Raw genomic sequence first — 72,089 nt, forward strand, 5'->3', positions numbered from 1 at the left:
TTCAACTCAATATCAAGATAACAATAGAAGAAGTAAAAATGGCAATAAAACAAGCAGTAATTAGTAAAGCACCAGGTCCAGACGGATTGACAGCCAAATATTATAAGAAATTGTTTATCCATTAATTATGAAAAATCGAAAATTTTAGTTTTTGAAAGAAGCTTCTCCCGGTGTAAATGGGTGCTGGATGGCCATAACCTTGAACAGACCAAATACTTCAGTTATCTAGGGCTCACATTCCATCCTACAGGATCTTGGAAGCACCACTGGCAAACCGCCCTTCAAAAGGCGGAGATCACAAAGAGATCACATACTTAGATTCTTTTTCACAAAGGGCGGCAAATATGTTCCAGCAGCCTTAGGGGTTTTCAAGACAAAACCCGTTTCCCAACTCCTGTACGCTGCAAATGTCTGGCATAATGGGGACCTGCCAAAGCTAGATGGCTTTCAGGCAAAATTTCTACGATCTCTGCTGCAGGTACCCAATTGTGTCCCCAACTCCATACTTCTGTTAGAAGCTGGTGAATGCCCAATTTCAACTAAAGTGTGGTGGGCTGCCCTAAAACACTGCCTCAGGATTTCAGTGTTTGATCTGGAAAAGGGTTTGTACCAACACCTGACCAATGAGGAATTTGTCAGCAAATGGCAGAAAACCATGGCTAAAAAAGCCACCTCTATTGGTCTGTCACCCCCCCCAACTGTATTACCTGGGCTATGAAGGCGCCTTAAAGATGTTAAAGCAAAGATTATGGGATAATGCACACAGTGACTTGCGATCTCAATCACACGCAGTCTGTAGTCCACTGGCAGTAGGAGTACAATATGGGCATGTCTTTAAGTTAACATCTTACATTAAAAACCTGACAGTACCAAATTATCGAAGGCTTTTCACCAAAGCCAGACTAAATGTCTTTCCTTCTGCAGTGTTGGATGGCAGGTTGAGAGGAGTTCCCTATCAGGACAGACTTTGCTCGTGTGCTCAAGACATCAATTCCACAAAACATATTTTGTTGTACTGTGCAAAATTCGAGCAAGCCAGGGCTGAACTGATATTACCCTTGCTGGTACCTTTCCCGGGAAAATCAGAGGCTCACTATGTCAGGTTCCTATTGGAAGACTGGACAAATGCTGGAACATTAGCAGTGGCCAAGTTTTATCGGTGGTTGCAAGAACCAATGATCCCTATATTCTGAACGAAATGCTTGTTTAACCTGGAGGTAGGCTGTATGAATTGTGTATTGCCTTGTAACGATTTGTTGGTTCTCTGGATGGTAATAAAGGTTGATTGATAAGAAATGCTCGGAACAACTGTCTGCACCTTTGGTGGAAGTGATGAATAATATTCTAGAAGGAAATAAAATTCCAGAGACCTGGAGAGAAGCCCACATCACCCTGCTCCCTAAACCTGACACAGACCTGACTCAAGTTAAACATTACAGACCAATCTCTCTCCTAAATAATGACTATAAATTATTTGCTAGTATTCTAGCTAATCGGTATAAACAAATATTAGGAGAGAGAATTGGGAAAAACCAAACTGGCTTTGTGACTGGTTGACAACTGAAAGATAATATTAGAAACATTATTGGTATAATCGAATTTTTGGATGCCAGAAGGGATAAACAAGCGGTGTTAATGTTCTTGGATGCCGAGAAGGCATTTGATAATGTGTCTTGGTATTTCATGAAAATAAATTTAGAAATTATGAACATGGGAACGAAATTTATAAATGGAATTAAATCTATTTACTCAGAACAATATGCCAGACTAATAATCAATAATACACTTACGGAAATAATTGAAATATCAAAAGGAATGAGACAGGGATGCCCCTTATCAACGTTATTATGCAGGTATCTCAAGAGAAGATCAGAAAACACTCCTCTATGCCACAGGAGCAGCAAGGATCCTAATTGCTAAAAACTGGAAAAAAGAAAATGTGCCAACAAAAAAGGAACGGCAAGACAAACTGTTAGAATATATTGAACTGGCTAGATTAACAGAGGCAGTTAGAGATCACACTAGACAAGAGTTTCAAAAAGCATGGGGGAAATGCAGAGAATACTTCACAAAACAGTGCCCTAAAATACATACCTGGACTTGTTTCGATTAATGCCTGCAGGAGACTTTGTGGATATTTAAGTTATAATTAGAAATTTTAAAATAATTATTCATAAAGGAAACAGTTTATAAAAAGTAAATAAGGAGGCCAGATACAGGACAAAGGAAGTCTTTTATTTGGTTGTTTGTATTGTTGTATGTTATGTTCACCGTATGTTATGTTCACGTTTAATGTGTATTGGGGGTGGGGGTCTGTGTTATGTTGTGAATAAAATTCCAATAAAAAAAGAAAAGAAAAGAAAGAAAGAAAGAAAGAAAGAAAGAAAGAAAGAAAGAAAGAAAGAAAGAAAAGTGTTGCCCAACCTCGTGATAGCAGAATAAATGATGTGAGGATTATAGACAGAGCCTCTGTCTATAAGCTTTGAGAATTCTTGGAAAACAAGGGAGGTTCCTGCAAGCTGGAGACAGGCAAATGTCCCCCTCTTCAAAAAGTGAGGGTGGGGAAGAAGATCCAGGTAATTACCAACCAGTCAGCTTGACCTCAGTACCAGGAAATGTCCTAGAACAGATAGCTGAACAGTCACTTTGTAAGCATTTAGAAAAGGATGCTGTGATTACTAAGACCCAGCATTGTTGTTGTTGCTGTTTAGTAGTTTAGTCGTGTCTGACTCTTCCTGACCCCCTGGACCAGAGCACGCCAGGCACTCCTGTATTCCATTGCCTCCCGCAATTTGGTCAGACTCATGTTTGTAGCTTCGAGAACACTGTCCAACCATCTCGTCCTCTGTCGTCCCTTCTCCTTGTGCCCTCCATCTTTCCCAACATCAGGGTCTTTTCCAGGGAGTCTTCTCTTCTCATGAGGAGGCCAAAGTATTGGAGCCTCAGCTTCAGGATCTGTCCTTCCAGTGAGCACTCAGGGTTGATTTCCTTAAGAATGGATAGGTTTGATCTTCTTGCAGTCCATGGGACTCTCAAGAGTCTCCTCCAGCACCAGAATTCAAAGACCCAGCATGGGTTTCCCAAAAACAAGTACAGTTGTACCTCCATTCCGGAAGTCAGTTCAACTTCTGAAACGTTCAGAGCAGCTTCCAATTGGTTTCCAATTGTGCAGGCATGCCGCAAACAATATCGGGAGCTGCGCTGGATGTTCGGCTTCCAAAAAAAATTTCAAAAACAGGAACACTCACTTCTGGTTTTCGATCGTCCGGGAGCTGGAACATTTGACTCCCAAGGCATTTGGGAGCTGAAGTATGACTGTAATGCAAAATGAATCTAATTTCCTTTTTTGATACAAGTGTCCTGAAAAGATAAATTGATACATGTAGTTCTTTCCTGACCTCCTTGAAAATGGGTGGGGTGATTAAGCTGATGGTCAAACCTGAAACTGAGAATATTATCCTGAGCATGCATGCCAAATTATACCCCAATATCCTAGTGCTCAAGGGAGACACCTTGTTCTAAATCAGGGATGGGGAACCTGTGGCTCTTCAGATGTTGCCAGACTCCAACCCCCATCAGCCCCATCCAGTGTGACCAGTGGTTGACATGATGAGAGTTGTAGTTCAGCAACATCTGGAGAACCACTGATTGCCCAAACCATTTTCTAAGCAAATAAAGAGAGAAAAGAGAATGTCAAAACATCAAGCTAAACCAAATGTGTCACTTCACTTAGCCAACGATGAACATGTTCGTGAATAATTTCTTCACCATTTTTACATTCATGTCATGTTGCTTCTTCAGTGCTGCTTAATGTAGTCATTAAAACCTGCTTCAGGTAATTTTCAGCAAGTTCCTAGAGGGAAATAAAGACAATAAGGAAAATATAATAATTCAGTGTAATGTTTTCCTGGATTTTGGAAAGGTTTCTTCTCTGCAGCTTCCAGTTTCTCTTCCAGCTCAGAATAAATTTATTATAAATTCAGAATTCTTTAAGCTGAGCAATAGACATTTTGTGTGGTGGGTTGATTGTTGACTTTAGTACACTCTTAAATTTGTAAGTGCACCCTTTCCCAAACTTTCAGGCTCAGGAATGAGTACCAGTTGCGAAAAGAAGGCAAATATTACTGAATAAGCAGCCATTAAAGTCAACAGTACAAAACTTAACATGATGTAATTAGAAAGGAGCAATAACCCTGCACTTCCATATAAAGTTACAGCAAAGTGATTTGGAATGGAGTCCAATGTTTATTAGCATACTGTCATATAAAATGATCCAATTGTCACACTCTTACTATATAAGGGCAACCAAAATGGTCAAAGGGATGGAGAGACTCTCCTATGAGGAAAGGTTGCAGTGCTCGGGACTTCTTAGAGAAAAGAGGGAACGTGATATAAATGTATAACACTCTCGGCCGAGTTTTCATTCTACTGCTATGATTTCTGGTATTTAAACTGACTTGGTCAGACCACACTAGGAATACTGTGTCCAATTTTGGGCACCACAATTTAAGAAGGATGTTGACAAGCTGGAACATTTGCAGAGTAAGGTAACCAAGATGATCAAGGGTCTGGAAACCAAGCCTTATGAGGAACGGTTGGGGGAGCTGGGTGTGTTTAGCCTGGAAAAGAGGAGATTGGGAGGAGATATGATAGCCATCTTCAAATATCTCAAGGGGTGTCACATGGAAGATGGAGCATGCTTGTTTTCACTTGCTCTGGAGGATAAGATTCGAACCAATGGCTTCAAGTTACAAGAAAGGAGATTCCGATTAAACCTCAGGAAGAACTTTCTGATAGTAAGAGCTATTTAGCAATGGAATGGTCTCCTTCGGGAGGTTGTGGACTCTCCTTCCTTGGAGGTTTTAAAGCAGAAGTTGGATGGCCATCTGTCAGGGATGCTTTAGCTGAGATTCCTGCATTGCTGGGGTTGGACTAGATGACCCTGGGGTCCCTTCCAACTCTACATTTCTGTGATGATTCTATGACTGCTTTAATGCTCTCTCTCCTTGATATTGTTTTAGGGAGCAATCCTAATCTCCTGGGGAGGGCAGCTAGGAGACAGTTGGATGCTGCAAACCTTCCTCTTTGTGGTTGGAAAGGGAGGTTCACATTCAGAGGGAGAGGTCTAGTTCTGAAGTGGTGCTGAGACAATGATCAGAACCTCGGAGAGAGGTCAAGGTTCAATGCCATGGATAGTAGCCCTGCAGCTGAGATCCAACCATCCCTACTGTCGCAGCAAGGAGATAACTGGCAAAGTTTTATAACAGGGCTACATAGTCATTGACTGGAGGCCCCGCTGCTTGAGTGTCACTATTTCTGAACACTTAAAGGGCTGGTGCCTTCTTCTGTAATTTTTTTAAAAAAGAATTTTATTAGTATTTTCCACACAACAACAACACAAAAGATATCAAAAGATAACAATACACAACACACAAAGAACAACATTTGAAAACTAAAAAAACAAAAAACAAAACAAAACAAACAAATCTATATCTTACAAATTAATATTACAAACACTAAAACAACAACAAGACATTGACTTCCACCAATCCCACAGCAGCTCCTTTATCTCTCATTTTGTCTTCCTGTTTTCCTGTTTTCTTTATCCTCTCTATCCTAACATCTAGATATAAATCCTTCTTTCACGTCCTTTCACTTCACAAGGTTATTCCAAACTCAGCCAGATTTCTGCCCTCGAACCTTGGCTTTTGAGGTATTCATTTAGGCACTCCCATTCTTTTTTTACTTCACTTTTTGGTTTTTGTCTTATTATATCTGTCAATTTGGCTAATTCTAAGTATTCTGAGAGCTTACATAGCCACTCTCCCCTAGTGGGTAACTGATTCCCTTTCCAGTATTTAGCCACCAGGATTCTTGCTGCAGACGTTGCGTATAAGAAAAAAATTAGTTTTGTCTTTTGGAATATCGTCATTTAAAATTCCTAAAAGGAATGCCTCTGGCCTTTTACTATATGATATTCTTAATATTTTCTTAATTTCATCGTGGATCATGCTCCAGAATTCTTCTGTAATTATTGGCTCCTGCAAAGTAGTGGGGGTACCAGTTCTAGAGTCTCTCCTCAGAGCTCTTTTGATCCCATAAAAAGTCAGTGGACCAGCTGTCAGAGTGTGGAAGCAATGTTGTCTCTTAAGGCACTGGTTACCACAAGCTCACATGGGATGAACCAGGATGTGCAACTAACTTCTCATTGGAGCTTAGTTTCCAGAGAACTCTGCCTGCAAGGAGTCTGGGTCCAAACTTGTTGTGCGGTTTGTTCTTATAATATTTTCACAGCTTGATATATAGAAGGCAATTATCATTAACCACAGTCTAGAAACCAAATTGGGGTGGGGGTGGGGGGTGTACTTTCCTACAAAGTCTATCACAGCTGCTTTGGCAAAACCTCCCTCCAAGAGTTCAGATCATAAATCTTATTGAAAGCTGGAAATCCTGACAGTTGCAAAGGAGAATTTGAGAGTCACAGAACAATTCTCTTTTGACATCTGAGGCCTCCTCACAAACACTTGACCACACTAAATGTGGATGTACTGCTCTGACACAGAGCTGTGGTAATTGCATTTGTAGCTGTGGTAATTGCCTCCAGGGGGCATTTTGATGGGCTACGTGTGTTGTCAGGGTTGAATACCCTCCTTGCTAACATGTTAGGCTGCTTGAAAATGTTTGATTAATTATATAAGAATTTTGCCCATGCTTATGTGGAAAGACAGGCAAATCTGCCAATTTCAGTTTCTCTCAGATTCTTATCCCTGTCACACCTCCCATCTTAAATTTCATTCTCAACATTTCTGCATCAGTTGTGATTCCCCCTCCCCCCGTTTTTAATTATCAAAATTTTGGTACAAATTATATTTTCCCTAATGGAATACATGTTTGTATGTTACTTCCAATGTGCACATGTTTGTTTTTATGCTTCCTCCTTATTGTTTGCATTTTGCAAATAGTTAATCCAAAAGCTGCTATTCCCGCAACTGGTATACTCCTTTCTTCCCTGCCGTTGATTTATGGCCAATTGTCCTTATCTCAAACACATTCCTTTGTGGATAATGGAGGTTAGGGAGGACTTTGCTCCATATTTGCAAAGCGTAGTGTTCCCCTCCCCTCCCCTCTCAGTTCCTTTCTCTCACACACATAGTTCCAGTTTTGTTTAATTCCACATTATATTCCAATTTCTTCCTTTCTCATTTGTATTGATATTTTTTTTTAAAAAAAATCCTGTATTCCAGGGAGGGTTGTTGTATCATAAATGCAGAGAAAATCTTTGATATAAGCAAACTGTAGGCTCCCCTCCTCCCATTGTCTCTTTCACCGAATGAAATCCTCTCTCAATCCAAACCTCTTAAATCCTTGTTGCTGGGTTCATTTTTGCAGTTTCTTATCTCACCGTCTCTAGCACACACCTGTAGTTTACTCCAATTAAAAAAAACCAATTATCAGAATAACCTGTGCTTCCATGAACAGGACTGAGGGGTCGCGGTAGCCAGAGTGCTCCATGCACCCAGTGCCTTTGCCTGCCCTCACATTCCATGGGGAAGCAAGTGCCAGACCACCAGGCAAACTACAGGTGAGAGCCGAGGATAATTTTCTGATTATCTCCGTCTGTCTCTCTCCGTGGTGTTGGGAGAGGCGTCCATCCCCTGGTGCAGAGGAAACAGGAAGCTTATAAATCCTGAAAACAGAGTGAGGACTAAGCAATACTACCAAACTTTCTCCAAAAATTATGGAAATATTTAGGGCATGTTTAGAAAAAAATGAACTCATTATGAGGTGTGGTAAGGGGAAAGCTCAACCTGTCACTAGTTCCCACTCACCCATCAGTTGCATTCAGTGGACAACAAAGAAGCATGAAATGCACTGTCAGATTGTATTGGTCCACCCAGCCCAGTATTGTCCACATTGACTGGCAACAGCTCTCCAAGATTTCAGACCCTTGCCTGGAGTTGCTGGGGACTGAACATGTGACCTCCTGGATGTAAAGCAGGTCTTTCAGCACCTGAGATGTGTGCTGTCAGGACCCACACTATTCCTGGGTATATAATATGCTTTCACTGTTTTAATTCTCAATTCTAGATGGTTGTAACCCTCCGTGTTAACTTCTCCTTCACCTTGCAAACTGCAATAAGCCACGTTGAAATATGTGGAGGTGAGGGCACTTGCCTCTATATAGCATAAAATAATATCCCAGTGAATATAAAACTCCTAATGGCTAAAGTTTTACAGATGACATTTTATCCTATTGCTAAAGCAGTGCTCATATACTCTATGGAACTGCTGAATGAGTTACACTGACGTCATCTTGGGGAAAGAGTTTTGCACCCTCTCTTTCTGACAGCAGTGCTTCATTGCTAGAATCCACAGTTGTTTTACACAGTCATCAGGATGTCTTAGAGGGTATTAAGGTCAGATTAAAGTGTTATATAGCATATTGAGCTAAAATTCAAGTGTTGAATAATAGTCCTGAAATTGCTACATATATGTTTTTCACTTTGAGTTTATATTTTAATAGCAGAAGCCAGAATACTTTGACATCAACAGGATTAGGAAAATGGCTGAACAGAAAAGCTGGATGGGTTTGAAGAAGTGAGGCGCTCAGCACTTTTCTTAATCCTGCACAAAACCATTTTGACAGATAGAAAAACAAGAATATTAAGTGGGCAGGGGTGTCTCTAACTATTAAGAAGCTATTTTATTATTATATTAAAAGGTTATAAATCAGGCCTCTGGGGGAAAAGATTATGGTTACAGTTCTAAAGAACCTTGTGCCATCAGCTGATGAGCAGGAGGGCAGCGTTTGATTCTCCTTTGCCTTCAGCCAATGAAGTTTAACACACACACACACATATCACCTGTCAAGGAGGCATTAAATCCTGCTCAGTTTGTGCTCCTTTTTCCAGAGAGGGAACAGGTATGTGCAAGCCAAATAAAGGCTTTTGTCTTGTGCTTCCCAAAGCTGAGGGCAAGAGGAGAGAGAAGTGCTTTTCCCTATGATTGGCACATCTCCAGGCTAGCAATGTCTCTTCTGCTGCACTTCACAAGTGCTCACCAGCTTGCAGGCTGCTGGGTGCGTGGGAACCTTGCACAAGGGCTTTTGACTGGTCAGCAGGACAGCTCCCCTGTCAATCATGCAATGCCATGTGAGGGACAATGCCAGCCAGAATTGCATCACCAGAGGCTGATCCTGCAGAGCCACCAAGTTTCCCCATCTCTGATCTCAGCAACAATCAGGAAGCGGCTTAACAACTGGAGAACACATACTGTGAGGAGGGAGAAACTCATCTGGCCACCAGGCAATGGCTTTCCCCTCCTGCCTTCCCCAGCCCCAGGAGCCTTTCCCAGACTATGACTTTGAGAAGAGTAGAAGGAGCTGGGAAGAGAGAGCTAAGCCTTATAAATCTGTTTCCTCCTATGCAAGTGAATGTTGCCTTAAAGTTCTGCACAGGCAGCATCATAACTTGTATCCGACAACATCACCATCAACACAGGATTGCTTGTAGGGCTGTGGTCTCTGAGGAACATACCTCCATCTTGAGTAAGGATGCCCTCAGGCTTCATTCTTCTGGTTACAAGTATACTGAGAACTACCTAAAAAAATATATCACTTGTTCACCCCCCCCCCCGTCATTATGTTTGCCAATTCAATAATTAGATGGAGGTCAAAGAAACAAGGATTTGTTGCGACCTCATCCTGTGAGGCAGAATATGGGAGCATGTCGCTAGCATGCAATGGAATCATGTGGTTTATACAGATACTAAAAGATCTAGATTGTAAAGTAGATTTGCCTATTCAAGTATATGAAGATAGTCAATCGTGCATTGCATTAGCGGGCTCGGAAATAATGAAATCCGCATCAAAACATATTGCTATTCGCCATGTAAATGTTAGAGATTGTGTACAGAATGGGGTAATCAAACTGGAGTATTGTCAATCACAAGGTAATATTGCTGATTTGTTTACCAAGCCTTTGCCAACAACATGTCATAATGAATTAATGACAAAACTGGGTTTATGTTTATAGTGTATGTATGTTTTGTTTTCTGTTGGGGCTTTTTGCATTTAAGAAACAGAAGGGGTGTCACGGCTAAAAATTGGCCGCTGTTTCTTTAATGCTAAAAGAACTAAGTCAGCATGAGCCAGCGGCCTACAATGACTCATGCAACCTACAATGACTCATGCAACCTTGGGTTGGTTGGATGGTAGAAAGCTGGTTGCGTTTGGTGTGTGTAAAAGCTGTCGGTCGGGGTTGGAGAAGAAGACTTTTTAAGGATAAAAGAAGCAACACTCTGCAAGAATACTCTTTCTCAAAGACTCTTTTGTGCCAACTAAGGTCTGAGGACTAGGCAAAGGACCAAAAAGGAGTTCAGAACCTTTTCTTTTTCAAATACTGACAGCATTGTGGGTTTCCACATACCATCACCACTTGGGTGGTGAGGACAACTGTCAAGAGGCAAGCATGGAAGATGCCCAAAATGAGCCTCATCCCCACAAAGCATGTTAGGAAGAAAATGAAATTATTCAGCTCAGCCCTGCTTTCAATTCTTGGCAAGCCTCTTTGCATGACTATTCTGTTGTCAAATGTGACCATATCCCAGAGGTGTTTTGCTTGCCATAAATTCTACATTAGACCAAATACCACTATCCCCTACCCTAGTCCTTGCTTTCATGTAGAAAAGGTCAGGCCAGCTAGCAGACAGTATATTAACCAAAGCAATAAGTTTTGTCATTTATTTTTAGACTAAAGTTGCAACTAACTAACCTGGGGCACTTTAGTTCCTAGAAAAGAGGTTTCTTTATTCTTTCTTCATTGCATTAAGTGTGGATTGAAGCTGGGAAGCAGAGCTCTGAGCCCGAATAGCTATCCATTGACAAGGTTTCAGTTGCACTTTGAAGAGAGCAGCGACTTTGGCCCTGTGCTGATGAATTCTCTCCTTTGACCATTTGCCATCAGGTGATGAGAAAATAAATTGCATTTTGAAATTGGAAAGGGAAGACAAAATTTCAGTGAAATTTTCATGGGTGGGTGCACTTACCTTACATTCACCAGTGGTCTGCACTATGTAATCTCCCTGTCTTCCCGTGCTTGAATAAAAGTCCAGGGGAAGACATTGGATTGTTGCTGTGCAGACAAATCTATCCTCCAGTGTTGTTCAGCCCTTTCTGTGTCCCCTGTTTGCATTTCACCATCTTCTCCTCTGAGTGACCCCACTGTTTCTTTGTTCTTCCTTTTGCTACGAACATACCCATAAAAGCCTTTTTTGTTGCTTTTAACCTCTCTAGCAAGCCTGAGTTCATTCTGTGCTTTAGCTTTTCTGACTTTGTGTCTACACGTGCTGGCTATTTGTTTGAATTCCTCTTTGGTGGTTTCCCCCCTTTTCCATTTTTTGTACACATCCTTTTTTAATCTTAACTCAGTTAAAAGTTCTTTAGATAGCCACCCTGGCTTCTTTAGGCACCTTCCATGTTTCCGTCTCATTGGTATTGCCTGACGTTGAGCTTTTACTATCTCCCTCTTAATAAACTCCCAGCCATCATGAACTCCCTTTCCTTTTAGGATTACTGTCCATGGGATCTCACCCAGCACTTCCCTAAGTTTTATGAAGTTGGCTTTCTTAAAGTCAAGAAATTGAGTCCTAGTATGCTTGGCTGCTCCTTTCCGCTGTATAGTAAACTTCAGAAGAGCATGATCACTCGCACCTAATGATCCTTCCACTTCTACCCCACTAACCAGGTCATCAACATTGGTTAGGACCAGATCTAAAATGGCTGTTCCTCTTGTTGCTTCTCCCACTTTCTGGGCAATGAAGTTGTCTGCAAGGCCAGTGAGGAATCTGTTTGACCTTATGCTCTTGCCTGAGTTTGACATCCAACCAATATCCGGGTAATTGAAGTCCCCCATTACTACTATCTCCCTTCCTTTTGCATGCTAGGCCATCTGTTCCAGGAAGGCATCATCTATGTCCTCCGTTTGGCATGGGGATCTATAGTAAACTCCCACAATGAGGTCTCTGTTATTCTTTTCTCCCTTAATTTTGACCCAAATGCTCTCAGTTTGGCTTTGAGGTTCTAAATCTTGGATCTCTTCACAGGTATACACATCCTTGACATATAACGCCACTCCTCCTCCTTTCTTGTCTGGTCTGTTTCTCTGAAATAGATTGTATCCCTCCATTATTACATTCCAATCGTGGGACTTATCCCACCAGGTTTCAGTGATGCCTATTATGTCATATTTAGTTTGCTGTACCAAGAGCTCAAGCTCATCTTGTTTATTTCCCATGCTTTGCGCATTAGTGTACAGACATTGAAGTCCATTAATCATTCCCCCGTGTCTCTTATTTAAGGATTCTTTCCTCCCACCACTAGGTCCGCGTGCTGTTTGCTCCATTTAGTCTATGACATTTGGATGATCATCTTCATCAATTGATAGACTCCTACCTTCAGGAGCACTGTCTCCCTCCCCCACATTAGTCAGTTTAAAGCCCTCCTGATGAGGTTTCTGAGATTTTTGGCAAAAACATTCCTCCCAACCGTTGTGAGGTGCAGCCCATCGCTTGCCAGAAGTCCATCTTCAAGAAACTGCAGTCCGTGATCTAAGAAACCAAACCGTTCCTGTTTACACCATTTGCGAAGCCAGCTGTTCACTTCCACCATTTTTTCCTCTCTCCCTGGGCCACGTCGTTCAACTGGGAGGACAGATGAGATGACAATTTGTGCATTTAGTTGCTTCAATTTCCTGCCGAGAGCCTCGTAGTCTCTTTTGATCTTCTGGAGGCTATTGCTTGCAGTGTCATTGGTTCCCACATGAACCAAGAGGAAGGGGTATTTGTCAGTGGGTTTTATGATTCCTTGCAGTCGTTCAGTTACATCTTGGATCTTAGCCCCGGGGAGACAGCACACTTCCCGAGACATCTTGTCAGGCCCACAAATCACTGCTTCTGTTCCCCTCAGTAGGGAATCCCCTATCACCACTACACGCCTCCTCTTAGGTTTGGTCGGGGTTCTTCCGTGAGCTGTCCGTTCCAAGGTCGCCTGCACATTCCCTGAGGACTGACTTTGCTGCTCGTCTTCATTTACCTGATCGACTGAAATGAGGGAGAGATCCTCAAATGGAGTCTGCTCTTCGTCTTCCATCCTAGGGGAGAGGACTTCCAAGCGATTGTGTATTTCTAAACAATCAGAGCGAACCCTGGGCCTCCTACTTCTTTGAGTCACGTTTGTCCATATATCTGGCTCCTGTGTTGGTGAATTAGCCTCCTTCTCAGGGGAGTCCCATGTCTCCTCCATATGTCAGGAGTGCTCTGATGGTGTTTCCTACTTGGCAGGGGGTTGGATTCGATGGCCCTTGTGGTCTCTTCCAACTCTATGATTCTATGATTCTAATTAAATTGAATTAATTCCTGGCGAATGGGAAAAGTTGAGAGAATAAGTCAACTCTTTAGAAATGTAAAATGCACAGGTCCCAGGAAATGAGAGTTTAGGCTAGAACTCCATGAAAGCTCTTGAATTGGATTTCTTTTAGCACACAGGACTGGTTTTTTGCTTCATCACGCCACAGCTTTCCATACTATGAGACTGACCTTTTCTATGCCTGATTGCGCCATCGAGCCAAACCCATCCATTAGTTTCCTGAATTACTTCTAGATGCCTAAGCAAAAGTGTAACTATTTCATACATCCTATTTATCTTGCCCCAATTTTGTGCTTTTTAACAATCACTCCAAAAAGTCACATTTATTTTACATTTACCTTTTAAAAAATCTAGGAAAAGGGTACCTAGGGATAAAAAGGGATGCTTAAAATTCACAAAGGCCACATGAGGAGAACTGTTATAGAACACATCCTCAGATCTTAAGGGTGCTTGAGCAAAGATGCCCCCCAAATTTGCTGCCCCAATTGCAGGTGGCACATGGGGGGGGGGTTCATTCTCAGCTATTTTGTGTGATGTGTATTAATTTCTTAATGGCTTCATGGGATTTCTCCCTTTTTAAAAAAAGTTTAACCGGGGCGGCCGCATCCTGTTTCACCGCATGAGGCGAGACAGCAAGTGCTGCTTTGCCCTTCTTTCGTTGCTGCTCCTGCCACCATCGCCTGCTCTGCCACCACCACACCTGCTGCCCCATCTGCCCCTGGCAGAGAAGCGGCACCAGCACTGGTGCCAGTTTTGGGCAAGATCACACTAATTTTGGGTGAGATCTCAATCAAAATCTCATGGTAGGGTTAGGCCCAGTTCCTGCAGCCTCACACACAAAGAAGTGGCAGCAGTCATCTGATGAGAACTCTCTCTTAGAAATTCGGTGTTAGGGTGAAAGATGGGACGAACCACTGCTTATTATTATTATTATTATTATTATTATTATTATTATTATTAAATTTGTATACTACCCTATACCCGTAGGTCTCAGGGCAATTCACAACACAAAGTTACAATATACAAAACACAAAATATATAATAAAAAGAATCGAAATATAATAGAAAGAATCAACAATACTAATGTATACACACCACTAAACAATACACTCCCCAACAAAGGCCCCTAATCCATATTCCAGCCTATAAATACAAGAATCCAAATTAACATATAACATTTAACAACAATTTAAAACAACCCCACCCTCCAAATAAGACAGCACTCACCCAAGTTAACTCCATCCCCATTAAAACAATTAAAAGCAGCCACCCCCACGTGACAACTTGGAAGTTGGAGCTCTCACAGTTCCACCTCCCCGTCTCTCTGCCTCATGCATTTGCCACCAGCAGAGCAGCCACACAGGTCCCATTGGGAAGGGAAGGAAATGCAGCTTCTTTGTATTTTCAAGGATGCTTTTGGATTCTAAACTTCCATGGTGGCCTCTTATAGGAGGAGGGAGGAAAAAGAGGAAGTCAGAAGAGAAGTAGTGGATGTTCTTGTTTTCCTACCACATGCTCTGGAAGTTGAATCAACCTCTGGAAGGTCTGGCCACTATTTGGCTGCTGCCAAGAGGGGGGTTGTTCATCTGATACGATGAAAGAGATGCAGGACAGGAAGTGGGGCATGTTAGAATTCCTGCTCCATGATTGGTCATGGGATTTTTGTCTATCACATGACGGTGTGTGTTTTGACTCCACAAAGTGGGAAGTGACAGAGACAGGATGTTTGTGTTTTTTTGTTCTGTGAAGTGGGACTGTTTTTTCTCTTTGCTGTCTGATGCTAGAGAGACGGAGCCATGTTGCAGTGCTCTGTGTGTGTTTATATGTAAATAAAGTAGATTAGCCAAAATGCTGAGTTGCTGAGGTCTGTTATGCAAACTTCAAAGACTCTGCAGATCCTTAAGTATGCCGATGTCTGTTGGCATAGGTCGCTGTGATGTTCAGGCTGAAGAAAGCTTTTGAAGCTCCTGAACAACGACGAGGAGGGAGAGAACATGCCAGTCGGGCATGTGTCTCTGCCAGGGTCCTACTCAAGAGTAGGACGAACTCCTGACAGGGCAGACCCCCATAGGCCTGTTGATCTGATGCTGATGCTGCTTTGATAAGCCTCGCCACCCCCAAACCCTACTGCATATGTAACCCCACCATATTTCATGAGATGGGGGTTACTAAATTTCAGGGGATGAAGTCTTTAAAATGACTGGGCACAGCTCTTTGCTGATATTCAAAACCAGAGACGGATCCCCAAAGCATTCATGCAAATCAAAATGCACAGAGTTAGCACAAGCCTAATACGACTTGACTAAGCTAATAAATTATAGCTCCCTTTCCTTTGCCTATTGCTTTCCATAATGAGAATATATCATGGTAATCACCCGGCCTTGCAGAGGGGTCAGTCACATTTGTCCCCCTGCCAGCTAATTAACTCCTTGCTGCCGTAAGCATCACTTGAGCAATGAATCTGACAGATGATGGAGGGTTCTTGTTACCAACGATGACAGCAATTTTGCTTTGCTGATTTAAAGCTTCATATGGCTATTGACAGGCATGTGTGTGTGTGGCTGGAGATCTATGAGTAATGAGGTTAAGCCCAAAAAGGAGTGGCACATATAATGAACTGCTGAGGGTGGCTTTGCATATACCAACTAGCGCTGTGCCAGTGATTTGGGCTTAGGGCTTTTGGGGGGTCATTTGCAGTGAGGTGCTGCTGGAGGGTGGAATGAGAGCAGAGGGCAAAAATAAATTGCAGTTGAAAATTGGGAAAGGGGGAGGACAGACCTTTTGGGACTTGAGTAACAAGCTCAGTTGGCAGAGCATGAGGCTCTTCATCTCAGGATCGTGGGGTCAAGCCCTGAGTTGGGCAAAAGATTCCTGCCCTGCAGGGGGTTGGACTGGATGACCCTCGTGGTCCCTTCCAACTCTACAATTCTATGATTATAAGGAGCTGATCTATATTTCAACAGTGGCCCAAAACACAATTACCAAATAGTGGAAAACTTTTGATCTCAATAATCTGGACTGTTGACATTCCGAGACGTGCCAAACCTCCCTTCCTGAAAATATCACATGGAAGCTAAAGGTGTCCAGGGGCCAAAATTCTCAAGGCCACTTTTCTGCCATTGGGGCTGATTTTATTTTATGTACAAACACAGCAGCGCAGGAGCATCAGATCCTACGGTGTCTGGACTGAGTACTGTTCAAGGTTATTATTATTTTTAAATCTTCTTTTTTCAAATAAAAAAGATTGCAATTCTTTTCATTTTGACCACAGACCCCTTCAGAATTCTAGACAACATATCCTTTTCCTCTTGGTCTGTTGTACTATGGACTGAGTAAATCACAAAGTTGGCTCCTACATTCCTTTATTGGCAATTGTGCCAATTTACTCTTTTTAAAAATGCTCATTTTTCTTTCATTTCTCTCCCCCCCCCTGTTATTATTATTATTTCCCTGTTGTTATTAAAATTCAGTTAAAAATATTTTGGGGAAAGGAAACTATGTGAAATCTGGGGGGCTTTGTGCTTACTTTAATAATGGTATGAGGTAGCTGAGGGAATGGTGGTGATATTTTACAGCTCCTCCAGCAGTGTTTGTTTCCTGTCACTGATATTATGAGGTTCTCCCAGGAATTTGGGCAGCTGGTGAGACTGCCTGTGAGTGCCTTCCTTCCTTCCTTCCTTCCTTCCTTCCTTCCCCTGCAGTCTTTTATCACAGTGTTCCATCACACAGCTTCTGGAACATGCAGTAGCCTTGTCTGATACAATTTGGGGTGGGCAGAAGCAACACTGGTGAATGGCAGGCCACATTGTTCGTTTTGTAGGTTTGTAGAGATGAATAAAGACAGACAACAAGATATTTTCTTTCAGAGAGCTTGCGTGTGTGCCAGATGAAGGTGAGAGAGAGAGAGAGAGAGAGATCTTCTTTTCTCTCCGGCCCACAGCATCTCCTTTTATTCAGAGTTACAAAAGCATGGCCACGAATGTGCTAGTGGCTGATTGGCTTAACACAAGACAAAGAAACTGAAATCTTATTGGCTCATTTGTATGTAAGGCGGGCTTACATCGTTCCATAGATCTTTGGCACATGAAAGCCAGAATGTTAGAGCTGTATTTAGACAGGCATATAAGCTCTTAATCCACCTATGACTAAGATTGATAATGTTATAACGAAGGTGTTTACTAATGTTTAGATTGTTATATAAACTAACACAATTAATTATACATTGAGGATTAACACATCATTGTGATTTACACATCATTGTGAACTAAAGGTGAACTAGAAGAGAAAAAAGTGTGGTATGCAAAGAATGATATACAAAAGGATCTGTGCCAGGCACAGACTTGTAGCTCTGTGTATGCAAGAGAGAAGAAGCGTGATTGATTATAAACAGGTCTTATAGTCTGTTTTAGAAGCAAAGGAGCTAGAAAGAATTCCCAAAATGCAGGGGGGGAAATAACCCGTGTTTTACTACACTGGGACATAGAAATAACATGTCTACATCTCCTCCTTTTTTTTCTTCTTTGCGAGGTAAGGCAACTAGGTGAATAAAGCAACAATACTTCCGGATCAGTGGTTTGCCATCAAATGCCGGAAATAAAACTGCTAGGGTGGATGGGGCAAAAGTACTTCAAGATTAGTGGTGTGCCAACGAATCTCAAAATAATCTTACCCACATCTCCCCTTTTGTTTTTGTTTTTTTCTTACTGGTGGCGTTGCCATTTCGCATAATAGGCTGCAAGGAGCGCGCTTGGTGGTGGTGGAGGAGAGAGAAGGCGAGAAAAAAGATTTGTAAGGTTAGGAATGCATTGGAGAAGGCAACAAAACAAAATTAATATACATACAATAACAATGGTATAATAAAAGACATCGCGTAGCCATTTGAGATTAGGTAGCCACGCCGTCGACCACAAGGAAAAGGAATCCCAGAGTCCTGAAAATCCGATATCCTTTTTAATGTGGTGAGTGAGATTTTGTAAATGAGAAATTTGCCTTTGAACGGCCTTAGAATTATCAGTGATGTTAAAACAGCACATCTCCTCGAATTGTTCGCAACCATAATGATGTACCATGAGTAGGTAGTCCAAAATAGCTTTCGACTTTAATAAACCATTGCGAAGTTCAGCTTGCTCTGTGTTGAGAAGATGAAGCGCCTTAGACGTAATATTCAGGGATTTTGCTGCAGAGCAAGCTAAAGAATTAATATTTGCGCTATTACGTACAGCCAAACCTGGAACACCTAAGAGAGAAACAGCTAAAGAGATGTATTCAGACCTGCTAGGGAGAGAGACAAGATCATCACAGTCCTCAGACAGTTCAACACTGCGCTGATATCTAGAGTAAGAGAAATGATGTTTCTCAGGCAATATGATAGACAGACGGCTTAAGCAGCAAGGTGTACCGTGGCTAATGTTCGCTGGAATGTAATTGAATGTGTAACCTGGGCAGGACCAAAACCAGCCTGCTGGTAGTTCTGTGTACTTATATACATAAGAAATGTTTACATAATCAGAGCAATTGAAGTTATTTTTGCCCATTTTTATGCAATTTGTCTTTTTACAATTTACCATACGGGCGCAGCTGACGTTGTAAGAAGCCACATATGGTGTTGTCAAGTCAATTGCTAACGGTGGGCGTTGGCGCACTTGAGTGCCCCAATTATGGTACCCAGTATATCCAAGAGTGCGAAGTGAATCATTTTGAGGTAGGGATGTGTAAAACCAAGTATCATTTTGTATGTCATGAGGATCATGGCAAACAGGAATGAGACAAGATCCAAGGATATCACCAATGGCTACTTGCTGAGTAAGGCAAAATGCTGAGACATTGAGCGTTCTTGCAAACGATTCCCATACATTTAACGATGTGGAATCACCAATAGGGAGAGCTGAAGTAGAGAGAGGCAAAATTAAAATACTGAAAATGAGAATTATCATGGAATTCATATTAAGACAAGCAATGAGGGATAGAAGCTGATTAGTAGGGCTTGCTTCCAGCTGCTGTTCTCTCCTATACTGTTCAGCTTGAAGAGAGAGCGATTTTATTTGGCCCCACGTCACTGGGGGATTGCGATGTCCCCGCTTACGAATCCTGGGGGGGGGCTGGACGTCACATCACTGGTGATCTGGAGTTGGTGGTTGAATTGAGGCAGTGGATCTAGAAGAGCCTGTCGCCATGCCATGGTGTAGCCGAATACAACGTGCAGGAACCCACCGAGCACCCTGTGGAGTAGAAACTGCAGCGTAACCCTTACCCCATGTAATCAATTTCACTGGTTCACTCCACTCATTAGAGGGTAGAATTTTATAGCGCACCAGTGGAGCTGGAAGAATTTCCTTTTGCTGGAAATGCTTTTGAAGACGTGTGTAAGAGTGATGATCCTGTATGGAGATATTCAAATGATTAAGAGTGAAAAGCACACTAGACAACCAACTTTCCTTTTCTGAAAGTGAGTTTGGAATGCCTGCTTTCTTTTCCTGCCTGATCAGTGCAGTTTTCAGGGTACGATGAGAGCGTTCAACTATAGCTTGGCCTTGTGAATTATAAGGGATGCCAAACAGATGATGAATATCCCAAGTTTCACAAAACTGAGCAAAGCCTTTTGCACAATATGCTGGGGCATTGTCAGTCTTTATAGAATGAGGCTTGCCCATAACTGACATTGCACGAACAAGATGATTGCAAACATGCTTAACTTGCTCACCTTTTTGAGGCGTGGCCCAAAGGTAGCCAGAGTATGTGTCGACAGAGACATGCAGAAACTTCCAGGGTGAAAAAGGGGCAAAATGAGTTACATCCATTTGCCACAACTGATTTGCTTCCAGTCCACGGGGATTAACCCCAGGGCTGGGATGGCCAATCTGATTGCTGCACTGGGGACACTGCTGAATTATAGCTCTTGCCGCTTCCAACGAAATTTGAAATTGGCGGCTAAGGGCTTTTGCATTCTGATGATGAAAGGCATGACTTTCAATAGGAGAGACAGGCAAAATTTTTAGCAAGGAATCTGCTTTTGCATTTCCATCTGATATGAAACCTGGAAAAGGTTGGTGAGAGCGTATGTGGACTACAAAAAGTGAGTGAGAGCGAGCAGAAAGAAGCATTTGTAAAGACAGGAAAAGACTCAACAAGTTATCATCCAATAAAGGACTTACATAACTGCCTTGCATTCTACATATGACGTTTGAAACATATAAGCTGTCAACAATCAAGTTAATTGGTTGTGAAGAAAAATGATGCAGAGCTTTTACAGCAGCTGCAAGTTCAGAACGCTGAGCAGATTTTTGTGGGAGAGTGTACAGGCTATGCCACTCCTCATTCTGTTGCCAAGCAACAACTCCCCTAGAAGGAGCCCCGTCAGTGAAAACAGTCAAGGCATTCAAAGGAACAGGGGACAGAATAGAAGAAAAGGACATAGGAAATTGCTTACTCATTTGCAGGCGAGTATCAGCTGGAATATGACAATCCACGTGACCCACAAAATCAGCTAAAGCACACTGCAAATCCATGCTAGTGGAGAGAGCAGTTTCCCATTGTTCTAAAGGCATAGGCACAATGATTTGATTACAGTCAATACCAAAAAGATGCTTACAACGCCGTCGTCCCTTGCAAATGAGCTGAGCAAGGAGATCCACTAAAGGGTTTATTGTGTTCCTTGGTGCATGATGTAAATAAAGCCATTCTAGTATGTGAATTTTAGATGGACCCATCTGTATAATTGCAGCAAAAGGTTGTACAGAATCTGTCATTATGACTACATCAGGCATAACATTAGGGATTGCTCTATCAACCCATTGAGTACGCATGATTCCTTTCAACTGTGCAACAGTGTTCAGTTGATCAGAGGTCAAGGTAATTTGCTCACCAGGAGACCGATGGCCTTTTAAAGCTGAGAACAATGGCTTTAGCACTTCAAGAGGGATTTTAAAATAAGGCCTTATCCAGTTAATATTTCCCAGCAATTGTTGCAGTTGTACATATTTCATTGTTTTTGAAATATGAAGTTCAGGGATTATTGGAATAGAATAGCTAGCTATCATTTTATGTCCTAGATACTGAAAGGGGGGGGATTCCTGGACTTTCTTTGGAGCAATTTTTAAGCCATACATAGACAAACAGATTATTAAATCATGTTTCCAATTAGGGGGAAGGACTGGAGAATAGAAAACAAGATCGTCCGTATAATGACATATCTGAAGATGTGGATACTTAAGACGGAAGGATTGAAGTGCCTTATCCACAAAATATTGACACATAGTGGGGGAATTTATCATGCCTTGAGGCAGAACCTTCCAGTGATATCTCTCAGATGGTCTACAATTATTTAATTCTGGAATTGTAAAAGCAAAAAATTTGCGATCCTTTTCATGCAGGGGAATAGAGAAAAAACAATCCTGCAGATCTACTATAGCCAATTGATATGAATGTGGAATCATATTTGGATTAGGCATACCACATTGCAAAGGCCCCATGGGTTCAATAATACTATTTATGGACCTCAGATCGTGCAAAAATCTATATTTTCCATTTTTCTTCTTTATTACGAAAACTGGGCTATTGAAAGGGCTGACAGAAGGTTCTATATGGTCAGCTAATAATTGCTGATCGACCAATTGTCTCAAAGCAATCAATTTCTCTGTAGTAAGAGGCCATTGAGGAATCCATATAGGATCAGTGGACTTCCAAGTAAGTGGAAGCACAAACTTACTCATTTATTTGAATCGTTGCTTGTAATTGTTGCAACAAATCTCTTCCCCACAAATTAAGATGGATTTTGAGCACACAGGGCTGAATATATGCAATAACTTCAGAGCTATCAGGCAAAGAGACAGGCAGCCACTGTGCGCTTTTGTAAGAAGTCTGGTTACCTCCCACGCCCCACACTTCAGGAGAAGTTTCAAGCTGCCAACTTGGTTCCCAAAAATTATTGGAAATAACCGAAACATCCGCACCAGTGTCTATCAGACCCTCTAATATTTTTCCATTAATTTTATACTTACGAAGGAGTTTCTCTCTTCCAATACGTTGGGTCACAGCTAGAAGCTGTGGGGAAAAAGATAAAGAGAGCCTGTGCAAATTAGTGTCAACAGCAGAAACAGCATCAGGTGGAGAAGGCAGCATCACCAATTGCGCCCAAGATTCTCCTTTTGTTAACTGCATGGGCATATGGCTCCAAAATTGAACCATGATTGTGCCCACATAGTCAGGAGGCAGGACACCTGGGATGACCTGAATGCCTTGTTTTGCAGCAGAAAATTTTGGTAAAATTAAACCTGTGACTTTAGAAGGAAGTGGACCTGTCATTTGGCTGGCCATAATTACAATTTCACCAGGTAATGCAGTGTATTTGGTCTCTTGATTTATCAAATCAATAACAAATTCAGAAGGCACATTTTTAGAAACCTTTGCAGCAGCAGAAACTAAAGGCTGACAACTCTCTATTCTTGGGGGCCCGAGAGTTGGGGCCCTAAGGAGTTTCCCTGAGACCTACATTGATTTGCCCAATGACATCCTTTCCCACACTTTGGGCATTTTTTGGAAGGCCTGGTCGTGGTATTTGCAGTATTATCCTTACGTGCAGTTCCCCTTGGGGCTGTGCACTGTCTGGCAAAATGACCCGGACGCAGGCAGTTAAAACAATTTCCTGTTGGTTTCGCTGAAGCTTGGATTGCAGAAGCAAGCAATGACATTGTATGTGAATGCGTTCCAATTTCTGCACACGCCTGTATCATGTCTGCAAGACTAAATTTTGAGCGAGTTACAACAGACTGCAGTAGTTTTTTAGAATCAGAATTAGAATTCTCATAAGCCAATTTTTTCAGCAGCTCATCCTGAGCTGTCAAATTGTCAATTTCTCTAGTAATCGATTCTTTTAATCTATCTATAAATTGATGGTAAGGTTCTGTATTATGTTGTTTAACATTTACAAAGGAACTCTGGGGCTGTCCTGAAACAGGAATTTTACGGAATGCACGCTGTACACAAGCTGCTGTGCGCTGAAAGTGTGAAGGTGACAACACGGCTTGGGCAGCCAAGGTATCAAAAGGTGGAGCACCAAAAAGCTGGCTTGCTGTATGCATTGGATCAGCCAGAGCTATGGCAGCATGTTTAAATTCATTTTCAAAAACTAAAAATTGCGCTGCAGTTAGCATCATCCTCATTAGATCTTTCCAGTCACCCGGAATCATTGCATAAGAGGTGGATATGCCCTCTATGATACCCGTAACATAAGAAGATTTAAGACCTGAATCACTAATGGCTTTCCTTAGGTCCTTCATTACAGCATAAGGCAATTTCTCATGATATACCTGTAGCTGATTACCTCCAGGAGCATTTTGATAAGTGAGAGGAAAAATTAATGGCATTTCACCAGCCCAAGCAGCTGTTTCTTCCAATGAAATAAGCCCATCTTGCTTAGCTTGTAAAAGCCCAGCACGGACGGCTCCATATTGTTTTGGCAAAGCAGCATGTTCAGAAGACAAAGAGGAAGGGACAAAGGCATGCTGATTTGCTTGTTTAGGCAAAGAAGGGGGGTGAGGGGGGATGGGGGGAATTTGTAAACTGAGAAGGAGCAGCAGCAGAAAAAACAGCAGGCTGAGCCACAACTTTTACAGCAGGGAGAGGGGGAGGGGTCTCAGAAAGCTGAGACGAAACAACATTGAAAGAAGAGGAGGAGGGGGAGGGGTGATTTAGGCAGGGTGATGAAGGAGACAAAGGAGGCAAAATCAGAGGGTATGGTGGGGGAGGTGTTTCTGCAGTTGCCAGCAATGGAGAAATTGAAAGAGAGGCCTGTTCTAATTTCGCAATGGCCGTTGCGCATTTTTGCCATGTGAGTAGACAGCTGATTGGAGCGCGTGGCTCAGAAAATAAAATTTTGCCGATTTTCTCCCATGTGCTAATTTGCAATGAGCCTTCTGCTTGATAAAAAGGACATTGATGATTTATTTCCTGTATTAGCTGTTCAATCTCTTTTAGAGAAATTTGAACTTTGTCTATTGTCTGTCTTACTAACGAAAGAAGTTCTTTCGCGTGAGCCATTTGCACCTTACTTAAATCCCCTCCCATACTAACGAATTAAGCGCTTTAGACTTTTCCCAGTCGGATTAGTATGAGGAATGCTTTTGGCTTTAAAGGGATCTCTATGGGGATCTGATTACTTACCTTTCTTCAGAATCACGTCAAGGGGTCACCAGATGTTCGTTTTGTAGGTTTGTAGAGATGAATAAAGACAGACAACAAGATATTTTCTTTCAGAGAGCTTGTGTGTGTGCCAGATGAAGGTGAGAGAGAGAGAGAGAGAGAGATCTTCTTTTCTCTCCGGCCCACAGCATCTCCTTTTATTCAGAGTTACAAAAGCATGGCCACGAATGTGCTAGTGGCTGATTGGCTTAACACAAGACAAAGAAACTGAAATCTTATTGGCTCATTTGTATGTAAGGCGGGCTTACATCGTTCCATAGATCTTTGGCACATGAAAGCCAGAATGTTAGAGCTGTATTTAGACAGGCATATAAGCTCTTAATCCACCTATGACTAAGATTGATAATGTTATAACGAAGGTGTTTACTAATGTTTAGATTGTTATATAAACTAACACAATTAATTATACATTGAGGATTAACACATCATTGTGATTTACACATCATTGTGAACTAAAGGTGAACTAGAAGAGAAAAAAGTGTGGTATGCAAAGAATGATATACAAAAGGATCTGTGCCAGGCACAGACTTGTAGCTCTGTGTATGCAAGAGAGAAGAAGCGTGATTGATTATAAACAGGTCTTATAGTCTGTTTTAGAAGCAAAGGAGCTAGAAAGAATTCCCAAAATGCAGGGGGGGAAATAACCCGTGTTTTACTACACTGGGACATAGAAATAACATGTCTACATCTCCTCCTTTTTTTTCTTCTTTGCGAGGTAAGGCAACTAGGTGAATAAAGCAACAATACTTCCGGATCAGTGGTTTGCCATCAAATGCCGGAAATAAAACTGCTAGGGTGGATGGGGCAAAAGTACTTCAAGATTAGTGGTGTGCCAACGAATCTCAAAATAATCTTACCCACATCTCCCCTTTTGTTTTTGTTTTTTTCTTACTGGTGGCGTTGCCATTTCGCATAATAGGCTGCAAGGAGCGCGCTTGGTGGTGGTGGAGGAGAGAGAAGGCGAGAAAAAAGATTTGTAAGGTTAGGAATGCATTGGAGAAGGCAACAAAACAAAATTAATATACATACAATAACAATGGTATAATAAAAGACATCGCGTAGCCATTTGAGATTAGGTAGCCACGCCGTCGACCACAAGGAAAAGGAATCCCAGAGTCCTGAAAATCCGATATCCTTTTTAATGTGGTGAGTGAGATTTTGTAAATGAGAAATTTGCCTTTGAACGGCCTTAGAATTATCAGTGATGTTAAAACAGCACATCTCCTCGAATTGTTCGCAACCATAATGATGTACCATGAGTAGGTAGTCCAAAATAGCTTTCGACTTTAATAAACCATTGCGAAGTTCAGCTTGCTCTGTGTTGAGAAGATGAAGCGCCTTAGACGTAATATTCAGGGATTTTGCTGCAGAGCAAGCTAAAGAATTAATATTTGCGCTATTACGTACAGCCAAACCTGGAACACCTAAGAGAGAAACAGCTAAAGAGATGTATTCAGACCTGCTAGGGAGAGAGACAAGATCATCACAGTCCTCAGACAGTTCAACACTGCGCTGATATCTAGAGTAAGAGAAATGATGTTTCTCAGGCAATATGATAGACAGACGGCTTAAGCAGCAAGGTGTACCGTGGCTAATGTTCGCTGGAATGTAATTGAATGTGTAACCTGGGCAGGACCAAAACCAGCCTGCTGGTAGTTCTGTGTACTTATATACATAAGAAATGTTTACATAATCAGAGCAATTGAAGTTATTTTTGCCCATTTTTATGCAATTTGTCTTTTTACAATTTACCATACGGGCGCAGCTGACGTTGTAAGAAGCCACATATGGTGTTGTCAAGTCAATTGCTAACGGTGGGCGTTGGCGCACTTGAGTGCCCCAATTATGGTACCCAGTATATCCAAGAGTGCGAAGTGAATCTTTTTGAGGTAGGGATGTGTAAAACCAAGTATCATTTTGTATGTCATGAGGATCATGGCAAACAGGAATGAGACAAGATCCAAGGATATCACCAATGGCTACTTGCTGAGTAAGGCAAAATGCTGAGACATTGAGCGTTCTTGCAAACGATTCCCATACATTTAACGATGTGGAATCACCAATAGGGAGAGCTGAAGTAGAGAGAGGCAAAATTAAAATACTGAAAATGAGAATTATCATGGAATTCATATTAAGACAAGCAATGAGGGATAGAAGCTGATTAGTAGGGCTTGCTTCCAGCTGCTGTTCTCTCCTATACTGTTCAGCTTGAAGAGAGAGCGATTTTATTTGGCCCCACGTCACTGGGGGATTGCGATGTCCCCGCTTACGAATCCTGGGGGGGGCTGGACGTCACATCACTGGTGATCTGGAGTTGGTGGTTGAATTGAGGCAGTGGATCTAGAAGAGCCTGTCGCCATGCCATGGTGTAGCCGAATACAACGTGCAGGAACCCACCGAGCACCCTGTGGAGTAGAAACTGCAGCGTAACCCTTACCCCATGTAATCAATTTCACTGGTTCACTCCACTCATTAGAGGGTAGAATTTTATAGCGCACCAGTGGAGCTGGAAGAATTTCCTTTTGCTGGAAATGCTTTTGAAGACGTGTGTAAGAGTGATGATCCTGTATGGAGATATTCAAATGATTAAGAGTGAAAAGCACACTAGACAACCAACTTTCCTTTTCTGAAAGTGAGTTTGGAATGCCTGCTTTCTTTTCCTGCCTGATCAGTGCAGTTTTCAGGGTACGATGAGAGCGTTCAACTATAGCTTGGCCTTGTGAATTATAAGGGATGCCAAACAGATGATGAATATCCCAAGTTTCACAAAACTGAGCAAAGCCTTTTGCACAATATGCTGGGGCATTGTCAGTCTTTATAGAATGAGGCTTGCCCATAACTGACATTGCACGAACAAGATGATTGCAAACATGCTTAACTTGCTCACCTTTTTGAGGCGTGGCCCAAAGGTAGCCAGAGTATGTGTCGACAGAGACATGCAGAAACTTCCAGGGTGAAAAAGGGGCAAAATGAGTTACATCCATTTGCCACAACTGATTTGCTTCCAGTCCACGGGGATTAACCCCAGGGCTGGGATGGCCAATCTGATTGCTGCACTGGGGACACTGCTGAATTATAGCTCTTGCCGCTTCCAACGAAATTTGAAATTGGCGGCTAAGGGCTTTTGCATTCTGATGATGAAAGGCATGACTTTCAATAGGAGAGACAGGCAAAATTTTTAGCAAGGAATCTGCTTTTGCATTTCCATCTGATATGAAACCTGGAAAAGGTTGGTGAGAGCGTATGTGGACTACAAAAAGTGAGTGAGAGCGAGCAGAAAGAAGCATTTGTAAAGACAGGAAAAGACTCAACAAGTTATCATCCAATAAAGGACTTACATAACTGCCTTGCATTCTACATATGACGTTTGAAACATATAAGCTGTCAACAATCAAGTTAATTGGTTGTGAAGAAAAATGATGCAGAGCTTTTACAGCAGCTGCAAGTTCAGAACGCTGAGCAGATTTTTGTGGGAGAGTGTACAGGCTATGCCACTCCTCATTCTGTTGCCAAGCAACAACTCCCCTAGAAGGAGCCCCGTCAGTGAAAACAGTCAAGGCATTCAAAGGAACAGGGGACAAAATAGAAGAAAAGGACATAGGAAATTGCTTACTCATTTGCAGGCGAGTATCAGCTGGAATATGACAATCCACGTGACCCACAAAATCAGCTAAAGCACACTGCAAATCCATGCTAGTGGAGAGAGCAGTTTCCCATTGTTCTAAAGGCATAGGCACAATGATTTGATTACAGTCAATACCAAAAAGATGCTTACAACGCCGTCGTCCCTTGCAAATGAGCTGAGCAAGGAGATCCACTAAAGGGTTTATTGTGTTCCTTGGTGCATGATGTAAATAAAGCCATTCTAGTATGTGAATTTTAGATGGACCCATCTGTATAATTGCAGCAAAAGGTTGTACAGAATCTGTCATTATGACTACATCAGGCATAACATTAGGGATTGCTCTATCAACCCATTGAGTACGCATGATTCCTTTCAACTGTGCAACAGTGTTCAGTTGATCAGAGGTCAAGGTAATTTGCTCACCAGGAGACCGATGGCCTTTTAAAGCTGAGAACAATGGCTTTAGCACTTCAAGAGGGATTTTAAAATAAGGCCTTATCCAGTTAATATTTCCCAGCAATTGTTGCAGTTGTACATATTTCATTGTTTTTGAAATATGAAGTTCAGGGATTATTGGAATAGAATAGCTAGCTATCATTTTATGTCCTAGATACTGAAAGGGGGGGGGGATTCCTGGACTTTCTTTGGAGCAATTTTTAAGCCATACATAGACAAACAGATTATTAAATCATGTTTCCAATTAGGGGGAAGGACTGGAGAATAGAAAACAAGATCGTCCGTATAATGACATATCTGAAGATGTGGATACTTAAGACGGAAGGATTGAAGTGCCTTATCCACAAAATATTGACACATAGTGGGGGAATTTATCATGCCTTGAGGCAGAACCTTCCAGTGATATCTCTCAGATGGTCTACAATTATTTAATTCTGGAATTGTAAAAGCAAAAAATTTGCGATCCTTTTCATGCAGGGGAATAGAGAAAAAACAATCCTGCAGATCTACTATAGCCAATTGATATGAATGTGGAATCATATTTGGATTAGGCATACCACATTGCAAAGGCCCCATGGGTTCAATAATACTATTTATGGACCTCAGATCGTGCAAAAATCTATATTTTCCATTTTTCTTCTTTATTACGAAAACTGGGCTATTGAAAGGGCTGACAGAAGGTTCTATATGGTCAGCTAATAATTGCTGATCGACCAATTGTCTCAAAGCAATCAATTTCTCTGTAGTAAGAGGCCATTGAGGAATCCATATAGGATCAGTGGACTTCCAAGTAAGTGGAAGCACAAACTTACTCATTTATTTGAATCGTTGCTTGTAATTGTTGCAACAAATCTCTTCCCCACAAATTAAGATGGATTTTGAGCACACAGGGCTGAATATATGCAATAACTTCAGAGCTATCAGGCAAAGAGACAGGCAGCCACTGTGCGCTTTTGTAAGAAGTCTGGTTACCTCCCACGCCCCACACTTCAGGAGAAGTTTCAAGCTGCCAACTTGGTTCCCAAAAATTATTGGAAATAACCGAAACATCCGCACCAGTGTCTATCAGACCCTCTAATATTTTTCCATTAATTTTATACTTACGAAGGAGTTTCTCTCTTCCAATACGTTGGGTCACAGCTAGAAGCTGTGGGGAAAAAGATAAAGAGAGCCTGTGCAAATTAGTGTCAACAGCAGAAACAGCATCAGGTGGAGAAGGCAGCATCACCAATTGCGCCCAAGATTCTCCTTTTGTTAACTGCATGGGCATATGGCTCCAAAATTGAACCATGATTGTGCCCACATAGTCAGGAGGCAGGACACCTGGGATGACCTGAATGCCTTGTTTTGCAGCAGAAAATTTTGGTAAAATTAAACCTGTGACTTTAGAAGGAAGTGGACCTGTCATTTGGCTGGCCATAATTACAATTTCACCAGGTAATGCAGTGTATTTGGTCTCTTGATTTATCAAATCAATAACAAATTCAGAAGGCACATTTTTAGAAACCTTTGCAGCAGCAGAAACTAAAGGCTGACAACTCTCTATTCTTGGGGGCCCGAGAGTTGGGGCCCTAAGGAGTTTCCCTGAGACCTACATTGATTTGCCCAATGACATCCTTTCCCACACTTTGGGCATTTTTTGGAAGGCCTGGTCGTGGTATTTGCAGTATTATCCTTACGTGCAGTTCCCCTTGGGGCTGTGCACTGTCTGGCAAAATGACCCGGACGCAGGCAGTTAAAACAATTTCCTGTTGGTTTCGCTGAAGCTTGGATTGCAGAAGCAAGCAATGACATTGTATGTGAATGCGTTCCAATTTCTGCACACGCCTGTATCATGTCTGCAAGACTAAATTTTGAGCGAGTTACAACAGACTGCAGTAGTTTTTTAGAATCAGAATTAGAATTCTCATAAGCCAATTTTTTCAGCAGCTCATCCTGAGCTGTCAAATTGTCAATTTCTCTAGTAATCGATTCTTTTAATCTATCTATAAATTGATGGTAAGGTTCTGTATTATGTTGTTTAACATTTACAAAGGAACTCTGGGGCTGTCCTGAAACAGGAATTTTACGGAATGCACGCTGTACACAAGTTGCTGTGCGCTGAAAGTGTGAAGGTGACAACACGGCTTGGGCAGCCAAGGTATCAAAAGGTGGAGCACCAAAAAGCTGGCTTGCTGTATGCATTGGATCAGCCAGAGCTATGGCAGCATGTTTAAATTCATTTTCAAAAACTAAAAATTGCGCTGCAGTTAGCATCATCCTCATTAGATCTTTCCAGTCACCCGGAATCATTGCATAAGAGGTGGATATGCCCTCTATGATACCCGTAACATAAGAAGATTTAAGACCTGAATCACTAATGGCTTTCCTTAGGTCCTTCATTACAGCATAAGGCAATTTCTCATGATATACCTGTAGCTGATTACCTCCAGGAGCATTTTGATAAGTGAGAGGAAAAATTAATGGCATTTCACCAGCCCAAGCAGCTGTTTCTTCCAATGAAATAAGCCCATCTTGCTTAGCTTGTAAAAGCCCAGCACGGACGGCTCCATATTGTTTTGGCAAAGCAGCATGTTCAGAAGACAAAGAGGAAGGGACAAAGGCATGCTGATTTGCTTGTTTAGGCAAAGAAGGGGGTGAGGGGGGATGGGGGGGAATTTGTAAACTGAGAAGGAGCAGCAGCAGAAAAAACAGCAGGCTGAGCCACAACTTTTACAGCAGGGAGAGGGGGAGGGGTCTCAGAAAGCTGAGACGAAACAACATTGAAAGAAGAGGAGGAGGGGGAGGGGTGATTTAGGCAGGGTGATGAAGGAGACAAAGGAGGCAAAATCAGAGGGTATGGTGGGGGAGGTGTTTCTGCAGTTGCCAGCAATGGAGAAATTGAAAGAGAGGCCTGTTCTAATTTCGCAATGGCCGTTGCGCATTTTTGCCATGTGAGTAGACAGCTGATTGGAGCGCGTGGCTCAGAAAATAAAATTTTGCCGATTTTCTCCCATGTGCTAATTTGCAATGAGCCTTCTGCTTGATAAAAAGGACATTGATGATTTATTTCCTGTATTAGCTGTTCAATCTCTTTTAGAGAAATTTGAACTTTGTCTATTGTCTGTCTTACTAACGAAAGAAGTTCTTTCGCGTGAGCCATTTGCACCTTACTTAAATCCCCTCCCATACTAACGAATTAAGCGCTTTAGACTTTTCCCAGTCGGATTAGTATGAGGAATGCTTTTGGCTTTAAAGGGATCTCTATGGGGATGTGATTACTTACCTTTCTTCAGAATCACGTCAAGGGGTCACCAGATGTTCGTTTTGTAGGTTTGTAGAGATGAATAAAGACAGACAACAAGATATTTTCTTTCAGAGAGCTTGCGTGTGTGCCAGATGAAGGTGAGAGAGAGAGAGAGAGAGAGATCTTCTTTTCTCTCCGGCCCACAGCATCTCCTTTTATTCAGAGTTACAAAAGCATGGCCACGAATGTGCTAGTGGCTGATTGGCTTAACACAAGACAAAGAAACTGAAATCTTATTGGCTCATTTGTATGTAAGGCGGGCTTACATCGTTCCATAGATCTTTGGCACATGAAAGCCAGAATGTTAGAGCTGTATTTAGACAGGCATATAAGCTCTTAATCCACCTATGACTAAGATTGATAATGTTATAACGAAGGTGTTTACTAATGTTTAGATTGTTATATAAACTAACACAATTAATTATACATTGAGGATTAACACATCATTGTGATTTACACATCATTGTGAACTAAAGGTGAACTAGAAGAGAAAAAAGTGTGGTATGCAAAGAATGATATACAAAAGGATCTGTGCCAGGCACAGACTTGTAGCTCTGTGTATGCAAGAGAGAAGAAGCGTGATTGATTATAAACAGGTCTTATAGTCTGTTTTAGAAGCAAAGGAGCTAGAAAGAATTCCCAAAATGCAGGGGGGGAAATAACCCGTGTTTTACTACACTGGGACATAGAAATAACATGTCTACATCTCCTCCTTTTTTTTCTTCTTTGCGAGGTAAGGCAACTAGGTGAATAAAGCAACAATACTTCCGGATCAGTGGTTTGCCATCAAATGCCGGAAATAAAACTGCTAGGGTGGATGGGGCAAAAGTACTTCAAGATTAGTGGTGTGCCAACGAATCTCAAAATAATCTTACCCACATCTCCCCTTTTGTTTTTGTTTTTTTCTTACTGGTGGCGTTGCCATTTCGCATAATAGGCTGCAAGGAGCGCGCTTGGTGGTGGTGGAGGAGAGAGAAGGCGAGAAAAAAGATTTGTAAGGTTAGGAATGCATTGGAGAAGGCAACAAAACAAAATTAATATACATACAATAACAATGGTATAATAAAAGACATCGCGTAGCCATTTGAGATTAGGTAGCCACGCCGTCGACCACAAGGAAAAGGAATCCCAGAGTCCTGAAAATCCGATATCCTTTTTAATGTGGTGAGTGAGATTTTGTAAATGAGAAATTTGCCTTTGAACGGCCTTAGAATTATCAGTGATGTTAAAACAGCACATCTCCTCGAATTGTTCGCAACCATAATGATGTACCATGAGTAGGTAGTCCAAAATAGCTTTCGACTTTAATAAACCATTGCGAAGTTCAGCTTGCTCTGTGTTGAGAAGATGAAGCGCCTTAGACGTAATATTCAGGGATTTTGCTGCAGAGCAAGCTAAAGAATTAATATTTGCGCTATTACGTACAGCCAAACCTGGAACACCTAAGAGAGAAACAGCTAAAGAGATGTATTCAGACCTGCTAGGGAGAGAGACAAGATCATCACAGTCCTCAGACAGTTCAACACTGCGCTGATATCTAGAGTAAGAGAAATGATGTTTCTCAGGCAATATGATAGACAGACGGCTTAAGCAGCAAGGTGTACCGTGGCTAATGTTCGCTGGAATGTAATTGAATGTGTAACCTGGGCAGGACCAAAACCAGCCTGCTGGTAGTTCTGTGTACTTATATACATAAGAAATGTTTACATAATCAGAGCAATTGAAGTTATTTTTGCCCATTTTTATGCAATTTGTCTTTTTACAATTTACCATACGGGCGCAGCTGACGTTGTAAGAAGCCACATATGGTGTTGTCAAGTCAATTGCTAACGGTGGGCGTTGGCGCACTTGAGTGCCCCAATTATGGTACCCAGTATATCCAAGAGTGCGAAGTGAATCATTTTGAGGTAGGGATGTGTAAAACCAAGTATCATTTTGTATGTCATGAGGATCATGGCAAACAGGAATGAGACAAGATCCAAGGATATCACCAATGGCTACTTGCTGAGTAAGGCAAAATGCTGAGACATTGAGCGTTCTTGCAAACGATTCCCATACATTTAACGATGTGGAATCACCAATAGGGAGAGCTGAAGTAGAGAGAGGCAAAATTAAAATACTGAAAATGAGAATTATCATGGAATTCATATTAAGACAAGCAATGAGGGATAGAAGCTGATTAGTAGGGCTTGCTTCCAGCTGCTGTTCTCTCCTATACTGTTCAGCTTGAAGAGAGAGCGATTTTATTTGGCCCCACGTCACTGGGGGATTGCGATGTCCCCGCTTACGAATCCTGGGGGGGGCTGGACGTCACATCACTGGTGATCTGGAGTTGGTGGTTGAATTGAGGCAGTGGATCTAGAAGAGCTTGTCGCCATGCCATGGTGTAGCCGAATACAACGTGCAGGAACCCACCGAGCACCCTGTGGAGTAGAAACTGCAGCGTAACCCTTACCCCATGTAATCAATTTCACTGGTTCACTCCACTCATTAGAGGGTAGAATTTTATAGCGCACCAGTGGAGCTGGAAGAATTTCCTTTTGCTGGAAATGCTTTTGAAGACGTGTGTAAGAGTGATGATCCTGTATGGAGATATTCAAATGATTAAGAGTGAAAAGCACACTAGACAACCAACTTTCCTTTTCTGAAAGTGAGTTTGGAATGCCTGCTTTCTTTTCCTGCCTGATCAGTGCAGTTTTCAGGGTACGATGAGAGCGTTCAACTATAGCTTGGCCTTGTGAATTATAAGGGATGCCAAACAGATGATGAATATCCCAAGTTTCACAAAACTGAGCAAAGCCTTTTGCACAATATGCTGGGGCATTGTCAGTCTTTATAGAATGAGGCTTGCCCATAACTGACATTGCACGAACAAGATGATTGCAAACATGCTTAACTTGCTCACCTTTTTGAGGCGTGGCCCAAAGGTAGCCAGAGTATGTGTCGACAGAGACATGCAGAAACTTCCAGGGTGAAAAAGGGGCAAAATGAGTTACATCCATTTGCCACAACTGATTTGCTTCCAGTCCACGGGGATTAACCCCAGGGCTGGGATGGCCAATCTGATTGCTGCACTGGGGACACTGCTGAATTATAGCTCTTGCCGCTTCCAACGAAATTTGAAATTGGCGGCTAAGGGCTTTTGCATTCTGATGATGAAAGGCATGACTTTCAATAGGAGAGACAGGCAAAATTTTTAGCAAGGAATCTGCTTTTGCATTTCCATCTGATATGAAACCTGGAAAAGGTTGGTGAGAGCGTATGTGGACTACAAAAAGTGAGTGAGAGCGAGCAGAAAGAAGCATTTGTAAAGACAGGAAAAGACTCAACAAGTTATCATCCAATAAAGGACTTACATAACTGCCTTGCATTCTACATATGACGTTTGAAACATATAAGCTGTCAACAATCAAGTTAATTGGTTGTGAAGAAAAATGATGCAGAGCTTTTACAGCAGCTGCAAGTTCAGAACGCTGAGCAGATTTTTGTGGGAGAGTGTACAGGCTATGCCACTCCTCATTCTGTTGCCAAGCAACAACTCCCCTAGAAGGAGCCCCGTCAGTGAAAACAGTCAAGGCATTCAAAGGAACAGGGGACAAAATAGAAGAAAAGGACATAGGAAATTGCTTACTCATTTGCAGGCGAGTATCAGCTGGAATATGACAATCCACGTGACCCACAAAATCAGCTAAAGCACACTGCAAATCCATGCTAGTGGAGAGAGCAGTTTCCCATTGTTCTAAAGGCATAGGCACAATGATTTGATTACAGTCAATACCAAAAAGATGCTTACAACGCCGTCGTCCCTTGCAAATGAGCTGAGCAAGGAGATCCACTAAAGGGTTTATTGTGTTCCTTGGTGCATGATGTAAATAAAGCCATTCTAGTATGTGAATTTTAGATGGACCCATCTGTATAATTGCAGCAAAAGGTTGTACAGAATCTGTCATTATGACTACATCAGGCATAACATTAGGGATTGCTCTATCAACCCATTGAGTACGCATGATTCCTTTCAACTGTGCAACAGTGTTCAGTTGATCAGAGGTCAAGGTAATTTGCTCACCAGGAGACCGATGGCCTTTTAAAGCTGAGAACAATGGCTTTAGCACTTCAAGAGGGATTTTAAAATAAGGCCTTATCCAGTTAATATTTCCCAGCAATTGTTGCAGTTGTACATATTTCATTGTTTTTGAAATATGAAGTTCAGGGATTATTGGAATAGAATAGCTAGCTATCATTTTATGTCCTAGATACTGAAAGGGGGGGGGGATTCCTGGACTTTCTTTGGAGCAATTTTTAAGCCATACATAGACAAACAGATTATTAAATCATGTTTCCAATTAGGGGGAAGGACTGGAGAATAGAAAACAAGATCGTCCGTATAATGACATATCTGAAGATGTGGATACTTAAGACGGAAGGATTGAAGTGCCTTATCCACAAAATATTGACACATAGTGGGGGAATTTATCATGCCTTGAGGCAGAACCTTCCAGTGATATCTCTCAGATGGTCTACAATTATTTAATTCTGGAATTGTAAAAGCAAAAAATTTGCGATCCTTTTCATGCAGGGGAATAGAGAAAAAACAATCCTGCAGATCTACTATAGCCAATTGATATGAATGTGGAATCATATTTGGATTAGGCATACCACATTGCAAAGGCCCCATGGGTTCAATAATACTATTTATGGACCTCAGATCGTGCAAAAATCTATATTTTCCATTTTTCTTCTTTATTACGAAAACTGGGCTATTGAAAGGGCTGACAGAAGGTTCTATATGGTCAGCTAATAATTGCTGATCGACCAATTGTCTCAAAGCAATCAATTTCTCTGTAGTAAGAGGCCATTGAGGAATCCATATAGGATCAGTGGACTTCCAAGTAAGTGGAAGCACAAACTTACTCATTTATTTGAATCGTTGCTTGTAATTGTTGCAACAAATCTCTTCCCCACAAATTAAGATGGATTTTGAGCACACAGGGCTGAATATATGCAATAACTTCAGAGCTATCAGGCAAAGAGACAGGCAGCCACTGTGCGCTTTTGTAAGAAGTCTGGTTACCTCCCACGCCCCACACTTCAGGAGAAGTTTCAAGCTGCCAACTTGGTTCCCAAAAATTATTGGAAATAACCGAAACATCCGCACCAGTGTCTATCAGACCCTCTAATATTTTTCCATTAATTTTATACTTACGAAGGAGTTTCTCTCTTCCAATACGTTGGGTCACAGCTAGAAGCTGTGGGGAAAAAGATAAAGAGAGCCTGTGCAAATTAGTGTCAACAGCAGAAACAGCATCAGGTGGAGAAGGCAGCATCACCAATTGCGCCCAAGATTCTCCTTTTGTTAACTGCATGGGCATATGGCTCCAAAATTGAACCATGATTGTGCCCACATAGTCAGGAGGCAGGACACCTGGGATGACCTGAATGCCTTGTTTTGCAGCAGAAAATTTTGGTAAAATTAAACCTGTGACTTTAGAAGGAAGTGGACCTGTCATTTGGCTGGCCATAATTACAATTTCACCAGGTAATGCAGTGTATTTGGTCTCTTGATTTATCAAATCAATAACAAATTCAGAAGGCACATTTTTAGAAACCTTTGCAGCAGCAGAAACTAAAGGCTGACAACTCTCTATTCTTGGGGGCCCGAGAGTTGGGGCCCTAAGGAGTTTCCCTGAGACCTACATTGATTTGCCCAATGACATCCTTTCCCACACTTTGGGCATTTTTTGGAAGGCCTGGTCGTGGTATTTGCAGTATTATCCTTACGTGCAGTTCCCCTTGGGGCTGTGCACTGTCTGGCAAAATGACCCGGACGCAGGCAGTTAAAACAATTTCCTGTTGGTTTCGCTGAAGCTTGGATTGCAGAAGCAAGCAATGACATTGTATGTGAATGCGTTCCAATTTCTGCACACGCCTGTATCATGTCTGCAAGACTAAATTTTGAGCGAGTTACAACAGACTGCAGTAGTTTTTTAGAATCAGAATTAGAATTCTCATAAGCCAATTTTTTCAGCAGCTCATCCTGAGCTGTCAAATTGTCAATTTCTCTAGTAATCGATTCTTTTAATCTATCTATAAATTGATGGTAAGGTTCTGTATTATGTTGTTTAACATTTACAAAGGAACTCTGGGGCTGTCCTGAAACAGGAATTTTACGGAATGCACGCTGTACACAAGTTGCTGTGCGCTGAAAGTGTGAAGGTGACAACACGGCTTGGGCAGCCAAGGTATCAAAAGGTGGAGCACCAAAAAGCTGGCTTGCTGTATGCATTGGATCAGCCAGAGCTATGGCAGCATGTTTAAATTCATTTTCAAAAACTAAAAATTGCGCTGCAGTTAGCATCATCCTCATTAGATCTTTCCAGTCACCCGGAATCATTGCATAAGAGGTGGATATGCCCTCTATGATACCCGTAACATAAGAAGATTTAAGACCTGAATCACTAATGGCTTTCCTTAGGTCCTTCATTACAGCATAAGGCAATTTCTCATGATATACCTGTAGCTGATTACCTCCAGGAGCATTTTGATAAGTGAGAGGAAAAATTAATGGCATTTCACCAGCCCAAGCAGCTGTTTCTTCCAATGAAATAAGCCCATCTTGCTTAGCTTGTAAAAGCCCAGCACGGACGGCTCCATATTGTTTTGGCAAAGCAGCATGTTCAGAAGACAAAGAGGAAGGGACAAAGGCATGCTGATTTGCTTGTTTAGGCAAAGAAGGGGGGTGAGGGGGGATGGGGGGGAATTTGTAAACTGAGAAGGAGCAGCAGCAGAAAAAACAGCAGGCTGAGCCACAACTTTTACAGCAGGGAGAGGGGGAGGGGTCTCAGAAAGCTGAGACGAAACAACATTGAAAGAAGAGGAGGAGGGGGAGGGGTGATTTAGGCAGGGTGATGAAGGAGACAAAGGAGGCAAAATCAGAGGGTATGGTGGGGGAGGTGTTTCTGCAGTTGCCAGCAATGGAGAAATTGAAAGAGAGGCCTGTTCTAATTTCGCAATGGCCGTTGCGCATTTTTGCCATGTGAGTAGACAGCTGATTGGAGCGCGTGGCTCAGAAAATAAAATTTTGCCGATTTTCTCCCATGTGCTAATTTGCAATGAGCCTTCTGCTTGATAAAAAGGACATTGATGATTTATTTCCTGTATTAGCTGTTCAATCTCTTTTAGAGAAATTTGAACTTTGTCTATTGTCTGTCTTACTAACGAAAGAAGTTCTTTCGCGTGAGCCATTTGCACCTTACTTAAATCCCCTCCCATACTAACGAATTAAGCGCTTTAGACTTTTCCCAGTCGGATTAGTATGAGGAATGCTTTTGGCTTTAAAGGGATCTCTATGGGGATCTGATTACTTACCTTTCTTCAGAATCACGTCAAGGGGTCACCAGATGTTCGTTTTGTAGGTTTGTAGAGATGAATAAAGACAGACAACAAGATATTTTCTTTCAGAGAGCTTGCGTGTGTGCCAGATGAAGGTGAGAGAGAGAGAGAGAGAGAGATCTTCTTTTCTCTCCGGCCCACAGCATCTCCTTTTATTCAGAGTTACAAAAGCATGGCCACGAATGTGCTAGTGGCTGATTGGCTTAACACAAGACAAAGAAACTGAAATCTTATTGGCTCATTTGTATGTAAGGCGGGCTTACATCGTTCCATAGATCTTTGGCACATGAAAGCCAGAATGTTAGAGCTGTATTTAGACAGGCATATAAGCTCTTAATCCACCTATGACTAAGATTGATAATGTTATAACGAAGGTGTTTACTAATGTTTAGATTGTTATATAAACTAACACAATTAATTATACATTGAGGATTAACACATCATTGTGATTTACACATCATTGTGAACTAAAGGTGAACTAGAAGAGAAAAAAGTGTGGTATGCAAAGAATGATATACAAAAGGATCTGTGCCAGGCACAGACTTGTAGCTCTGTGTATGCAAGAGAGAAGAAGCGTGATTGATTATAAACAGGTCTTATAGTCTGTTTTAGAAGCAAAGGAGCTAGAAAGAATTCCCAAAATGCAGGGGGGGAAATAACCCGTGTTTTACTACACTGGGACATAGAAATAACATGTCTACATCTCCTCCTTTTTTTTCTTCTTTGCGAGGTAAGGCAACTAGGTGAATAAAGCAACAATACTTCCGGATCAGTGGTTTGCCATCAAATGCCGGAAATAAAACTGCTAGGGTGGATGGGGCAAAAGTACTTCAAGATTAGTGGTGTGCCAACGAATCTCAAAATAATCTTACCCACATCTCCCCTTTTGTTTTTGTTTTTTTCTTACTGGTGGCGTTGCCATTTCGCATAATAGGCTGCAAGGAGCGCGCTTGGTGGTGGTGGAGGAGAGAGAAGGCGAGAAAAAAGATTTGTAAGGTTAGGAATGCATTGGAGAAGGCAACAAAACAAAATTAATATACATACAATAACAATGGTATAATAAAAGACATCGCGTAGCCATTTGAGATTAGGTAGCCACGCCGTCGACCACAAGGAAAAGGAATCCCAGAGTCCTGAAAATCCGATATCCTTTTTAATGTGGTGAGTGAGATTTTGTAAATGAGAAATTTGCCTTTGAACGGCCTTAGAATTATCAGTGATGTTAAAACAGCACATCTCCTCGAATTGTTCGCAACCATAATGATGTACCATGAGTAGGTAGTCCAAAATAGCTTTCGACTTTAATAAACCATTGCGAAGTTCAGCTTGCTCTGTGTTGAGAAGATGAAGCGCCTTAGACGTAATATTCAGGGATTTTGCTGCAGAGCAAGCTAAAGAATTAATATTTGCGCTATTACGTACAGCCAAACCTGGAACACCTAAGAGAGAAACAGCTAAAGAGATGTATTCAGACCTGCTAGGGAGAGAGACAAGATCATCACAGTCCTCAGACAGTTCAACACTGCGCTGATATCTAGAGTAAGAGAAATGATGTTTCTCAGGCAATATGATAGACAGACGGCTTAAGCAGCAAGGTGTACCGTGGCTAATGTTCGCTGGAATGTAATTGAATGTGTAACCTGGGCAGGACCAAAACCAGCCTGCTGGTAGTTCTGAGAGAGAAATTGTCTAGGTGGGAATGTGAAAATGTTTGGGACAGACCAGGAAATGAAATAGGTGAAGGCAGGAACTGGTATCTGAATGATGCAGCAAGACTTTGTAAAGTTTTGGCCCCTAGCAGGGAGATGGTGTCTCAGGCACCAGACAGCAAAATGTCTTGGTTCAGCAATGGCTCCTTGAGAAGAAAATCCCACAGCTGTGGAGCCCTTGCTGAGACATGTTAATGTTTGCTTGCTTGCCCCTCTTCAAGTTCCTCGGACATTTTATTCAAGCAGGTGCCAAATAGGTGGAACTGGATGGCTTCTGGGAAGGAGCAAGTAATAAAGCAAAGTTAAATTTCCCTTTAACACATGAGGTTATAATGCTAATGGCTGCAGGTTCATGCACTGCAATTCACTAACACAAATGAGATTAGGGCATTTGCAAATTCTGTTGACTCATCCAAAATGGCAAGTTATTAGATTAGCAAAAACCTCACTCAGCCACTGGGTACACAAACCTTCCCTCGATCACTCTGAAAGACTGATACAGAATGTATCTATCCTTTTATTCCAGCATAATGAAATTGCTGGCTTTCTGAAAAAGTAACCAGGCTCGCTGTGGTGCACTGAGGCATTTGAGTTCAATGCAGTTTGATGCTGTGATCTTCAGCTGAGCCAGTGAGGAGGCCATAAATGTGGTCAGGGTGGGCAGGGGGAGTAAGAGCAGGGAGCAGAGAGAAAAGACTAAGCAGGGCTTTGTCCATGAAGAGAAATGTAACCCCAAATGAAAGAGGATGTGTATTTGAAGGTTCCTCTTTCAGATAAAACTTCTGGGTGTCAGGAGCCTCCAGCTCTGTGAGCAGGCTACCCCTCCCAGTGGGGTGAGACACAAGAACGATAGTTTGGAGCATCCTCCTGTGCAGAAAAGGGCTGGGCTCTTAGACAAGCTTGTGAGGTGGTCCATCTAGTCCAGTACTGTCTCACTGACTGGCAGTGGCTTTCCAGGGTTTGAGCCAGAGGTCTCTCCCAGTCCTATCTAGAGATACCACGGACTGAACCTGGGACCTTTTGCATGCAGAGCAGATAATAATAATAATAATAATAATAATAATAATAATAATAGTTTTTATTTATACCCCGGGCTCAGGGCGGCTAACAAGCAATAATAAAAACAAGTTGAATGAATACAACTTAAAAACAAAATTAAAATACAACATTAAAATATTGAAACATTAAAATATTAAAATGTAGCCTCATCGCAGGAGGAGAAAGGAAAAGAAATAAGAAAGAGGGGGAGGGAATCAAATTGGCTCCAAGCCAAAGGCCAGGCGGAACAACTCTGTCTTACAGGCCCTGCGGAAAGAACTCAGATCCTGCAGGGCCCTGGTCTCATGAGACAGAGTGTTCCACCAGGCCGGAGCCAGAGTTGAAAAGGCCCTGGCTCTGGTTGAAGCCAATATAACTTCCTTAGGGCCTGGAACCACTAGGGTGTTGTTATTTATGGACCTTGAGGCTCTCCGTGGGGCATACCGGGAGAGGCGGTCCCGTAGGTACGAGGGTCCTAGACCGTGAAGGGCTTTAAAGGTCAAAAGCAGCACCTTAAATCTGACCCTGTACTCCACCAGGAGCCAGTGCAGCTGGAAAAGCACTGGGTGAATATGCTCCCATGGCAGAGACCCCGTGAGGAGCCTCGCTGCAGCATTCTGCACCCGCTGGAGTTTCTGGGACAGCTTCAAGGGCAGCCCCGCGTAGAGCGAATTGCAGTAGTTAAGCCTGGAGGTGACCATCGCATGGATCACTGTGGCCAGGTCGGGGTAGGAAAGGTAAGTGACCAACTGCTTGATGCGGCGAAGGTGGAAAAATGTCGCCTTGGCTGTTGCTGTGACTTGCGCCTCCATGGAAAGGGAGGCGTCAAGGATTACACCCAAACTCTTAACAGAAGGCAATGGCACTAATTGGGCCCCCGCAAGAGAAGGGAGTTGGTCTCTCATCCCCATGCCATCCCGACCCAGCCATAGGACCTCTGTCTTTGAAGGATTTAGTTTCAATCGGCTCCCACGAAACCATCCAGCCACAGCTTCCAAGCATCTGGTCAGTGTATCCGGGGCCGAGTCAGTGTGGCCATCCATCAGCAGATAGAGCTGAGTGTCATCAGCATATTGGTAACAGCCCAGCCCAAAGCTCTGGATAATCTGGGCAAGGGGGCGCATAAAGATGTTAAAAAGCATCGGGGAGAGGATCGCATCCTGTGGCACTCCACACACCAAGGAGTGGCGCGACGACATTTCCCTCCCTAGTGCCACCCTCTGTCCCCGACCAGAGATAAAAGAGCACAGCCATTTACGGGCTATGCCCTGTATTCCCAGGTCGGCGAGGAGGTGGTCCAGAAGATCATGATCGACCATGTCAAAGGCTGCTGAAAAATCTAAAAGAATCAGCATTTCTGACTCGCCTTGATCCAGTTGTCTATGGAGATCATCTGTTAGGGCAACCAGAGCCGTCTCGGTCCTGAAACCAGGACGGAAACTGGACCGAAATGGATCTAAAGCTGATGTTTCCTCCAGAAACCTACCAGATGCTCTGCCCCTGAACTTGACACATACCTATGGCTCATAGGGAAGGGAAAGTCACCTCCTGAGATATGTTGGACCCAGGTTGTACAAGGCTTTAAAGGTTTAAAGCCAAAAGGTTTCTATTTGACCCTTTAACTGGAGATGGACCCTGAGACCTATGGCAGATCAGATGTGTGCTGTTCCACTGACCTTTGCCCCCCGCACCCTGCACACACAAGGTCTTGATGAGGGAGGTTCAAGTGATAGATGACAACTTGTCCAAGGACATCCAATGAGCTTCATTGTGGGGGTGGGTCAACATCCTAACTCCGTGGTAGTAGTAGCCTAAATGGTGCCTTCTGATGTTTTAGGTGACAACTCCTGCCATCCATTACCAGAGGCCGCTCTGCCAGGGGTGATAGGTGCTGTAGTCCAAAACATCTGGAAGGCATCACATTGGCTACCCCAGCTTTAACCATTATACCACAGGAGACAAAGGACTCGTCCTTATCTTACTTTGTATACAACTGATAGGCAAAATTGTGATGGTTTGGTTATGCATACAGTAGGTGGAGCTGCTTAAATACCCAGTGAGGGGGAACACGTTTTTTGAGAAATCTGTGCATCCAAAGTAAAGCACAGTATCAACAAATTTTGAGGGTTCAAGAGTGTTGAGTCCTCCAGATGTCAGCAATTTGATGCACTATTGCAAAGTACTTCACCTTTGCTCAGACATCTTCACATTGTAATGAGGCAATATACTAAAATGTCATATTTGCATTACATTGGCATACAACAATTGAAAGCATGCTGCTTAAAAATGCCAACCTTTTATCTACCCAGCATGGCACAATCTCAAGTGACAGCAAGTTAAAGCTTCAAAGAAGAGTGAGAAGCAGCCTAACAATGAAGATCTGAGTGCATTGTGATTTCAAAGGACGCATCATCCATGCAAAATGGAGTGGTTGCTGGTATTCAAGGTTTGGGTGATTTCCAAGTGCATCTCCTTCTCTCTATGTCTCTCTTTCCTCTATATATACATCAGAGATTGTTAAGCAGCTTATTGTGTGGGACTAAGAAATACTGTAAGGGATGTGGGTGGCGCTGTGGGTTAAACCACAAAGCCTAGGACTTGCCGATCAGAAGGTTGGCGGTTTGAATCCCCGCGATGGGGTGAGCTCCTGTTGCTCGGCCCCTGCTCCTGCCAAGCTAGCAGTTCGAAAGCACAAAGTGCAAGTAGATAAATAGGTACCGCTCCAGTGGGAAGGTAAACAGCATTTCCGTGTGCTGCTCTGGTTTGCCAGAAGTGGCTTAGTCATGCTGGCCACATGACCCGGAAGCTGTATGTCGGCTCCCTCAGCCAATAAGGTGAGTTGAGCGCCACAACCCCAGGGTTGGTCATGAATGGACCTAATGGTCAGGGGTCCCTTTACCTTAAGAAATACTATCCGCAGGGGAAAAGCAGCTGTTGTGTCTAAGCAGGTCTGCTGATATTTATATCTTGTTATGTACTGAGCTGAATCCTAGAACAATAGGACTCTGAGTATATTTCACTGGTGACGACGATATGATCCCGCTGAGCTAACCGCCACGCACAGCACCACAACACCACCGACTGCATCACACCGTACACCCAGGCTTCAGCTCCGGGACGCAAGAATCTCAGAATGGCAATTGACAGCAGTTTCTCGCCATTCAACCCAGCATCAGGAGACTGGGATAGGTACGCCACCCATTTCAACTTCCTCCTAGAAGCTATAAAGTCACCAACAACGCCAAGAAGAGGTTGACATTCTTCAGCTTTTGCGGAGAGGAAACATTCAAAATCGCCTGGGCTCTCCTTGTGCCTGATGACGTCCCTACCATTTCTTACAAAACAATAATGGAACGGCTGAAGGAGCACTTCTCGCTGCAGCCCTTTGTGGTAGCTTGCCAAAATGCCTTCTACGCAAAGTGGCAAGCCCCCAGGGAAATCATAACTGGGTTTGTGACCTCCCTCCGCCAAGCCACCCAGTTCTGCAACTTCTCAGAGTTAGAGAATATGCTTTGTGACAGCCAGATCACTCTGGAGGAGGCCCTTGCAACTGAAGCAGCCGAGAGGTCGGCGCATGAGGCACAGCCAAGCCTGCTGTCCCAAGCTAGGGTCCACTACGAGGACCTCACCGATGAGTCAGAATCCGACAGGGAGGAGGTGCACTGAGTGTAGCGGTACACTCGAGGAAAGCACACACCACAGCTGCCTCAACCAGAAGAAGGGAACCGCGCAAGCTGGGGGGAAAGCCACAAGAGAAGGGCCTGCTGTTTCCGCAATGCAGAGTGCAGGCAGTGCAGAAAATCGGGACACATCACCTGGGTGTGTCGGGCTTGGCCCACCCGACGCCAGGCATCAGATGACTGACCCAAGAGCCCCAGGGCCAAACGCACCAAGGCAACTTGGCGGAGATCATGGACTGCCAGGTATACCAGTTGCCCCATTCCAACACAGAGAAAATTTACGTAGAGGTACAGATAGAGGGGGCCCCTGTGCCGCATGGAGCTTGACATGGGTTCAACTCTATCCATAATCTCAGCACGGACCTTAAGGAAACTGTGCCCTAGTGGGGGTCCCAAACTCAGGCCGGCCCCATTCACCCCCGGGACGTCCAGAAACGTAAAGTCCCCACAACGGGGGTGGGGACCTTCAGGGCGAGATATCAAGGGTGGAAGCGGCAATTGGACTTGCTTATAGGATTGGCATGGTTTGGACCACTGGGGCTAGCCGTCACTGGGGTGAACAGCACTAGCTTACAAGTGGACGTGGACGCCATATGCAAAGAGTTTCTGGGGGTTTTCGCCCTGAAACTCCACTTAGATGAGGAATTGGACTGGCTCATGGAGCAAGGAGTGCTGGATCTGGTGCCTAATGCCCCCTGGGAAACCCCAATCGTCACACCCGTCAAGCCTAATGGTTTGGTTTGCATTTGCACAGACTACAAATGTACCATAAACAAGGCCCTCACGACCCTCACGGCCCACGCATACCCAGTGCCAGTGGTCAGCCATGTCCCCACTACCCTGGCTGGGTCAAAAAAAATTGGCAAGCTGGACGTGGCCCAAGCCTATCAGCAGTTGCCGGTGGACAAGGCCACAGCAAAGGCACAGACAATTGTGACGCACAAAGGAATGTTCAGGGTAAAGCGGCTGCAATTCGGCATCAGCATGGCGCCAGGCATATTCCAGAATCTAATGGACTCTCTGCTTAAAGGGATTCCTGGCGTCATCCCCTTCTTTGATGATGTGTTGATTACTAGGCCCACACCAGAGGAGTTTGAGGACCGCCTCCGCACCGTTCTGCACCGTTTCTAGATGGCGGGTCTCAAGGTGAAGCGGGAAAAGTGTCTACTAGGAGTGCCTCAGGTGGACTTTCTGGGATTGATAGTAGATGCAGAAGGGGTCCACCCGACTGTGGACAAGGTACAGGCCATTTGCGATGCCCCAGCACCCAAGGGCAAAACTGAACTTCAGGCCTTCTTGGGACTATTGAACTTTTACCATGCCTTCCTCCCCCATAAGGTGGTGGTAGCAGAACCCCTACACAGACTCCTGGACAACCAGGCCCCTTGGGTGTGGGGCCAGCACCAGGAGGCACACTTCAACGAGAGGCAACACCTTGCCCTACGGCATCGGCGCTGTGCTGGGACACCAACTCCCAGACAGAAGAGAGGTGCCTGTGGCATACTTTCCCTAGACGCTCACTGCAGCCGAGTGGAACTAATCGCAGATCGACAAGGAGGGTCTGGCAATCGTGAAGGGAGTAAAAAAATTCCATGATTTCTTGTACGGGCGGCCCTTTACCGTGGTGACTGACCACAAGCCGTTGCTCAGCCTGTTTGCCCCTGAGAAGCAGACCCCCCGACCCAGAGCCCACGCAAGAGGTTATGAGCCTGGAGCTGCTTCCTGACCGCCCCGTTCAGGCACAAGAAGTTGCACACCATTCCACAAAAGATAGGGTCATCTTCCAGGTCCTGGACTGGGTGTGGAGGGGATGGCCCAGCAGCAGCCCCGGGCCAGAATTCGCTGGCTACACAACCCACAAACGTGAACTGTCGGCCCACAAGGGGTGCCTGTTATGGGGAAGCAGGGTCATCGTTCCCCAGCCCCTCCGCAAAGGGGTCCTCACAGCCCTACACGAGACACACCCTGGGGTAGTGAGAATGAAGGCCCTTGCCAGGAGTTATGTGTGGTGGCCGGGGATCGACTGAGAGATAGAGGCCTGGGTAAAACATTGCCAGGCCTGCCAAGAATCCCACCCAGAACCCCCAAGGGGTGAGGATATGTCACCCCCCCCATTGCAAGAATCTGCTGATGTTTCAGAAAGGAGGGGGCGGATTTTGCTCATTACTTATTCCTCTCCAGCCTGACTTCAAGGGGAGTCTGAGTGTTATTTGTGTATAGATAAGGTCACTGCTCATGCCGCTGTAACACTCAGTGCAGTCCAGCGTCTCCATTTAGTCTGTAGGTAGTTTGTATAGTAGCTGTAGAGAATAAAAGAAGTTATTCTACAGAAGCTGTCGTCCGTGTGGTTCATGCTCTGCTGTGCTCCACTGACTACTGAAAGTGAGTTTGGTGCTCACAGCTTTGAGTTGTGAGTCCACAGTTCTTAGATCTGCTTCCTGCGTGGAAGGTCTCTGGAAGTGCTTTCCAACTCGCCTGGCCCAGTCAGGGCTGAAGAGGTTGAGCCCAGTCGGTGGCACTGGCTCAAAGGCGAAGCTGACAAGGGGCCCAGTCCAGTCCCGGGAGTCTGCCCGAGCACCATGGTCATGCCTGCACGTGGACTTCGCTGGCCCCTTTTAGGGGAAAACATTCTTCATAGTGGTGGACTCCTACACCAAATGACTGGAGGTCGCACTGATACCATCCACTTCTACGGCCACAGCCATCTGGGTACTAGGTAGGCTGTTTGCAACCCATAGGCTCCCCGATACCCTCATCTCGGACAACAGAACTGCATTTATGTCAGAAGAATTCCAGACCTTCACAGCGCAGAACACCATCCACCACATCCGCTCAGCACCATTCCACTCTGCCACCAATGGCCAAGCAGAGTGCATGGTGTGGACAACCAAGAACACCCTCCGCTGTATGACACAAGGGGACTGGGAGTACTGCCTCGCTGCATTCCTTCTAGCACAGCACAGCACCCCCAGCACAACGAGTGGCCAGAGCCCAGCTGAACTACTAATGGACCAGTGCCTCGCAATTAGACTGGACCGCCTTCACCCTGACAGTGCTCAGGATGAGGAAATGGCGGGGAATGGACCTTCGTGGCCCAGGACCCAGTGTATGCAAAGAATTTTGAGGCAGGCCCAGCATGGGTACCTGCCACAGTCACCAGGGTGACTGGTCCCGTGTCGTACAAGGTGCTAACTGAGGGGGGGGGGCAATGCTGGCGCCGCCACTGTGACCAGATATGGCGATTCCCAGGAGAAAACCAGGAGGAGGGTGGGACAGAGGGGTCCCAAGGGGACCACTGGGCGGTGAGGCCATAGAGCAGGAGGGGTGGGCAGGGGAGGCAGAATCAGTAAGCACAGAGGGGACCCCTAAGGCCGGAAGGACACTGGAAACAGAGCTGTGACTGAGCGGGCCGGTTGCACCAGACCAAACAGCCCTGTCATAGCCAGCAGCCTTGGAACACAAGCCAGAACCAGAACCCCTGACCAAGGAACACCCCAGGCCACAACGCATACGTAGGCGCCGGCGTACCTTGAGGACTACAAATGAATGCAACCTCCCAGGCAGGACTGGAACTTAGAGGGGAGGGGTGTTATGTACTGAGCTGAATCCTAGAACAATAGGATCCAGAAGGCAGCAGTCTGATTGGTCCGCAGGAGCCACCCAATCCAGCTCCAGGTGGAAGTGAATCAGTGACCTGATTGGCCTACAGGAGCAGCCCGGAATTAGCCAATCACGCAGGGCCCATTGTGTAAATAATGTATATATAGCTAGATGTTTCAGGAGAAGCTTCATTCATTGCTACTATGAGCTGAATAAAGAGCATGAAATTCACACTTGACATATCTCTAGTAGTGCTGCTGTCAAATTCAACTATAGTGAAAAATATATGGTTAGTTTTAAGCCCCTGTGGGTTGACGGAGTGTCTGTCTGCTTGTGTGCAAAAACCAGGAGGGGGTGGGTCTGCTTCTGCTTTATAAGTGGCAGAAAATGCTGAGGGAGACAGAGGGGGGAACAACTGGAGGGAGCTATTGGGAGCCTTGTCCTCTGTGAGCTTGTCTGATCCTCTTTTAAAGGAGGAGGCCCCTCGGCTGTCTTTTGGTCCAGTGTTGGACCATTTCGATCAGATTCTCCCTGCTGATGTGGATAGATTCCTTTGAGCTGGTAGGCCCACCACCTTCCTCCTTGATCCGTGCCCGTCTTGGCTGATTAGGGTGTGCCCAGACATTGCGCAGATCCCCCTGGTTGAAATTATCAATTTGTCCCTTGGCACGGGGACATTCCCAGGGGAGCTGAAGGAAGCAGTGGTGTGTCCGCTCTTAAAGAAAACTTCATTAGATCCTTTAGATCTATCCAATTACCGCTCAGTTTCAAATCTTCCATATCTGGGTAAAATAATTGAGAGAGCGGTTGCTGAACAGCTTGGCACGTTTCTGGAGGAAACATCAGCTTTAGACCCATTTCTGTCCTGGTTTCGGGACCGAGACGGCTCTGGTCACCCTAACAGATGATGTCCATAGACAACTTTGACCTTTGTGGCTTAGGGCCCTCGTATTTATGGTACCGCCTCTCCTGGTATGCCCTGCAGAGGATATTAAGTTCCATGAATAACCATAGTTTAGAGGTCCCAGGCCCTAAGGAAGTCAGACTATCCTCCACCAAGGCCAGGGCCTTTTCAGTGATGGCTCCAACCTGGTGGAATGCTCTGTCCCATGAAACTAGGGCCCTTCAGGATTTAACCTCCTTCCACCGGGCCTGTAAGACAGAGCTATTCCACCTGGCCTTTAATTTGAATTCAGCCTGATCTGTTATTTCCCTTCTCTTCCCTCCCCCTCCCCTTTTATGAAGATTTCCTGCTCTGCGACCTCACAGCTAATTCTCCCCTGGCCTCCTCGCTGGCCCAAGTAGGACTAATTCAGTCAGCTAGCCCTGGTGACTATCTAATGTTTATTGGATGGATTTCCCCCAAATTGATTTGAACTTTGAATTTTATGGTCATTCATGTTTTTATACTGTGTTTTATGCTGCTTCTATGTTGTATTACAATTAAGTATTTTAAATTTGTTGTTAGCCACCCTGAGCCCGGTTTTTTGAATCGGGGAGGGTGGGGTATAAATAAAAATTTATTTATTTATTTCCTTTTTAAAAGCTATTCAAACAGGGTAAATAGGAATGTTTTAAAATTCCTCCTAGAAGTCAGCAATGAGAGAAATAGATGCACCTCACCTAGGAGGACATTCCCCAGAAGGAGAACCACCACTGAGAAGGTCCTGATGAGTCAACACGAACCAGTCAGCCCTTAGTGGTCTGTTTCATGTAGCCTAGTATTTGCCTAGTCTGTCTGGAAGGATCATAGAAAAAAATACCTCCCCAACAATCTACAACAATCTACAACCTGGCTTTTTTAGCTGGAGGTGCTGTAGATTTAACCTGGGAATTCCTGAATGTGAAGCATTGCTCTGCTATTAAGCTCCCAGCCCACCCTCCATTTCAAAGTATTTTATTATTGATTTCCCCTCCTTGCTACAAGAACCTTGGGTATGTGAACCTGGCAAGCACACCATTCCCCTCCCCCAACCATCGTATAGTCAATCAAAAGATGTGGCACACTCACACCATTTGAATGGCAATGCCCATCAACTGGGGGGGGGAGCTCGGCTCCCTCAAAGATTCCGGGGGGGGGAGGGACCTCAGGCCCTAGGAGTTGGCTCCTATGATGGCCCCACCCCTATGTACCTGCTGAGCCTGAAGGGCACCCCAAGGGACCCCACTCCAAGGCAGCGTAAGGTTGCAAAGAGTGCCCTTAACCCAATAATCGTTCAGGTGTTTACCTCCCCAGATCTTAACTTGTCTTTTCAGACTGAAAGCCAATTAAACAAAACAAAAACACCACCCAAGTCCCAAGGCCAATCCAGGGCTCCCCCTCAAATTCCTACTCAGTCCCCCAACTAGGAAAGACCCTCCTGCACAGAGCAGGTGCTGCAAACAGAAGAGCAGGTTGCTTGGGCAGCGCCAGCTTATAAAACCTGCCTTCTTCCCCATCCTGATTGGCCTGACGGCCCCCCTGACCCTTCCCTTCCCCTCCTCCTCCACAGGACAAAACCACAGTGCGTCTTCTTCCCAGGGGGTTGGAGTGAGGCAAATTCACCCCCAATGAAGAGTGGAAGCAGCATTGTACATTGTACATTGTACATTGTACAATGCTCAGCGAATGCATGCAAATGCTCAGCGAATACATGAGGCTGCTAAGGTTCTGCCTTCCTTTACTTACAAACACTGAGCAGTTCTAGCGGGTTGCTGGGGAAAGCCTCAAGGAACACCACCTCTGATTGCAAGACTATTGTATTCACATTGCTTCTTAATTAATGTTCATTTGCCTAAAATGTGATTCTTGGAATATATATATATATATAGTCTCCTGTAGGTGTGAAAAGCTGATAAGCATTTGCTGGGAGATGGAATAGACCACACAGCTGAAGCCAATCAAATTGTTCCCAACACGGGTATCAAAAGGTAGTTTGTTTATGCCTTTTTCTGCAGATGATGCCTGACTGCAGGAGAAAAATAATTGGCATGCAATAAAAAACAAATACAACCAATTTGCAGGGTTGAAAATTACCCCAAAGGAGAGAGAGAAATTACCAGCCTGAAGATATGAGAATGCTTGAAACGGAGGGGAAATTATCCAGACACAACAGTAGTTCCTCTTCTGAAAGGCAGGGCTCTGCCCCCCAATCTGTCCTCTCTGATAAGTAATTTTTATCAAGAGTTTTCTGGCAATGAAGGCATTTCTGCCAGCACAGAAAGGTCTATCTTAATTGTGGGACAGGGGCTATACTTTGTCCCATGGACCACTTGGAAATTCCTGGAGCTCTTGGCAAACCACTTAATGATTTTTCTGCATGTTGTAGCAATTGTATTTTTACAGACACAGACAGATGACTTGAACAAAGTTTGGGAACCCCTGGGGTAGACAAGATTGGACCAATGATCTGGGCCCATAAAAGAAAGCTTCATATGTGTGTCTGATGCACAAAACCATTTGTGTGCATTTGACTTTAGAGCTATGTTGAAAATATTGCTTGGACTTTTGAGAAGTTTATGAAAATAACCATAACACATTGTCTTAAAATGTACTGGGTTTTCTTTTTGCAATTAAAACTCCAGTAAATCTAAGAAAGGCCCTTTTTGAACCTTGTCTTCAGCTTCCTCTTCCCCACCTTGCAAAAACCCTTTTGCTTCAATCATTAGGGTCTGAATTTAGTCAGTAATTAGGCTAGACTGGGCAGATTTACATGGGGTGAGAACATCCTCTGGGCAGGAAATTGAAGCAATTAAATGCACAAATTGTCATCTCATCTGTCCTCCCAGTTGAACGACGTGGCCCAGGGAGAGAGGGAAAAATGGTGGAAGTGAACAGCTGGCTTCACAAATGGTGTAAACAGGAACGGTTTGGATTCTTAGATCACGGACTGCAGTTTCTTGAAGATGGACTTCTGGCAAGTGATGGGCTGCACCTCACAACGGTTGGGAGAAATGTTTTTGTCAAAAATCTCAGAAACCTCATCAGGAGGGCTTTAAACTGACTAATGTGGGGGAGGGAGACAGTGCTCCTGAAGGTAGGAGTCTATCAATTGATGAAGATGATCATCCAAATGTCATAGACCAAATGGAGCAAACAGCACGCAGACCTAGTGGTGGGAGGAAAAAATCCTTAAATAAGAGACACGGGGGAATGATTAATGGACTTCAATGTCTGTACACTAATGCGCAAAGCATGGGAAATAAACAAGATGCGCTTGAGCTCTTGGTACAGCAAACTAAATATGACATAATAGGCATCACTGAAACCTGGTGGGATAAGTCCCACGATTGGAATGTAATAATGGAGGGATACAATCTATTTCAGAGAAACAGACCAGACAAGAAAGGAGGAGGAGTGGCGTTATATGTCAAGGATGTGTATACCTGTGAAGAGATCCAAGATTTAGAACCTCAAAGCCAAAGTGAGAGCATTAGGGTCAAAATTAAGGGAGAGAAGAATAACAGAGACCTCATTGTGGGAGTTTACTATAGATCCCCAAGCCAAACGGAGGACATAGATGATGCCTTCCTGGAACAGATGGCCAAGCATGCAAAAGGAAGGGAGATAGTAGTAATGGTGGACTTCAATTACCCGGATATTTGTTGGATGTCAAACTCAGCCAAGAGCATAAGGTCAAACAGATTCCTCACTGGCCTTGCAGACAACTTCATTGTCCAGAAAGTGGGAGAAGCAACAAGAGGAACAGCCATTTTAGATCTGGTCCAACCAATGTTGATGACCTGGTTAGTGGGGTAGAAGTGGAAGGATCATTAGGCGCGAGTGATCATGCTCTTCTGAAGTTTACTATACAGCGGAAAGGAGCAGCCAAGCATACTAGGACTCAATTTCTTGACTTTAAGAAAGCCGACTTCATAAAACTTAGGGAAGTGCTGGGTGAGATCCCATGGACAGTAATACTAAAAGGAAAGGGAGTTCATGATGGCTGGGAGTTTACTGAGAGGGAGATAGTAAAAGCTCAACGTCAGGCAATACCAATGAGACAGAAACATGGAAGGTGCCTAAAGAAGCCAGGGTGGCTATCTAAAGAACTTTTATCTGAGTTAAGATTAAAAAAGGATGTGTACAAAAAATGGAAAAGGGGGGAAACCACCAAAGAGGAATTCAAATAAATAGCCAGCACGTGTAGACACAAAGTCAGAAAAGCTAAAGCACAGAATGAACTCAGGCTTGCTAGAGAGGTTAAAAGCAACAAAAAAGGTTTTTATGGGTATGTTCGTAGCAAAAGGAAGAACAAAGAAACAGTGGGGTCACTCAGAGGAGAAGATGGTGAAATGCAAACAGGGGACACAGAAAGGGCTGAACTCCTCAATGCCTTCTTTGCCTCAGTCTTCTCTGATAAAGAAAACAATGCCCAACCTGAAGAATTTGGAGCAAATGATTCAGCAGAGGAAACACAGCCCAGAATAACTAAGGAGATAGTACAAGAATACTTGGCTAGTTTAGATGTATTCAAGTCTCCAGGGCCAGATGAACTGCATCCAAGAGTATTAAAAGAACTGGCAGATGTGATCTCAGAACCACTGGCAGTCATCTTTGAGAATTCCTGGAGAAAAGGCGAAGTCCCGGCAGACTGGAGGAGGGAAAATGTTGTCCCTATTTTCAAAAAGGGGGAAAGAGAGGACCCAAATAATTACCGCCCAGTCAGTCTGACATCAATACCAGGGAAGATTCTGGAGCAGATCATTAAGCAAACAGTCTGTGAGCACCTAGAAAGGAATGCTGTGATCACCAATAGTCAGCATGGATTTCTGAAAAATAAGTCATGTCAGACTAACCTGATCTCGTTTATTGACAGAATTACAAGCCTGGTAGATGAAGGGAACGCAGTGGATGTAGCCTACCTTGATTTCAGCAAGGCATTTGACAAGGTGTCCCATGATATTCTTGTAAAGAAGCTGGTAAAATGCGGTCTTGACTATGCTACCACTCAGTGGATTTGCAACTGGCTGACTGACCGAACCCAAAGGGTGCTCATCAATGGTTCCTCTTCATCCTGGAGAAGAGTGACTAGTGGGGTGCCACAGGGTTCTGTCTTGGGCCCAGTCTTATTCAACATCTTTATCAACGACTTGGATGATGGACTCAAGGGCATCCTGATCAAATCTGCAGATGACACCAAATTGGGATGGGTGGCTAACACCCCAGAGGACAGGATCACACTTCAAAACGACATTGCACTTGGGCAAAAAAAATGAGAGGCACAAATACAAGATGGGTGACACCTGGCTTGAGAGCAGTACATGTGAAAAGGATCTAGGAGTCTTGGTTGACCACAAACTTGACATGAGCCAACAGTGTGACGCGGCAGTTAAAAAGGCCAATGCAATTCTGGGCTGCATCAATAGGAGTATAGCATCTAGATCAAGGGAAGTAATAGTGCCAATGGATGTGCCTAACAGGTTGAAAGTGGTCTGCAATTGCTCATCACCTCCTGGACATCAAAACTGAAAGGAAGATGGGGGTGGGGGCAGTACTGATCCATTTTTTATGCTCTTCTCTGCTCCTCCCACAGATGGGTGTCAAGGTGGGAGCTGGGAGCAGGTCAGCAATAACTCACAAGGTGTGAATGAAATTGACACTTTATTCAAAGAAATAAAACAGCTCAGGCTTTGTGAGCACAGAAATTCTTCTCAGTAGGTCTTGTCCACAAGGAGGCAGTTGTTGCCTTCTTCCCACCACTAAGTCTCCTCCTCTCCTAGGTTCCAAAGCAACCTGAGACTTTTTTGCCTTGTCTATCTTTGCTCCACCCTCTTCATACCCCTATGGGTTCTAGGAGACCAGGGGGAAGAGGAGTTGGTCACTGCAGGAGGGAGAGACTCCCTGACTTCTTCAGCAGCTTGCCCCATCTATCTTTTTGGCCTCCACTTCTGCCTCTGCTTCTGGACTGCTCTCTGCCTCAGCTTCTTCCTGCTCACTAAACCCTTTATCTCTTCAGCTTCTGACACCTTCTCCTCCCAGTCTGCTCCCTCTTCTCCCTCTTCTCCCTCTGACCACTCATTGTCATCCCACCACCAATCCCCTGGCTCTGAGCTTTCTTCCTTAGGGGTTCCCCAGCTGGTACCTCCCACCATTCCTCAGCATTCAGCCAGTCCATGACAGTGGGACATGGGACAAGGCCTCCAAGTAGTAACAGGTCAAGGATGTTTGAGTAGGAGAAGATGGTGCTTGAGAAATTCAATTCCCAGCTTGTTTAAAGCCTTGAAGCAAGTGGGCCGCCAATAATTTGGAATTTTGCAAAAGTGCTGTTAAGTATCTGCCACCAAAAAGAAAGTTTAATTAAGAATTATGGGGGTGAATGAGACAAGCTGGGGGGGGGGGGTTGAATCACTGCAATCTTTTGTTGCATTCCCCCCTTCCTGATTTGCTGGTATTTGGTGAATGGCCTTGTACTTGAGTGATTAAGGCTGCTCACCCTCCTGGAGCTTACCTGGGAGTAAATCCAATTAAGCCCAGCGGGAGCGCCTTCCAAGGAAATATTAATAGGATTGAACATTAAGTAGGGATGGATGAATCTGTCAGTTTTGGGTTCTCTCACTGCCTCATTTTTCCAGTCTTAAATTCAATTTTCCACATTTCTCCAGCAATTCATGATTTTTGTTTTTAAACTTCATGAAAATTAATCATTATTTCAGTGCACATTCTCCTAATACATCTATTTCTATAAGCAATTTTGCCTGATATACACATTTTTGCAAGTCATTTCCCCTAATTTGGGGCATTTGCATGTGTTACTCTCACTCATAGGCGCCGACTCCATGGGGCCTGAGGGGGCTCGAGCCCCCTCAAAAAATTTTTTGGGGGGGCTCAGCCCCCCCCAATAATCTCGGGCGCCCTTCCAGCAGAGCGCCGCCGCCGTCCCCCGCCTCCTCCCCACCTGCTCCCTCGCCAGCCAGTCAGCCAGCCGCGCGCCCTAGTCTGAGAGCCCCGGCCGTCCCCCGCGAGATTAGGGAATCCCCAGGGGCGGGGGCTCCTGCCTCGCTGCTTCGTTTCAGCCCCCGCGAGAACAGGGGAATCCCGACTGGCCACACCTCCCAGCCAGCCAATCGGCTGGCTGGGGGCGTGGCTTGCCCTATTTAGGGCCGGAGCCACTTTATTTGCATATTCATGAGCTTATTTATTATTCATGAGCTTTCCCGGGGGCCCCCCCATATTTTTTATAAGTCCGCGTCCCTGCTCTCACTAACATATGACGCGCAGCGTAAATTAATAATTCAGAGTTTTAAAGAATAAGAGCTTTACTGAGTTAAAATAAACTTCTTCATAAACAACATGGTTCCAAACAGTTTGACTGAGATTACATATTGCTCTGCTCACAGCTGAAGCAGACAGACTCAGCTGAAAAACTTACAGAGAGCACAAAAGAGAAATTGGCTGCTAAGTCACATGACAGAGTGACTCCCCAGTTAGAAGTTAGGCCTGAATAACTTTAGGAGGCCCAAATGATTGTGCAGTCCCAGCACTTCCCAGTCTGCTTTGCTGCTCCTGCTCTCATGTGTCTTTGTCACATGACAACATATGCATATTGATTCACACTTTACCCTTCCATGCACACTATTTGGTTGGAGATCTGCATTTGGGGAAATGCGGGTTTTGAGAGAGAGCTGTGCTTTTTTTCTCATATTGTCTTGGAAAGTGCAATTTTAAATCCTAAACAAAACATTTTCTACTCCATCCAGTTAATGGGCAATAAGTCCCATTGGATTCAGCAAGGCTTTCTTCTGCAGAGATGCACACAGTATAAAGCAATGTGCATTGTAAACCAGTTTCGGTATTTCATTAACACACTTGATTAACCAAATTACACCATACTTTTCCTCCCAGAGGAACAGGATTGAAAATTCACCAACATACATACTCGTACATATTCTCGTACGTCCTCCCTCACCTTTGGCCACCAGAATTGCCTGGTAACTAGTAGCATGGTCTTGTGCTGTCCAAAGTGCCCAGCTGTGGGATTGTCATGGAGCTGCCTCAGTATTTTACCCCTCAATGTCTCCCCTGGTACATACAGCGCCCCCTTGTAGTACAGTACCCCTTCCTTTTCCGAAAACCCCCCATTGTCTCCCTTTCCCCCTCTGAGCTCCCTGATTTTAGTCTGAGCAAACTCATCGTCTCGGGTGAGCCCTGCTAGCTCTCGTTTACCTACCAACGTTCCCCCACACACCCACCGGTCCTCAGGGAACATGTGCCTGGCCTCCGGAGGCCCTTCCCCCTCCATGTATTCCGGTTTTCTGGAGAGTGCATCCACCCTAACATTTTTCCCTCCCGGCACGTATTGTATCTCGAAGAAATACTTGGCGAACTCCTGGGACCATCTGATCTGTCTCTGGTTAAGCACTTGCGTGGTCCGCCAGTATTCCAAGTTCTTGTGGTCAGTTCCGACCTGGATCTTGTGCCGCGCCCCTATCAAGAGGTGCCCCCATTGATGAAATGCCGAGTAAATCGCAAGCAGTTCTCGGTCATACACCGTGTAGTTTTGCTCCGACTTGCTCAGCTTCCAGGAGAAAAAGGCACACGGTCTCCAGTTCTCCTTGGACCCAGGTTGCAACAATACTGCTCCAATAGCGCTGTCAGATGCGTGCGTCTCCAGTCTCATGGGCTTCTCTGGATCCACGTGCAGGAGCTGCTCTTCCGAGGCGAACGCCTTCTTCAATTTCTCAAAGGATTGCTGCGCCTCCTTTGTCCATGCGAACTTCTTTTTGCTACTAAGACAATCCGTAATGGGTGCTGTCAAGTGGGCGAAATTCCTTATGAACTTCCTGTAGAAGTTGCTGAAACCTAGGAACCTCTGCACATCCTTTCGGTTTTGGGGGGCCTTCCATTCCAGCACTGCCTTCACCTTGCCTGGATCCATGGCCAGTCCCTTGTCTGACAACCTGTATCCTAGGAACTCGACCTCCCGGGCATGGAATTGGCATTTTTCCAGCTTGACCCACAACTGATGCTTCTTCAATCTCTGTAGCACCTCCCTGACATCCTTGACGTGTTGCGCTTCATTCTCCGAATATATTAAGACGTCATCCAAAAAGGCCATGCAATTCTTGTACAGCAGTGGCCCCAGCACATGGTGCATGAAGGATTGAAAGCAGGCGGACCCCGATTGTAATCCAAATGCCATAACTAAATACTGAAAAGCCCCCAGGTGGGTGAACATGGTCGTTTTCCATTCGTCCCCCTCCCGTATTCTAATCAGATTGTATGCCCCCCTTAGGTTCAGCTTGGTAAAAATCTTTCCCTGCCTCACACGTGTCAGAATATCGTCGATTCTGGGCATTGGGGAAGTCACGGGTTCTGACACCAAATTCAAACAACGGTAGTCCACCACAAGTCTGGGCTGATTCGTTGATTTTTTTTGTCCACAAAGAACACTGGACTCCCCCCCCCACCTTCGATTCCCTTATGAAGCCCCTTTTCATGTTCTTGTCAATAAACTGCCTCAACTCCTCCATCTCCCGATCGGACATGGCGTACAGCTTACCCACCGGTAACTGGGCTCCCAGAAGCAGGTTGATTTGGCAGTCATATGGTCTGTGGGGGGGGCAGTCTATTCGCCTCTCTCTCGCTGAACACCTCCTTCAAATCTGCATATTGCGGTGGCACCCGCCCCTTTTCCTCCAGGGCCGCCCCAGCCACCCTGGCCACAGTCATTCTTGGTTCCTTTCCTCCCAGGCAGTGTTCTAAACAGTAAGCTGACCCAAAAGTGAGTGACCGCTGATGCCATGACACCACTGGGTCATGTAGCGCCAGCCAGCTCATTCCTAGTATTATTGGGGGTCCCGCCAGCGTGGCCACGTGAAAGGCCATGGTTTCCATGTGCCGGGAAACACTCATTCGCATTGGCGGTGTCTGGTGTGTCACTTCCCCTCCCAGCAGTTCCCTGCCATCAATGGTGGTCACCTGCAAGGGAAAATCTAGTGGCAACAGGTGGAGTTGGTGCTCCAGAGCGAAGTCTCTACTGAAGAAATCACACGAGCTGCCAGAATCCAGCAGCCCCTCCACCTTGACTGGGTGCCCATTTGGGAGTTCTAGCACCACTTCAATGTCTATAGCTGCCTTGGGAGGGTCAGGCTGGGGCACTTCTATTGGTCGCTGGCCTGGCTGCTGCCTCTGCTGGTTGGCAGCCAGGCTTTCTCATTTCCCTGCACCGGCCCTTCCTCCCCCTCCTCGTCGTGGCCTGCATCATGCCTTGCCAGGCCTTTCGTTGAGGGCAGACCTTTGCAAAATGTCCTGGCTGCTGACAGAGGAAACACTTCTTGGTAGTTTTCCACTTCTTCCCCTCCCTTTTCCAGCCTTCACCAACGTTTGAAACTTCGCGCGCGCTCCATCAATTTCCATTGGCTCTGCAGCCTGGGAAGGCTCCCTCGGCATTTCAGGAATACGGTTGCCATGGAAACGTTCCGCCCTTATCTCCCGCTTTTCCTGAGCCCGCGCTTCCTGGCGTACACTGATCGCAAGCACAGTCTTTGTGAGCTCATCCATCAACCGCGGGCGGGGTGCTCTGGACAACTCATCTTTCACTTCGGGGTCCAAACCTGCCTCAAACAGCATTTGTACTGGTTCAGAGTCCAGGTTCCACCCGAGCTTGTGCACTAACATCGCAAAACACGACCAGTAGTTTCTGACGGACAGGCTCCCCTGCTTGCACCCCATCAGCTCCCTCCGTGTCACGCTTTGCTCAATCTCGCTGGAGAACATCACGTCCATTGCCTGGTAGAATTTCTTAAGATCTTTCAATGCATCATTCCCCGTTGCCATCAAAGGCCTGATCCATTTGCGCGCCCCATCCTGCAGATGTCCAACAATGTAAGCCACCCTCTCCCCATCATCAGCAAAGTCATTTTTCTGCAATTCCAAAGCGTATTGAATTTCCGTTCGGAAAGCATTGTAGTCTTGGGGCTTTCCTCCAAACTTGTGTACCAGCCCCGGGACCTTCCTCCCTATTGGGGTGGCTCTGACCTGTGCATCCTGAGCCCGCCTCTCCTCCAGCCGCTCTGACAGGGTAGCAACATGTGCCTCCAGGTCTCGATTCCTCTCGACCAGACCTCGCACCATGGCTTCTTGCTCTGTCTCTCCAGCCGGCCCTGTTTGGCTCATCGTGCTGCCTTCCCGGGGCTGCGCACAAGCAACGTCAGGGACTCACGGATTGCTGTAATGGTTCTAGGGGTTACTCGTGCGTAAGCAGGTGCCCATCTCCCCGGCTGGGTTGCCAAAGTGAACCTTTTCTGTCCGCACAGCCACTCACCCGTAGCCGTCCCACTACCATGGAGAACTGAGACTGCAACATTTTTATATTTTGTTTTATTATTTCATCTTTAGGATTTGTTATTAGCTGTTTTTCATTCTCCATGAACTGGGACAGGATCTCTTCTTTCTTCTTCTCTCTCCCTCTTTTCTGGAAGCTGTTTTTTTGAATCAGGAAACCCCTTATCACGGCTTTGCTCATGTCCCAGACTGTTTCAATTGGTGTTTCTTTATTTGAATTCCATTTAAAGTAATCTGCTGTTGTCTATTTTGCAGTTTCCACTACTCTCAGGTCATTAAATAAACTCCCATTCATTCTCCATCTATGTGTAGAAGGGCCTTTTCCTTTTAATTCCATATATAATGGATTATGATCTGACAGAGTTCTTGGGAGGATTCTAATTCTGGTAGCTCTCGGTGTTAAGATCTTAGAAACCCAGATCTGATCTATTCTGCTGAAGCTTTGGTTTGGTTCAGATTGGAATGAGAATTGTCTTACTATTGGATTCCTTAATCTCCAAATGTCCATTATTCCCAATGTATTGGCCATATCAAAGAAGGCCTTCGGCAGTTTACCTTCATAAGTATCTCGCCTCTTTGTTAGTCTGTCTAAGTCCGGTACCACCACGCCATTAAAATCGCCCAGTAATATCAGTTTCTGATCTAAATACTCTAACATTAATTCATTCAACTTTGTATAAAACTCAGCTTTCTTACTGCTTGGTGCATAAATCCCCACAATCAGCCATTTTCCCCCTTGAAACCCAATTTGTACAATCAATATTCTTCCCTCATCTTCCTTAAAAATTAATTTTGGATCATGCTTCTCTTTTACATATATTACCACACCTCTTTTTTTGTTCAAGTCTGACGCAACAAACTCTTGGCCCAGTTTTTTATTACTTAAATTTTTTTATGTTTTTTTGCTACATGTGTTTCTTGCAGGCATATGATATCCAGGTTTCACTTAATCAAAACATGACTATTTTTTCTTCTCTTATTTCTATTGTTCATCCCATTAACATTCCAAGAAAATACTTTCAGTTTCATTATTTCTTTTATCTAAGAGTTCTCACTCAGTTGAGCTAAGTTTACTGTTCTCTGTTGTCTTCTTCTGATTCTTCTCTCTCTGCCTCTTGTTCCTCCTCTTCTTCCTGTTGTTCTCCTTCTTTCTCTTCCTTTCCTTCCTCTTTCTGATCCCGTCTTGGTTTTGTTTTTTCTATCCTCTTTGTCGTATCTTCTGGAAAAAATTTCTAGCTCTTGGGGGCTAGTTAGCTTGAATCTTTTATCTTTAAAGTAAAAAGAGATTCCTTCTGGGAATTCCCATCTATGCTGAATTCCATTCCTTTTCAGTAGACTCACCATTTGTTTATAAATGCCCCTTCGTTTCAGAAACCTGGCAGGAATCTCCCTAAAAATCAAGATTTTCACTCCATCTATGCATAAATTTTTGTTGTAATTCAGTCTCAGTATTTCATTTCTTATGACCATTGAGTTAAACATAACTAGAACATCTCCAGGAAGCTTTTTTGCCCTTGCTTTCACTGATCTAACCTTTATTCTAAAGACATTCATTATCATTGGGCCAGTATCTTCTTCTCTTAGTTCCACCCACCCAGCCAATTCTCTTATTATTTTAGCTCTTATATTCTCGTTTGGCGTCTCCGGGAGACCCCTGAATTTCAGATTTTGCTCTTTTTGCTTCATCTCCAAAGTAGATAGATTATCCAACATCTCCTCCTGTGCCCTATTCATTTCTGTAATTTCTCTTCTAATTCGTTCTGTCTGTCTTTTTACTTCCTTCAGATCTTTCTGTGTACATTTCGTTGGAATCTTATTTAAACATACTTCATGAGGGTAAAAGTGGAACGGTTACTTTACACAACACTTTACAGAAGTAAACTAGATTCTTCCTTGAATGGTGATTTATACCAAACTAGTAAAACACTTCCAGCCCATTTTAGGATATATTTTTTTAATTCAGAGAAACAATCTGGGTTATCCTGCCTAGAAAACCCTTTATCACCCAGCTAATCCCTAGGCTAGGCTAGTCCTTTTTGAGCCCAGTCTAAACTATCTCTGCCATAAACATGTGTTATCCGGGTTTAGCCAAACGCTATCTGACAGGTTAACTGTCAGGCTCTAATTTTAAACTTTCCACTCTCTCCAGATTGGTTGACATTCCCCCCAGACCTGATTGGCTTCTGGTTCTCCACAAGGATGACCCAAAGTCACAAGGCCCTGCTGTTAGCGCATAAGGCTCCAACGCTTGATCTCCAGACACTTCACCCTTAGATTCCATCCCCTTCTGCCTCAGAATCTGAACCACAGGAGATCCAGCAACTGTATTACACAATTTTTTAAAAAATAATAATCTATTTTTGAAAAACAACAACAACCATACTTTCATTTAAATCAAAGCTAATTTTTACATTATATTATTATTCTATACCCTCCCTTCACGCCCTAAGGTCTCAGGGTAAATATAATATTAAAACCAGTGGAAAGCATTTAGTTTAAATTTAAACATACACCAAGCACATGGGCAGGGTACAAATAATAAAAATTATTATTATTATTATTATTATTATTATTATACGGTGACATTAATCTTGGGAAATGGACTTAAAGTGTTAATTTAAAAAACCCAGCAAAACAAACTCAGAAATCATTGCCTTATTTTGGTTTTGATCTCTTTCTCGAATGTCACACCTTTTCTATTGGTTCACTTGTAGCGAATTCATGTAGCATCTTTTTCTTTTCTTTTCTTTTCTTTTCTTTTCTTTTCTTTTCTTTTCTTTTCTTTTCTTTTCTTTTCTTTATAAACAATGGTCTCCAGATATGACAGGTAATCAGCCAGGAGGCAAGGAAGGCCGGGTGCTGGAGACATTAATCCAATTCCATTCACCGTAAGCTTTTGAGTTTCAGATTGGTACCTATTTTCACTTAAACACCGAAATAGTCACAATGCACTTGAAAGGTCTGAAATTCCAAAGCCTATTAGGCAATCACTTTCTACGGGTTAGACAAATTGTGCCCTGATTTTTCTTATGGTTGTAAAGTGCTTGCTAAGGACTTCTAGCCATAAAAACCACCTTTGCCACCGGAATGTCTTGCCATAGCCAGTAGCCTGCTCTTAGGTGTGCTTCAGCGCCACCCATGCAAGCTGGCCAGAGATGGAACTGCAGCTACTAGCAGAACAAGAGAAATTGCCACAAGGACCTTCACTGGGTTTTAGGCAGCTGCTTGCCTTGGCCTGCCTCTTTGGTCTGAGCTACACCCAGATCACTGGACTCTGTGCTGGGTTACCGAGTCTGCTGGGCATGGATATAACAGCTTTTCTGTGCTTCAGTAGTGATAGGGACGCGGTGGTGCTGTGGTCTAAACCACAGAGCCTAGGGCTTGCCGAATAGAAGGTTGGCGGTTCGAATCCCCGCGACGGTGTGAGCTACTGTTGTTCAGTCCCATCTCCTGCCCTCCTAGCAGTTTGAAAGCACGTCGAGCTGCACGTCTTCCCAGCGGGAAGATAAACAGCATTTCTGTGCGCTGCTCTGGTTCACCAGAAGCAGCTTAGTCATGCTGGCCACATGACCCAGAAAAATTGTCTGCAGACAAATGCCGGCTCCCTTGGCCTATAGAGTGAGATGAGCGTGCAACCCCAGATTCATCCACGACTGGACCTAACGGTCAGGGTTACCTTTACCTTTAGTGATAGGGATGAACAAATTCTCCTTGCTAGATTACTCTTGGAGTGACTGGGGAGAAGGAGTTGACCATGGCCTCTGAGCAGCAGCATTGCTGCCATATACTAGGGGGATGGCAGGGGTGAAGCAGGGCAGCAGTGAGGTCAGGGTAGGGTGGGTGCACCGCCTAACTCCTACTGGTGCTCCCACATAAGCCCTATCTTATTGCCTTCCTGACCAGCTCCCACTCCATCCCAGAGAGTGCAGCAACACTGGTGCTGGGAGGCCAGGTCCAGGGTGGGTCCTGAGCTGGAAATTCTGCAAAACCCATTACCAACGAGGCCAGTGCCACTGCTCAAGAAAACCACTTTAGGGGGAACCTAATGTTGACAGTTGGGGACGTGGGTGGCGCTGTGGTCTAAACCAACAACTCCCGTTGTTCAGTCCCAGCTCCTACCCACCTAGCAGTTTGAAAGCACGTCAAAGTGCAAGTAGATAAATAGGTACTGCTCCGGCAGGAAGGTAAACGGCATTTCCGTGTGCTGCTCTGGTTTTGCCAGAAGCGGCTTAGTCATGCTGGCCACATGACCCAGAAGCTGTACGCCGGCTCCCTCGGCCAATAAAGCGAGATGAGCGCCGCAACCCCAGAGTTGTCTGAGACTGGACCTAATGGTCAGGGTCCCTTTACCTTTACCTAATGCTGACAGTTAAAGTGAAAAGCAACTCCAGATAAGGTGCAAGGAGGGCTCTGAAAATGGGTTGAGTGAAGTTGCATTTCAAGGGCTATCGTTTTGTGAGAGATGGTGAGATGCTGGTTTGGCAGAAGGTGGTTCACTCGAGGATTAAACAGCCAAGATCATGTATATTCCCTACAGAGGGTGTGTGCTCTTGCAGTCTCTCTTGGAATCTGTCCAGTATTGCATTAATGAATAAAGTCTGACTAATTGGGAGTTTGGTGTGAGCCTCCTTAGAGAACCTCCAAAAGGAATTTTCTCCCACGCTTCACTTCACCCCAGTTGCTCCTGGACCCTGTGGTCCCCCCCCATCCTCCCAAAATTTGGCTTACCTTGAGGTCCATTCAGATGCCCTCACCTTCTCAGAATGAAAACAGAGCGGGACGTGTTCTCAGACGCCCCCACCTCTGTTTCATCCAGGTCGCTCAACCCTACTGCCTCCACAATTTGGAGGGTGAAGATGTGTGGCAAGAGGCTTGTTCTGAATGGCCAGGGACTCCACACATGATTTAGAACTCTCACGGAGCAGAATTCTTAATTCCGAGAGGAGCTCACATGTAGAGGGAGCGCTCCATCCTTCAGATCTCCTGTGCCCGCAACTCAGGGACAGCAGGAGCTGAGATGCCAGACAGGGTAGGACCAGCAACCACCCTTGAGTTTTTCATTGTGAAAAATGTAAGTGGCTGGCTCATGGGAAAAAGAGTATTTCTCCTTTCAAAATCTATACAGAGATATTAAGGATGGGTGAATTATTATTAATAATAATAGTATTATTTTATTATGAATTTAATGAATTCAAATTCATTCTCATAAAGTGGACCTGCTGTGTACGTAGCAGAGATTATCTTGGTTCCAGCGCTATCTTAGGACCCAAGTATATTTTGCCTGCAAATGCATATAATGAAACTGTTACTGTTTTTTTAAAATGAAAAATAGTCTTGGGAGGTTTCAGTCTTGGTTCAAAGGGGAGAAGGCTGTTTATCAGCTCTCCTTTTAAGCCTTGATTCCAAGTTCTGTTATAAAGCTATGGTTACAAATGCTCCACTTTACTCTCAGTGTCAATCCTTATGTGTTGCAAAAATGTTAGAAACACAGCTAACCGCGTTTTCATTTTTTAATATTTTTCCCCAAAGTAATAACCACTGATATTATAGAACAAAACACATTTACACTTCCTTGCTGAGCCCCAATTATTCCTCTAAATATATACGCCACCGGTTCCCCTATTACTTAATTTGTTGGTCAATTTGTTTTTGAGTCCAAAATAATAAAGCAAGCAAGGCGCAATACTGAAAAGGTCTTGATTGTAAATAAATAGCCTCCATCCATCTGCGCTTGTAACACAACTGTTTTGCAATATCACAGCAACCTGCTGATAACCTTAGAGGCTGCAGACTTGAGGATGTGTTCTAATCTTCAGTTTTGCTACAAATTAGGTCATTTGTCTTCAAAGTTGCAAACAGTTTGGGTGGAATGGAAAACAGAAAGGTGCTGCAATCACTAACAAAGTCTGAGAGAAAGACTGAGATTTGAAGGAAGGGGGGATATCCTAGAACACCAGAGTTGGAAGGAACCTCAAAGCTCATCTATTCCAGTCTTCTTCAACCTTGGATCACCAGATGTGGGTGGACTACAAAGCCCATTGTCCTTGACCACTGGGCTAAGCTGGAAACTGTATCATGAAGGTCTTGTTTTGAGAGGTGTGAATTGCATAGTTTCTCATTAAATCAGAAACAAAGTCAAATTTCTCCCCTGTTATTCATCAGCAGGGAAGATGGTCTGGATGATCTTTTAAGTACCTCCCAACTCCATGATTCCACTCCCAGCCCTCCTTCATCTCCATTTGAGTCAAACTTTTTCATTGCTAGCACTGAAACCTTTCAAACATCATTATAGTACGTTTGAGAGAAAAGTAGCTTCCTGAAATGGTGATAAAGCTATCGCTTGGTCTGCAAAATGGTAGTTTTAGAGACTAAGATTATCATTAACTATAATTCTCTGATAAAATGAAATCTATTTTCAGGCATGGCATTTGAAACAGGGAGGATCGTTTATGCTCCCCGCCCCCCTCCAGCCCAATTCAATCCAGAAGAGACTGAACTGTAGCACATTCTTCCCAAACGGAGTAGCATTTTATTAGCTTTCCCACTTCCTTTGACATTTCTAATTGTCTCATTCCAATGCCACCGATTATCTTCATCTCAATGATTGCATCTATTTGGAGTAGGAAGGCCTTTTAAAATGAATGAGTGAATGAATAAATTGTTTAAACTTCCATCTCTAGTGGGATTTCAGAAAAGGCTGCTTAACTATCAGCCTGAGAATGATTTGGCAACAGAATAATCCACAGCTAAGGTAAGCCAAAAGACCAGCCGGCTTTAATGGCTCAGAGGCATGAAAGAAAGCACTTGCTCTCAACTAGGGAGCTGCACATTTCAAAAACTTATCTTAGACAAATTAGATTACGCAGAAACTCTTTTCATTTCTAGCAGCAAAGCTGGCCCCGGAGGCTTTGCTGCCTGAGGCAAAACAGGAAATGACGTCCTTGCCTCCTCCTCCTCAGCTGCCCACTGCCAGGAGTCCACCTGCCATATGGGCGGTGGGTGAGCAGGCACACAGAGGGTGCACTGTGGAGGAGGAGGAGGCCAAGGGGCACAGGAAGTGGAGAGAAGCAGGCTCACTGGAGGCTGAATCTGCCACACCTCCCACTTCCTCTCTTCCTAGTTTAGAAAACACATGGAAATAAATAAGGCTATGTTTTGTTTTTCCAGTGTTAACCTTTGGGATGAAAACCCCTGTTTCAAAGTGGGTGAATTTTTCCACAAATTGCTACCTATCCTTTAACAACAACAACTCTTTTTCATGAAAAAATAGTTCTTTTTCATATCCAGGGTGTTCAGTTTTATAATAAAGTTTCCATTGTGCTTCAGGTTTTTCAGAGTTATATTTTGTGTTATGAAGAGAGTACACTCTACAAATGCATAAGGACAAGAACAGAAGGAGAGCCTCCTGGATCGGGCCAAAGAATCGGCCCATCTAGTCAGTGGTGGAGCATAGGCTCGCACTGCCCAGGGCGGGTGCACTCCCAAGGGGGGTGTGACGTGGAGGTGGGTGCCCTCCCAGGCGCAGGATAGCCTCTCAGGTGCCCAGAGCGGTGTGCGCACCCTGCAGCCGGGAGCGGAGTGAGCCACCCATGGTGGACATTTGAAACGCTGTCCGCCCGCAACTCCCAAGCCTCCACTAATTTGTCAAAACAAAGGGGCAAGAGGTAAATCCTGCCAGCAAAGCGGCACAGCTCCCCCCCCTTTACCCCAACGGCTTGGGGTAGGCTTGGGAGTTGCGGGCAGGCGGTGCGCCAAATGTCACCCCCCTCAGTGAGGGCGCCCAGGGCGGTCCATCCCCACCGCCCTCTTCCTACGCCCCTGCATCTAGTCCAGCAACCTGTTCCCTTCGGTGGCCAACCAGGTGCCCCTTGTGGGGAACCAGCAGGTGGGATATGAGCACAAGAGTGACACTTTCCCCTTCTGTGGCTTCCAGCAACTGGGAGTCCCAAGCATTACTGCCTGCAACTGTGGAGGCCGAGCCGAGCCACTGTGGCTAGGAGCCACTGGAACCCTTCTCCATGAATTTGTCTAATCCTCTTTTAGAGCCACCCAAACTGGCGGCCATTGCTGCCTCCTGTGGAAGGGAGTTCCACTGTTTAATTATGCAATCCATTTAAAATTGTGCAATAGAGCTAAGATGAGTTTTCATAGCTGAATGGGGGACTCTTGAGGGGGGGCCCTGGACTTTTAGTAATCCTATTCTGTCTTCTCAACGACACAAATGGTCTTAGCACACATTTTTTAAAAGGGTTTTTCATTCTCTCAGCAGGGGAAACCAAGCCAGCTTCTGTCTCCAAGTCAGGCCTGAAACCCAAATGGAAGGGATACAGATTATCACTTTCATCCAAGAGTGAACAGAGTTGTCCAAATGCCCCTCTATCACTTTGCCCAGGAGCAACGTGTGAACCGCTGGCCTGAGGATGCTAACGTCATCTGTTTCCTGCCTCATTGAGAACAAAGTGCCAAGAAATGCAACTTTATTGCCGAACACTGACCTTCCCAAGCTGTATAACATTTTAGCTCTTCATATCTTCCTTGACATTTACCAGGACATTCACTAGGTGGCTTTCCCTTCCTCCACCAATGGCAGGCTATGCCAGTGACCTTTTCAGCTGACTGTACACAGGAACAAATTTTTTGGGGGGGGGGCTGGAGGGACAGTTTGGCAATTTAGGTATATATTTGCGTGCTTATTTACTGATTTAGATGTATATGTAGACTTTGCCTCATTAAATAACTAAAAGATCATCAGAGTTCCATTAAATAAAATCCCACCACACCACTTTTGAGCTAAGATCACCTGGAAAGCTTTAAGATGATGCAAGGATTTTCACCCAAGGCTACTACTCTAACCACTTTCAATAGCACAGAACTGATATTTTGAGGGCTACTCTAACACTTCTGGAGAATTTAGAAGAAGGAAACAGTAGTTCAGTTGTGCTATAACAGCGTTTCCCTCTTCCTAGGAAACTGAGTACTATAGGGGAACAGGGGTCTCCTAACAACTCTCAGCCCCCTTCACAAACCAAAGTTCCCAGGATTCTGTGGGGGAAGCCAGGATAGCTTAAAGTGGTATCAAACCGCTATTCCTGTAAGGTGTGAAGGTGGCTTTGGTGACTCACTACCATTTTATTCCACCAGAAGTCCACTTAGACAACACTCCATAATCCTGTAAAGGGGTTCGTGGGTGCCAGGTGCTGTTCTAAGGCATTTATTGCCTCCCACTTCCCACTTTACAGAATTATTCTAGGGAAGAGAATCTGAAGCCCAGCTGAGGGCAGCTGAGTTTCAACATCACAGACTCCACCCACTTTTGACTCTGACCCTTCCCATTCCTTACACACCCACACCCAACAGAAACCCCACGGGGAAGGTGGTCCCTAGGCCTGTTCTAGGGCTGGTTGATTTAATCCGGTCCCCATGGCAGTATATGTTCTGGGGTAAAATCCTTTAAAAAGCTCAGCAACTTCAATCCTAAATATAGCTCAACAACTTTGGTCAGCCCTCACACATGTTCACCTCATCAAATCTGGCCCTCTTTGAAAAAAGTTTGGGCCCCCCTGCCCTATGTGGAAAGGTTAAATGCTTGGGACTTTTTAGTTTAAGAAAAAGCAAGCAAGAGGAGACATGATAGAGGTGTAGAGAAAGTGGCTAGAGAAAAGTTTTTCTCCATCTCATAACCCTGAGAAATTGTGGGGATCCAATGAAGTCGAATGTTGGAAATCTCAGGACAGACAAAGAAAAGCATTTCTTCACACAGCACATAAACTATGGCATTTGCTCCCCCAAGAGGCAGTGATGGCTGCCAACTTGGACCACTGTAAAAGAGGTTGAGGCAAATTCCTGGAGGCCAGGCCTGTCAATGGCTGCTAGCCACAATGGCTCTGCTCTGCCTTCCCATGGTCGAAGGCAGCAACGCATCTGAGTTCCAGTTGCTCCTGTGCTCGAATCCTACTTGTGCGTTTCCCACAGGTTTCTGGTTGGCCCTTGTGAGGACAGGAGGCTGGACTAGATGAGCCACTGGCTGGATCCAGCAGGCTCTGCTTAGGTTCTTATGAGTTGTTCCAGAGAGGCCAAAACACTACATGGGGAAAGGATGCCAATGGATGGAAGAAAACACACACACCTTATTTTCCCCTACCCATGTGGGACCTCCAGTCTTCCCTCTATTCATTATATGCATTTACAAAACTACAGGACTCTGTCAACATGCCCTGAGGTTGTCTGGAAGTGCTGCACAAGAGAAAATGCTGACTCTACATAAACATTACACATCTCAAACCTAGAGCAGCAAAGTCATTGTGTGCCGTAGGCTATTCTGCACTGTGTTATTTGGTACCACAGCTTTGTCGTGAAAAAGCGCCTTGTGCATAGAACTCTAGGTTAACACACTCATACCCACACCCTGATCTGAACTGCACC

Source organism: Podarcis vaucheri (assembly GCF_965113315.1).
Source record: "Podarcis vaucheri genome assembly, chromosome: 14".
NCBI lineage: Eukaryota > Metazoa > Chordata > Lepidosauria > Squamata > Lacertidae > Podarcis > Podarcis vaucheri.